Genomic DNA, 72,089 nt, shown 5'->3' with positions numbered 1-72,089 from the left:
TGCGCTAAATCTAACCACGTGACTTGACCAGCCGGCCCTTGTAGGAAATCCTCCATGAGGCGGCCGCAGATTCAACATGGTGGCAAAGGTGTCCACGGTGGCTCGCATCGGCTCAAATCGCAAACTACCCGAGCTTGATCTCAACAAGGACGCGTTCATCAGGAGCCTGGTTTAAATCACGATCGCCGAGAACTCTGGAACTAGCTGATACAGCAGCAGTGAATCCGCATGCCCCAACGTGCCTCGCGTTTGTGTACAGCTAGCTGGATGCGCCGCCACCACCGCCGGGGCGTTCGCTTGTGCTGTTTCAATTCAATTCGATTTTTATTTTTCCAGTGTTTACGTGCTGGATGGTTCTGTTGGGTTAGAAGCTACATAAGTAGCTTGACGAGACCCAACGACCAGACAGCTTCTCCTTACTTATCTCCCAAAACAACGTTTGAAAGGGTGCGAGCTGTTTCTGTTCACCACTTTGCGCGAATAACTAGAATTCGGTACGAACTTTAGTTCTGAGAAAGCAGGCAAAATCAAATTAATTCTTAAGGTAGCCACAGCAACGGTGGCGGGATAAGGCAGAACGAATGTGGATATCTTCACCACGTGCGGTCGTGGGTTTCCGGCCGCTGTGGCGTTTTCACTTCACTTCTCAAGTGTGAACGCGCCCTAAGGTACGTTGACGTGGATAGGTGGATTCGGAAAGCGGACGTGGATTATCCACAAAAGCGGAAAATCCGCGACCGCTTCTCGGGAGCACGGCGCGCCCTGACCGATTTTGTCCACGAGGGAAAGTTCGCTCTTTTGGTCGCAGCCAATCAGCACCCGAGATGCGTGCGTGCAGTCTCGCGTAGTGCCGCGAAATAGCGACACGCCCACCGTGGATTGGTGGATTGCCTCGTGCCCGCGGCGGAGCGGGCAGAAGGCAACGCGATCGGTCTGAAAAGCTGCGCGTGCCTCAGCGCTTCGCTAATCTGTTTACCCGTACGCGTGTTCCGCGCTCGGTGTGAGCCTGTGCCACGCTTGGGGGAAATCTCCGATCGCATAACAGGTGGCGAGCGCTGTACTCGTGTGCCGCTATAGCAGATGACATGACCCGACACTACGGTCCTTCAGGTGTCTGCGCATGCGCGAGATGCCGCCGGTGCTTGATTGCAGCGCTGGCCACACGAGGATTCATGCGTCCCGAGATTTCCCCTAAGCGTGACAGTACGTCCGGGAAGCACAAGAGTACGAATTATCGATGTCGGATAGAACGTATTTAGCGCAGACTCTGTTTTGCGGTCGTGCATTTCTCACATGAGGAGTTTTTTTTTCTTTTTATAAAAGAGCCAAATTCACTTTAAATGAAACTGAGAAAAACTCACTTTTTTCTACTGACAATATGGGTGGGCCTGCTGAAACAGCTTTTTGCCGGTATGTTCCCCTCCCCTAAGTACCACAAATATATACTGCGGCTAAATTATACAGAGCCAAATATTGTGGAGTAAAGTTTGTATTTAGCTCCAATAGATTGAAGCACTTCATTTGGACATGAATGGCTTCAAGAGATAAGTGTAAAACGGTTCGAATGTACGGTATAGCAATATTTCGCTATAGAATTCACATTATACTTGTGATTCCATCACTGGCGCGCTTCGACACACGGGCTATAGCAACATGTGAGGTTGGTGGAATCGCCAGCATTCAAAGAGTGCCGCGTTTGCCACTCGCGAAAAATAAGCCATTCGGCTGCTACAGCTGCTAGCGTGCTTTGGCGCGTTTCATGAAGTGGTGTCTCATCATTTCTGTTTGAAAAATGAACTTGTGATGCGGTGAGAAGCCATGAAGGAAATCGGGTGAAGGGAGACGTCCGTACAGTGAGTGAACATGGGAAGAAAGTGCTTCGTGAGCGGTTGCTGGTCAGGTTACCGTACGTGCAAAGAAAAACTGTTATTATTAAATGCTCCTTCTGATGCCTACGACTCAAAGAATGTGCTGAGCTGACGGTCCTCCCTGGGAACCGCTTGAGTCCAAAGGATGCAATATGCAGCAAACACTTCTCAGATGAGATACTCCTGAAAAGAAGATACTTCGGAGAGCTAGCTGGAACACCAAACGGAAGCTTTGTAACGCACGCCAACAAATTGGTCTAAGTAGCTAAGTGGTTGCTTCCGTTTTTACGAGCAATCGCGTGGTCTTGTTCAAGTTCTGCTTTGCTGGTCATGAAAAGCATGTTCGTCCCATCACGCTTTTCGCGCGTTCCTCAGATCCAGCTTGCCAATTCAAGTACACCACCTACCATCAGTATACGAGAACCAGCGCATTTAAATGAAGAGCCGCTTCGTGAAAGATTTTGTAAAATATGTCAATTATGTTTGTGCTTGTTACGCCACAAGCACTAGGAAGTTCACAGGTTTAAGACGCGCTTGCCTCGCGTCTCAAACCACCGTCGTGCTTGGTGAAAATAGTAATCGATTTTCACTCTTTGGCAGAAACAACGCTCCGGTGTAATTGAATTCAAATTTCCCGCGAAGGACTGGTTGTTATAGCAACGCCTCTTTCTGTTTTCAAGTTGCGTCTACTCGCCGTCGGCAGCGCTGCCGGCAGGGGTCCGACGGACGCGTTTCGCTGTTACTTTATTTGGTCGATCGTGTCTCGCGACTGTCCCCACCTAAAGTGTTTGTATCTTACACCGTGGTCAAGCCTTAACCGCAGGTGGAAAACACACTTCATCTCCTGCTTTTTCGCTGTAGGACAAGCCTTTGCCTGATGGCGCAAAACATATACCCTTTGGTTCCTCTAGCCCGTCTAGCATGATCGAGACGGATCTCGGGGAGTGTGAGAATGGCCAAAGTTTAGGGGCGAAGCTCCTCCTAGTGTAACCTTGTCCTGCGTCAGGCGTAACCGGCAGTACCTGACAGATAGGAAAACACACAGACATACATACAGTCGGATGGACGGACACTTCGCCCCACTCATCATCCTTCATTCCGGGGATATGCTGTGATTTTTTGCTTTGTTTTGCGTGGTGATCTTCGTGGTTTGAGGCGTGACTAAATCACTCTGTCAGATTTAGTCGTGCCTCACGTAGTCGCTTTTCACGTCTTTCAATAGCTGCGTGAGATTTTTGTTTATGGCGTAATGGGTGTGAGGTTGTTGCAGCAGGTCATCGTCGTCATGCTCTCCTTCTGATTTTGCGGCGCTCATACTCCGAACTTTTACCGTTTATGTCAGAGAGATTGTTCTACCTTGGCGAGGAGTAATCTGCGACGGTGGTCGTGCCTCTTCGCTTTTGCCGATAGTTGGGGGACGTGTACGGCTAGCTTTCCATCTGGCCTGCCTCCATTGCCAGGTTATCTTACAATAACCGATTATTCCCTGTAATCTGCACGTGTTTATTATTTCCATGTATTTTTCTATGCCCCGTATGCATTTGCGTACTTGTATACGATCTTGGGGTCGTGATGTGGACGAAGAAAGCAGACTGTAGTCACAAGATGAAACCGTTTGTTCGACCAAATCTGTGGCCCGTAAACTGCAGGTCACACTACAGCGATGCCCACCGACACTGATAGCGGCGACCAGAGCATGGACCGCTGATCAGCTGGCAAGTGGAGAAGTGCGTTGGAATTTATACACGTGCCATCGAAGATTGCAGCGTTATCGTTAGCTACGACGTGGGTTGCAGAATAATCTGTTATTTTCGCAAAGTGGGCGTAACCTTGACAAAGTGGTCTCCTGCAGTCCTGAAGCTTCTGAAGTCTGCAGTCTGAAGCGCTGAGAATCACTGACAGTAAAATGAGGTGATACTTGAGGAGGGAATGTGACAATATATACACTGTGCTCTAACACTGTGTAATATGTAATTTATACGCATAATGACATCTGGTATACAGTACAGTCCACGTCTAGAGGGAACACGCAAGCTCGTGGCCGGCGAGCCACATGGTGCTGACTGGCGGTCAGATTAGTAAATACGGCGCATGCGCATAGAATCATAATCGTAGTGCGCGCCCAGTTTCGCCAGCTACTTCTCCGACTGTGCGCATTGAAGCCTTCAAAAATGCTTTTGTATTTTTGCGATGGAATTCTCATTTAGCTGTCACTTTGCCTGCTGGCCGTCGAGCTTTCACCTATCAGTCCCTAATATTTTTCACGTGCTGCTTGTTACAACTAGCTACTTTTTAAAACATATAAGGCTATTGAAGTCTGGTGCGGGAACATTGTGAGATCGCATTTCCCACCATGAAATATCGGCTTATTAATGGGACAATAAACGCAACCATTAAGTAGACGTTGATTGTTGAAATGGCAGTCCAGAAATCTCGTAGTGTTACTTTTGTGTTAGGAAGGGCTTCTTTTGAAAAAAAAATCACGTTTTAGTGGACTGCATTGAGTTAGCGCACTTCAAATTACCCGCCTCAACAAGCGGGCCAATTGGACCGACACGCGTCTCTGATGCCGTGCAGAACGTTGCCCGGCTTCACTGCTCTAGCAGCCGCAGACCGAAAGCAGCGGGAGCCACAGCAGCAACAACGGTCATTGACCGATTTCCTTCGATTGGCTTCGAGATTGCAGATGTTTGTGTTTCAACTGTGCCCCGCTAGATTGCACCAACTGTCCCATGCAACCACGCGAAAATTGAATTTTCGAACCACTCGCGCCGTTCCCCATAGTAACGTCCGGCGGTTCTTATTTCCACGAATCAAACAGAAATGAACAAGCAGCATATTATTGTGTCTCTTGATGCACGGAAAGTTCATTGTTTAGAGCAGTTATATTGATTAGTAGTGGTGGTTAAATGTAGGCAGTCCGTCTGATGTCATCGAGATCATTTTGAAAATTTGCCACTGCGGCGCTTGTGTTATTGTGCATTTACCTTAGTTTCTCGGTAAGTAGGACACTCTTGTTAATAATATTATTGTTTTAGACGTTGTCATACATTGAGCTTCTACACTGACGTAAATTGTTATTTGACTTTAGTGTCCCGTTAAAGAATCGAAATGCCGAGTCGGTGTCAGTTGATTTACAGTGTGAAATCGAAAAGCGCGAAGCGTCATGGCTCACCCGTACGCGTCGAGCGGGTGGAAAGTAGCAGATGACACGGAACACGCACCACTTGGCGAAACGAAGTGCACGCGCCGCATTTCGAAATCTTGCCAGCAGTTAGCGCTCCACGTAAGCCGGCAATTCACTCGCGTGTTCCCTCTAACAGTGGACCATACTGTGCATATTTGCAGAGATTTTCATCAAGACTTTTTTTTTGTATATATATTATCATGTACAGACGCGTCCACTGCTAAAAGAAACACCAGAGTGCACATCATGTTTTGGCTTCACTATCGTACGGGGAGCTCAGTAGCTTAGATATTGTTATGGGGAGAAAAGGGCATCGCGTAGTATATTTACAATATATGTAAAAAACACTTAACGCCAGACGAGCGCCTCCTCTATTTTTTCAGTGCCCGGGCGAAGGAGCGGGTTGCAATGATAAGCGGCCGTCGGTGCTAGTGCGGAGTTTCGCCGCCAGGCAGCGCAAACGTAGTAGAGATGCCGCTTGGCTATGCGGTCTTGTGCATGTAATCAGAAGTTCAAGCAAGATTAGAAATTAAGCTACGTGGAATAGGTAGGCTTGCCTTAGAAGCTCACGGAAATACACCAAATCAGGGAGTACAAGGTGATATGGGATGGACATCATTTGAAGGCAGGGAAGCTAGCTGCAAGATAAAACTTGTGAAGCGATTGAGAGAAAAGGGGGAGGATCGTTGGGCTAAGAAGGTATTCATATACTTGAACATGAAGAATGTCGATACAAAATGGAGAAACCGAAACAGAAAATTGACTGGTAAATATTTTGAAAACAGCAGAAGTCCAATCCAAAAATAATTATCGGTTAAAAAAGAAGGCGAAGGAAGCTGAGACCGATATGTGGAGAATTCGAATGATTAAGAAGTCCGCACTAGTGATCTATTGAAGCAGGAAAGCGCCAAGAAAAGGATCTATGATAATACTCGGGGTAGTTCTGTACTGTTAGAAGCCAGGACGGGAGTAATACGAGGGGGTAGACACGGTATGCAGTGCGTGTAGATAGGAGGAAAAACTGCCGAACACTTGATAATGTTCTGTAAAGGGCTTTACCCTATAGTTCAGGATGATGGCGCAGAGTTTTTCAAAGCACTGGGGTTTAGGGCAGGGAGGGCAAAATAGACTTTAGGCGGGTAGAATTAACTAGAAGGAGGTTATCTAATTGGTGGCTAAAGTCAATGCACGAGTGAAAATTAAACCCTTCACTGTAAAGTACGAGTCCTCAACCTCACTATTTAAAGGAAAAAAAAATAAATCTAGGTTTTGCTTCATAAGTATTACGGCTTAGTGGCGTTAGCCACCGCCCGATCTAAAAGGTACCGCCATATCAATCCATCCATCCATGCTGCCGCATCGTCTCTTGCGCAAACGAATGTCGCGGCTGCATTCGAAGCTGCTATACGGCTCGGTTTTCGGCTGTATTCACATTGTTCAAGGTGTAATAGAAAATTGGAAGCGATAATCGTGAAGCACTTGTTCTCGACACCCAATTCATTTCAAAGGCACGCGTAGTTCGTGACAACTTAATCGAGGCGCTCGCGCGTCGTCTGCTAGGCCTATACCAGATAGTAGCTGATGCCAGTAATCTGCAGGAGATCGTTTTGTCACCATGGCGTTCGCTTGACTGAGAGTTGCGGTTTTGACTATCTGAAAATTGATTTTTCAGAGACGCCTTTGCCAGGAGATAATATTAAAAGCTTCGGTGCCTAACGTTCCCCGATGCTTGCTACTCTCTAGTGGTGTAGCACATCATGCGCAAGCCTGCAGTGAATGAACTAAATAGCATAAAATGCCACTAGACTGCTTCCGGGAATATATAGGTCATCATCCGTTGTCTTCGCAAAGCACTACATTTGTTTTCATCGAACAAAAGCAAGTGTCAGAAAATGAGCAAGTGTCAGAAAATGAAAATTTCACCATTTGAGAACTTAAACAAAAAAATCATCGTGAAAAAAACAAAAACAGCTACACATGCAGCTCTGTGATTATTGTCTATGTTTTGAAGAGGCGCTGTGAAAGTCTGAAGTTTAATGCCGACTCTCAACTTGAGCCAAGGTGACAGGAATGAAAAAATGCGGCCTATACGGTCAGTTGCTTGAGCTCCTCTGCGTATTCGTGGGCAGATTGTTGTAGCCTAATATCTGGCTACTCAGCTCCGTTTCTTTATTCTTCCCTCTGACCTCTTATTTCGGTAGCGAGCAGGGTAGAGGCCGAATATCTGTGGGGTGTCTATGGGATCCCATTCATCTTTGGGGCGTAATGTTAGCGTTGCACAAGGCAGTGATCGCGAGGCAGCGTTGTTACACATACTCATTTATTGACTGTTCGGATGCAGTGCACACCTGTTTAGTGATACTGTAGCGGGCGATCACGCCGGTGATCGCGATAATTTTATTTGTGTGCGCATACCAATTCGAATGCCGAGATGCACGGCGCAGACGCGGCCAACATGCCTCACGTTATCTCCGGAGGGCCGCGGAAGATAGGCAGCCACGCCCCTGTTGGTTGTGGCTTTCGAAGCCTGTTTTTCTTGGAAAATAAACTAGTCTTGTCCCAAACTTCAAGGAGTGTAGGTGCCTTCGTTTCGCGCCTCCGTGGGGCGAGTACGCTACAAAGTGGTGACCCGGACGTTTGGAAAAACAGCAGACATGTCAGACGAGGAAGGCACTTTAGGCTCACCCACAACCAACGTCTCGGAAATAAAGCTTCCTTATTTCTGGCCCAAAAACCCCAGGGTGTGGTTCAGCCAAATCGAGGCCCGCTTAGAGCTTCGACGCATCACATCGTAGCAGTCGAAATACCTGCACGTCGTTTCAGCACTGCCACCTGACATCGCTGACGCCGTAGACGATGTTCTCGTCTCCACTCCATCGGAGAAGCCCTACGACGAACTAAAAAGCACCGTCCTGAAACGTCTTGAGGTGTCCGAACAGAGCAGGCTGCAACAACTCCTGTTTCATGAAGAGCTCGGTCACCAGCGTCTCTCACAACTACTCCACCGAATGCGTCAGCTGCTGGGCCAACAAGCGTCAGAGGAGCGTCAACATCCATTGGTTCGCGAGTTGTTTTTGCAGAGACTGCCACAGTCAACACGGATGATACTCGCTGGCTCGGATGACGTGACTCTCGAACGTCTGGCTCAACTCACTGACCGCATCGCCGACTGCACTGAGCCACCAAAAATGTCTACTGCTGCAACGGGAAGGCCCGAACATGCGGACCGGTTATGTCGCTTAGAAGACAGAGTTGACCGAGTGGCTGCAGCAGTTGAAAACCTCGCCCTATCCGACAAACACCGGCCTGCACGGCATCGTTCGCCGTCCCGTGCTCGAAGCCCGCAGCACCGCGGACACTCAAACGAGGCAGCGCAGAACATCTGCTGGTACCACCGTCGTTTTAGAGAGCAAGCCACTCGCTGCACCCATCCATGCTCGTGAACGGGAAACGCACCGGCCAGTCGCAAACGGCGGAAAGCGACACGGGCCATCGTTCAAGCCGCCTCTTCTTCGTTGTCGACCACATCACTGACACACGCCTCCTTGTCGATACCGGAGTGGAGCTATCTATTCTACCAGCAGCAGCTCAACATCGCCGGGGCGGCAAGTCCATTTCGAGCCTAATCGCAGTCAATAATACTGCTATTGCATCATATGGAGTCGAGTCGATGACGACAGACATCGGACTCAGGCGTACATATCAATGGCTCTTCGTTGTGGCCGACGTCAGAAATGCCATCCTGGGTGCGGACTTTCTGAGCCACTTCAATCTTGACGTCAGCGTTCGCGATTGTCGTCTCAAGGATAACGTCACTTCGCTCGCTGTAATCGGACTGAAGTCTGACCTGTCCTCATGCGGCATTTGCACTTTCAACCCAGAGTCAAACTTTCAAATGATTCTGGCTAAGTTCCCTGAAATCACCAGACCTCAGAACACCGAACTGCCATTCAAACACAAGGTGACGCATCACATTGTCACCTCCGGACCGCCCGTCACCGCTAGACCTAGGAGACTCGCTGGACAAAGACACGAAGTCGCCCACCGTGAGTTCGACCACATGCTCCAACTCGGCATTATTCGACCTTCTTCCAGCAACTGGTCCTCCGTGCTGCACATGGTGCCAAAACAAGAGTCTGGTGACTGGCGGCCTTGTGGTGATTATCGGGCACTCAATGCTGTGACAACAGCAGACCAATATCCTCTCCCCCACATCCATGATTTCAGCGCTCGCCTCGCGGGAACGACCATCTTCTCTAAGCTGGATCTGATGGCCGCTTATCACCAGATTCCAGTAGAACCAAGCGACATCCCAAAGACGGCCTTAACAACGCCTTTCGGCCTCTTTGAATTTGTTCGTATGCCGTACGGACGGAAGAACGCGGCACAAACTTTCCAGCGTTTCATGAATGAGGTCACTCGCGGACTGCTCTTTGTTTTTGTCTACTTAGACGACATTTTGGTCGCCAGCAAAACGCCGGAGGAGCATGAAAATCACCTGCGCCTTCTCTTCAAGCGTCTTGACGAGCACGGTCTGGTTTTGAAGCCCCAAAAGTGCATCTTTGGTGTTGAAGCACTAGATTTCCTAGGTCATCGAATCAGCCTGCAAGGCATCTTGCCGCTCGAATCACGGGTGCAAGCAGTCAGGGAATACCCCACGCCTACCTCTTTCCGCAAGTTGCGTGAGTTTCTCGGGCTAATCAACTTCCATAGGCGCTTCATCTCATCCTGTGCACACATTCTACAGCCGCTAACTGACTTGCTGCGCCGGGACGGCAGGAAAACGCACGAGTTTCACTGGTCAGCGGAGCACGAAAAAGCCTTCCAGGACGCGAAAACTCAGCTTGCCTCCGCAACACTTCTGATGCACCCGCTTTCCGACGCGCCCACGCGGCTCGTGGTTGACGCTTCAGTGACGGCAGTGGGAGCAGTGTTGCAACAATACGACGGCAAGGACTGGAAACCAATAGGTTTCTTTTCTAAACATCTGAAACAGGCGGAAGTGCGCTACAGCACCTTTGGAAGAGAGATGCTGGCCATTTATTCCTTCGTAAAGCATTTCCGTTTCTTCCTAGAAGACCGCATTTTCCGCATTTTAACGGACCACAAGCCGCTGACGTATGCGTTCAAGAACATCAGTTCCTCATATTCGAAAAGCGAAATGCGCCAACTTTCTTTCATTTCCGAATTTTCCACGGACATCCGCCACATAGCGGGGAGCGAAAAACAAGCAGCCGACGCACTCTCCCGTATCGACACCGTCTCAGCGTCCGTCGACTTTGAGACATTAGCCGCCGCCCAGCGGGAAGACCCAGAGCTAACCGAGATGAGGCAGAATCCATGTCACTGGAGCTCGAAGAGATCCCACTACCATACACAACGACTAAGGTCACATGCGACACATCGCAGAAATCTCCAAGACCCTTCGTCCCCGTCCAGTTTCGGCGTGCAGTGTTCCCGACCTCAGCCACCCAGGAATCCGCGCGACGCAGAGGCTCGTCACTGACCACTTTGTGTGGCCCGGAATTAACGCCGACGTTCGACGCTGGGCGAAGACGTGCCGAACATGTCAAGCAGTCAAGGTGACTCGTCACATGCGCACAGCACTCCGAGCATTTCGGCCACCAGAGTGTCCTTTCGACCACGTGCACTTGGACTTGGTGTGACCTCTTCCTCCTTGCCAGAGTTACAGCTACCTGCTCACTTGTGTCGACCGCTACTCACGGTGGCCCGAGGCGACGCCGATTCTAGACATCGCAGCCGGGACCGTCGCACAGGCGTTTGTGGCCACATGGGTTTCACGCTATGGCTGCCCACTGCGCATAACGACCGATCGTGGACGACAATTCCAGAGCAACCTATTCTCTGCGCTGGCAAGGCTTCTGGGAACACGGCTCTAGTACACCACGGCTTACCATCCAGCGAGCAATGGAATGGTGGAGTGGCTACACCGTCAACTGAAGGCATCTTCAACGGCCGAATTGGATAGACAGCACTGGGTGGAGAAGCTCCCTCTCGTTCTTCTGGGATTGCGTACGGCAATGAAAGAAGACCTCGGATTCTGTGCAACAGAAATGCTGTACGGCTCTACAATCCGACTACCGGGAGAATTCTTCGGTGAGAAACCAAGGGCTACGCCGACCCTTTCAGAACATATGGAAAGGCTGCATTCCTGGTTGGAGCACCTGCAAACCAGTGCGCCACGCGTCAGCCGCAACCAAAGAGTGTTTTCTTTCCCAGACATGAATGAGGCAACTTATGTGTTCGTGCGACGTGACACAGTCAAAGCGCCGTTGACTCCGGCGTAAGACGGGCCCTTCCGTGTGCTTTCGCGGTCGCATAAAACTGTGACCATTCGTGTTCGCGACAGAGAGGACGTCGTTTCTCTCGATCGCGTGAAACCGGCTCACCTCATGAACTAACTCGCACGTTTGCTCGTTTTTTTCCCCCAGGCTCCGCGGTCTAGGGGGGGACCCCTTGTAGCGGGCGATGACGCCGGTGATCGCGATAATTTTATTTGTGTGCGCATACCGATTCGTATGCCGAGGCGCACGGCGCAGACGCGGCCAACATGCCTCTAGCCACGCCCCTATCTATCTATCTATCTATCTATCTATCTATCTATCTATCTATCTATCTATCTATCTATCTATCTATCTATCTATCTATCTATCTATCTATCTATCTATCTATCTATCTATCTATCTATCTATCTATCTATCTATCTATCTATCTATCTATCTATCTATCTATCTATCTATCTATCTATCTATCTATCTATCTATCTATCTATCTATCTATCTATCTATCTATCTATCTATCTATCTATCTATCTATCTATCTATCTATCTATCTATCTATCTATCTATCTATCTATCTATCTATCTATCTATCTATCTATCTATCTATCTATCTATCTATCTATCTATCTATCTATCTATCTATCTATCTATCTATCTATCTATCTATCTATCTATCTATCTATCTATCTATCTATCTATCTATCTATCTATCTATCTATCTATCTATCTATCTATCTATCTATCTATCTATCTATCTATCTATCTATCTATCTATCTATCTATCTATCTATCTATCTATCTATCTATCTATCTATCTATCTATCTATCTATCTATCTATCTATCTAAAATAAATCTATAAGTAAATCTATAAATCTTTCTATAACTAAATCTATAAATCTTTCTATAACTAAATCTATAAAGCTATCTATAAATAAATCTATAAAGCTATCTATAAATAAATCTATAAAGCTATCTATAAATAAATCTATAAAGCTATCTATAAATAAATCTATAAAGCTATCTATAAATAAATCTATAAAGCTATCTACAAATAAATCTATAAAGCTATCTATAAATAAATCTATAAAGCTATCTACAAATAAATCTATAAAGCTATCTACAAATAAATCTATCTATCTATAAATCTATCTATCTATAAATCTAATCTAGGCGCCTACGAGTTTTAGCTCTCCCTGCCGTTTCGATAATGATATCGATACCAAACTTGGTACAGCATAACATGCATGACTGTATGAGGAACATATTTTACCAGTCATACCATCAAAATAATGACATGGATGTTATGAATGTCATGATTTACATTTCATGCTCCTGCAGCTCTTGTGGTGGTTTCGTTCACATGGCATGCTGCAAAACTGGTATGGTATGGCATGATTGCATGGCGAACACAACCGACAGACCCTAACATGAGAATCATGTAACAACATATCTACATGCCACGCTCATCATGCGGTCGCGGCGGTTTCGCTAGCGTCACATATACCAAATTTGGTATTACAGTCCGTGAATGGATGACGAAGGTATGTGACTGGTTCCAACATGATAATCTTGAGATGCGTGTCGTGTAACAACATGATTACACGCCTAACTGATGATGCGCTCATGGCCGTTTCGTTAGCTTCACATATGCCAAATTCGGTATTACTTGACGACAATTGATAACCAAGGTATGTGACTGGTGCAAACATGATAATCATGAGATGCGTGTAATGTGAGAACATGATTGCATGCCACACTGAAGGCACCAATACGTTTCGAAGTGACGCGGTGCGCGTGCTCGCCGGCGTTCATTTCGTCGCGTCACGCCGGCGTTGCCACGCCAGGCGCCGGTCCCATACCATGTACTCTCAGGCGCGCGCCGCGCTGCGTTGCTTTGACGCAAGTGCGTTTCAGCGTGTCCGGCGTCCCTCCCTCACGAAAAGATGGAGACGCAGTGTTATCTGGGTAACGCATCGCCGCGAAATGCAGCATGTCGCCTTTCGCGCCGGTTACCACCGGGCCGCGCCGACAGACGCCATGGTCACATTTGGTATCAGTCTAAAGAGTGCTCGCATTTTGCTAACGTAGTGTCGCTGTGCCCAGCGTGCGCGCGCGTCAATGCTACATATGAGTATATTGGGCCCTTCATGATGCTCTCACGGCAGTTTTGCTAGCTCCACATATACCAAGTTTAGTGTTACGTGACCCCAATGGATGATGAAACATATAACTGGTGCAAACATGATAATCCTGACACGCGTGTCCTGTAAGAGCATGACAACATACCACGCTCATAGCGTGCTCACGGCCGTTTCGCTAGCTCCACGAATTCTAAATTTGGTATCACGAGACGTGAATGTGGTACGAAGGTGAAAGCCACACCCAAACATGATAATTATGACACGGAAGTCGTGTACGGCATAATTTACCTCCACCACGTAACGTTGTGGTGACTTTAAAGTGACATATGAGCCTTCTTCATTCATGCTTCGCATATCGATTGATTGATTTGTGGGGTTTAACGTCCCAAAACCACCATATGATTATGAGAGACGCCGTAGTGGAGGGCTCCGGAAATTTAGACCACCTGGGGTTCTTTAACGTGCACCCAAATCTGAGTACACGGGCCTACAACACTTCCGCCTCCAACGGAAATGCAGCCGCCGCAGCCGGGATTTGATCCCGCGATGCTTCGCAAATCATCGATTCTCGCTGTACGTGTGACCTGCCAATTTTTTTCCTTGCTGATTGTGCGTAATTACGCGATAGACTTAAATAGACCGTTTCGCGGAAATTCCGGTTTGGTATCGTTGGTTGGGACCGAAAAATAATCTCATGCGTGACCAAAAAATTTAGAACGACGGAAATAAAATAAATAACTGACAAAGATTCTGAGCAGAGTGGGGACCGAACCAGGGTCGTTTGAGTTTGAGTGGTATCAAACCCGGATCGTCTGTATGGCAAGCGGATGTTCTACCACACGGCCACGCGTCTGCTTGTGAATACAGTGAAAATAACGTCATTTGCTTGAAAATGCACTGAAAACAGCCTACATGCTTTACAAGCACGTGCGTCTTGTATACATGTTTCATAATGCAGCATAAAATATTGCTGTAATATTGCGTGGTACAAGCGCCCATGGCCAGCGGTTGTCAGAACTTGCGATTATCATAAGGGCTGCGTGGTTTAAAGCCGGTAACCAGTACAAAAAGCACACACGCCACTGCGAATATTCCCTTAAGGACACGCAGTGGGTGCATAGCAAGTTCGAAAAGGTTTCATGCATTAAGTGTTTGAAGCACGCACTAAGAACAGGATATTGCCATCGCGTTCAACTTTTAAGGCGATGCTTTAGGGTCCCCTAATATTTTTGGCTTTATTTCCGTGACGAAAATACGTCACACAGGTCTTGGTGGACATCGGCATAAAAAACATTTTCGTGTAAAAGTTCTGACAATGAAACTAAATAACGATGACAGAGTACACAGGAGACTACCATAGCGTGTAATGTGAATGAATGTGTTCACGGCTAGCAGACCAACTCCAGGTGAGTAATGCTTGAGTCCCGAATTGAATCCACTGTGATATACAAAAGCTAGGCATGGTTCATCTTGCGCACCGTTTTCTTCGAGAGTCACTCCGCTCTACGTGAATCATTCATGTCGGTCGCATGAGTGGGACCAGGTGATGGCGAGTCCGTGGAACTTTCTGTCACAGTCATGACGGTCAAGGGGCCTGTCGACTTTTCTCTCAGTGAGATGGAACTCAGCCGCGTTCCAAGGTAATGCGTCAGAAATTGGTTGAAGTTGTGAGATGGATTTCAGGCGCGCTGCAGGGTAATGCGTTAGAAATTGATTGCAGTTCATCGTTACGGGTTTCGATTATATCTACTGGAGGACAGCTTTTCTTGGCAATGGAGTGAAGGCTACGTAGTCTAATCACTTCTATCCTACGGCTAGTTAATGTGGTCTCGCAACTACGTCTATTTTTTCTGTGCGGGATATGAGAATTATGCCTTCAAGTCCAACACGCAGTTCCTTTTTACACAACACAGCACGCACCAGCGAGATATTTGCGTTTATTTTTTTGTTTTTTCGTTGCCAGTTTGCGTTTTCAATGGCGTGGCTAAGTCCCGTCATTTATATGCGAAGCAGCGTATATGGTGGAGCTCAAGCCGGTGATATGTGGCGTGAACACCCTTATTGCGCACGCGCAACAGCTGGCCCAAGCACTGTGAGGACAGGCTCATGATCTACGGTGCTCGGGCTTGTGTAAGGGCCTGCGCATGGTGTAAGAATGTTCAATTCTTGACACTGAGTGCGCCTGAGTGGCCAGATAATGTTCGGTGTCGCGGGCGCACTCTGCTGTTAGCCGTGAGATGGTGCCGTGGCCACCGTAAGGTAACATGGGATGGACATCATTCGAGGGCAGGGAAGCTAGCAGCAAGATAAACTTTGAGGAGGGATTGAGAGAAATGGGGGAGAAGCGTTGGACCTGGAAGGTTTTCAGTTATTTGTACTTGAGCAATGTCAATACATATGGAGGAAGCGTGCCAGAAAATTAACGATTAAATACTTAGAAAACAGCAGGGGGTCAAACCAAAAAGAACTATCGGTTAAGAAGGTGAGAAAAACGGAGACCGTCGTGTGAAGAATAGGCATGATTAAGAAGTAGGCACTGCCCCGCCGCGTTGGTCTAGTGGCTAAGGTACTCGGCTACTGACCCGCAGGTCGCGGGCTCGAATCCCGGCTGCGGCGACTGCATTTCCGATGGAGGCGGAAATGTTGTGCGCCCGTGTGCTCAGATTTGAGTGCACGTTAAAGAACACCAAATGGTCGAAATTTCCGGAGCCCTCCACTACGGCGTCTCTCACAATCATATGGTGGTTTTTGGACGTTAAACCCCACATATCAATCATTAAGAAGTAGGCACTAAATATCTCTGAAATTATTAAGCAGAAAATTGCTAAGGAAAGGATCTATGATAATTCTCGGGGTAGTTCTCTACGGTTTCTGGCCAGGACGGGAGTATTGCGAACTAAGATTTACCGGGCCAAATACTAAGGGGTTAGACACGGTTTGCAGTACATGTGGAGAGGGGGGGAAAACTGCCGAACACTTTATAATGTTCTGCAAAGAGCTTCACCTTATAGTTCAAGATGATGGCACATAGTTTTTCAAAGCACTGGGGTTGAAGAACAGGGAGTGAAAAATACTCTTTAGCGGATGGAAATAACTAGGAGCAGGTCATCTGATTGGTGGCTTCAATAAAGGCACGAGTAAAAATTATTTCCCTCACTGCAAACTGGCAGTCCTTAACTGCACTATTTAAAGAAAAAAATACTAATCTAGTTGTCGTTCACTAAGTATTATGGCTATGTGGCGTTAGCCGCCTCCATGTCGAAAGAGTAGGGAGTAAAGGATAAGAACGGCACTGGGTACAGCGACATCAATCAATTTATCCAATGAAGCGGTGCTGGCGCATTGAAATTCCTATGCCTGCCCAACGTTAGCGTTCCTAGTGGCGTGACTAACACTCAAAGCGCAAAGGACATTAGTCATTTCAAATAAAAAGATAAAGCTTTACCAGGTTTAAGGATTCATTAACACGAAAATGTATTGTGTGGGCTGTGACCGTCGTCAACACGGATCGATCAGGAGGTGCCAAAAGCTACATTCCGCTCACCTGCACTTGTATTTTTGTCTGTTCACAGAAGTCATTGATGCAAAGAAAAACCATTAAAAAAACAACGTTCGCCAGCGTCTCTCCTTCAAAATATTTTCCTGTGGCGGAAAATCCAAGTAACGCCCACGTTCTTAGATGCAGATGCATGTTTAACAATCCCGGATGGTCAAAATCAGTCAGGAGCTCTTGACTACAGCGTCCCTCGTAATCAAATCATGGTTTCGACACGTAAACTCTCAGTAATAATTATTACCCGTATATCAAGAGAAAATAGTTACTGCACCAGAAACGTATTTATTGCGTATCACTGCCTTCATTTACACAGGAAACGGTTAAAAAATAATTGCACTTGTTCTGTGTGAACGCGATATAAATAAATATACGAAACGCGCAAATATTCCACATGAAGCACACAAGAGCAATGGAGTTGTTCCACGAAATGTATAAATATTTGAATCACACAAGTATTTTATAAACGGCACACTTAAGCAGTGTGGTTGTTCATCGCTAGATGTCATTATGAGAATTCACGTTTTTAGGCCAACGATCACTTTCAGACGGCACTTTGAAGAGATGCACACGCTCCGCACAAGGCCGATAGCCAAAACGGCAGTTCCGTACGAAACACGTTATACCCATTTTGGAAACCTCTCCGCAATTTGATGCCACCTTCATCGATAGAATAACAATAAACACACGAGAACAAGAAAGAAACCTGGCTTCAAAACAGCGTGGTCACAATTTCCAACAAAGAGACAGGCAGCATTCACGTTTCTGCTGAGCGTGCTGCAGAGACGGCTGACCCCGCTCGTCCTAGCGCCGTCTAAGAAGGCCCCGATGAAGCTGCTAGATAACTGATTACGGCCCGAACATTATCTCGCTGTGCTGGGACTGCGCCTTTCAACGCGTTGCAGGGAGGGTGGCAGCATCTATATATACTTACACCGTGGGCCTGTGTAAGATGCTGTGGCTCCTTGCCCTTACACTCTCTTAGCAATCATTTATTTATACTGTTAGCCAAAAGGCTGATACAAGGTAGAGTACTGAAATACAGTTCACACATTTCTCAAAAGCACAAGCACTGCACAGTGGAATAGTAACAGAAAATGCATCTGGCAGCTCTAGACAAAACTACACCATATAAACCATACAAATCATAATGCAAATTAAAAGCAAATCCAACGGAAAGTACAACGCGGAAAGGTATTCAAGCGTTACACAGTAGTGACCAACATTGAGCGGAGAGTAACGCAACGCAGACACTACACTCAACATACTTATGCTTCAAAATTATAATAACAAAAATGGGGAGATTTTTCATCATTAGGTATGATTATATGAACTCGTGTCGAAGTATACAAGCCGCTTATCACTGGGCAAAAAAAAAAAAAGCTACAACGCCTATAAACGTTTACGTGTAAGAATAATAGGCTAGTACCATTTTTTCAAATTTTTCTGAAGAGTTAACTTCAGTTATGTCATGCGGTAGCACGTTCCACTCTTCAGTCGTTTTCGGGGCGAGGGGGTGTTTAAAGTTACCAACCGTTGTAGATAAGGGCACAAGATTCTCATGACTCAATTTGACAGACAGTGAAATACGTGATATTCTGCTCTGTGTGTATCGGTAAGGGTTAAAGTAAAGTAACCGTGTTTCAATAAATAAATGAATTTTACCCTAACCACTTTTAGCCTCAATGAAAGCTCGGGCAAGTTTAGTTGAGTGAGCATTTTAGTCACTGATTATATGTACCTATCTTTCGACATGATAAATTATGCTGCCTGTTTCTGTACTTTTTCAATTTGCTTTATTTTGTTCTTTCTATGCGAATCCCATATTATGCTTTCGTATTGAAGTGCTGGTCCTATAAAAGTCATGTGTGCATTTAGTTTAACATATTGGGAGGCAAATTTGAGCTTAGGCCTTAGTGTCCAAAGCTTAACTTCTGCAGTATTTGATAAATTACTAATATGCTTTTGCAAGATAAGTCATCAGATATTGTAGTGCCTAAATACTTAAAGGGACGCTTAAGTCAACTATTAAGTCGACGTTGATTTTTGGAATAGCGGACCAGAAACCTCGTAGTGTTACTCTTGTACCAAGTAAGGGCCTATTTTCAAATAAAATCACGTTTCAGTGGTCCGCATCAGGTTAGCGCACTTCAAATTTCCCGCCTCAAGAAGCAAACCAACCGGACCTACTCACGTCATTGCTGCCGTGCACAACGTTGCCCGGCTGTACTGCGCCAGTAGCAGCCGACCCAAAGCAGCGGGAGCGCCAGCAGCAACAACGGCCATTGATCGATTTTCCGTCATTAGCATCAAAACTGCAGACGTTATCTTGTTTCAACTGCGTTCCGTTAGATGACACCACTTGTCCCATGTAACTACGCATAATTGAATTTTTAAACCACTCCCGCCATTCCCAATAGTAACGTCCGGCGGTTATTTCTTCCATGAATCAAACAGAAACAAACAAATAACATTTTGTTGCATCTATTGATGCTTAAAAGGTTCTTTATTTAGTGCAGTTAGATCTATCATTAATTAATAATAGTAGGTGGTCCGTCTGATCGAAAAAGTCCTACTGCGGCGATTGTGTGTTCTTGAGCATTTATCCTAATTTCTGGAGAAGTAGGGCACTGTTGTTCATTATATTGTTGTTTTAGATGTCAAACAATGAGCTTTCACACTGACGTAAATTGTTATTTGACTTTGGTGTCCCTTTAAAGCGCCTCACTTGTGTTACTGATTTACCATCTATAGCATATAATTGAAAACTAAAACATTTCTTGTTTTTCTAGTTATGCGTGCGTATACTGTTTCCTCGTGCTTTATTTTCAATTTTCATCGTGTGCACCAAGTTGTAATTGATTGTTGTGCTGAAGTTAACTCTAACGGATGCTCATGACATGGTATTTTAGAATATACTAGGCAATTATCCGCAAATATGTGAACAGTTATTTCCTGTTAAGGTCATTTGCAATGTCATTATTATAAAAAATAAATAAAACAGGTCGACTCGCACGTCCCGGGTTCAAATCTCGGCTGCGGCGGCTGCATTTCTGATGGAGGCGGAAATGTTGTAGGCCGGTGTGCTCAGATTTGGGTGCATGTTAAAGAAACCCAGGAGGTCGAAATTTCCGGAGCCCTCCACTACGGCGTCTGTAATAATCATATGGTGGTTTGGGGACGTTAAACCCCACATATCAATCAAATAAAACAGGTCCTAATGCCGAACCCTAAGGAACACCAGATGTTACATTTGAAGTTTTAGATCGTGCTTATCGTGCAAGACAGTGACTAAAACCTTTTCATATGGTTCCTTAGGACCTCTGATAAAACTCCCGGAAAGTACGTGATTTACGACCTTCTTATGTGTCTGAACAGTATTGAAGTTTATCAGAAATGTCGAATTCCTGTTTCCTCCTTGTTTTTGGTATAGAAGCAAGCTGATATCTGATACCACGCTGAAAATGAACATGTCTTAGTGACCTTAACGCCGTGGGAAGAAACTCTGTATGCAAGAAAGACGAAATGAACTTGCCGATTCTGACGTCCGGCATGGCATACCTATTTCTTCAACTACGCTTTCAGCGAACAAAGGGAGACGGAAACAAACCATTCCATGGCTAAATGTGTTCTTAACGTTAAACTTTGCTTGTTTGTTTTCTGGCTTCAAATTATAAAAAGTAGTTTTTACAGTTTTGCGGGTTACTTCGTTCTTTTCCGAGCACGATGGATTGTCTTGGAGGACCGAATAGGCGGGTCGACGAGCTCTCCTAATGACGGAGCGAAGTTTCCTTTTGTGTAAAACAAAAGAGGAAGTCATCAGGACGATGAAGAGTTTCAAATGACTGCTCGAAGTGTTAGTGGAGGCCTAGAAAACGACGCGGGTTGTGTGTGGCTTCTTCGAAAGGACAATCAAGTGCATTAGCGGTGTGTCGTTAGAAACTCCGGTGGTGGCGAGATAGAAACGTCGAGACTGTTATGCAGATTAGGCCATCCGCCCTAAAACATCAGAGCACTCGTGTGAAAAGTACATTTTCGGGAAGTCAAGGAAATGTTTTCATTTTGTTCACTTTATTAAAAAAAAACATTTGGTTGTGCACGAGCGTGCCTGACTCTCCTGAGTCCGATGGACGAATGATAAGTTTTGTAGTCGCACGCAATGGCGGAGTGCCGTGACGGTTTACAAAGTGAGCGCGCGCACTCGTTATTTTTTCCGCCGTTCATTTGTGAGGCGCGAGGCGTGCTTGAAACCATTAAAAGAGGCCCATCAAACTTTCAGCATGCGGTCTTTCTCTCTCGCTCGCTTTCCTCCGAGAATATGCTCGCCAAAGCGAATGCTAATTTCCAAGCTCAGGCCGCCGCTTACGCTTTCTCCTTGCGGCGTCTTAAAGCAATCTGAAGTAAAGTTTTTTTTCTGGCTTCATCACTCCCTCGAAATTTACCATCAAGCGATACTCCAGCGGTTCCAGAAACTTCCGCATTCTCGTGCTTTCTGGAGAGAGTCCAGCTAATTTGTCTTTAACGAGTGTCACAACAGCGCAGCATCATGCAAATATGTTGGCAGAAACTAGTGCCGTATAATAATTTATAAAAAAGAAAACATGACAGTGACGTGCCGCACGCAGACGTCTTTGTTTTGTCAGAATGTGCTACTGAGCTTGAGTAAGAAATATAGCGCACTTAAGCTTCACCTCAGACATCGTCTTCGTCATAAATGAGAAAATGAGAGAGCGACGCTCGTTAGCGAGTTTACAAAGGCGAACGATAGAACCCCCCCCCCCCCCCCATACACACACAACGCACTTCGCCAGGCGACTTTACAAGGCTCTCGAAAGCTGCGCGCTCATTGGTTCGTGCATTATGTCGTCAGCAAACATGGCTGCGCCCATGACGATGCTGCAGGAAGCTGCCTGGCAAGAGTAATGGAGTGCGCTGTTTTCGCTGAGGGGATCTTCATCATGAAAAACGCCTTTGGAGGCACGTGTAAAACTTCAAGTGTGCCGAAAACAACTGTGAGCGTGCTTCTATAGACGCTGCACTTCACTGCCGCCAGCAGTATTGGTCCATTTTTAACCATTGCAGAGGACACCAATGAGTGGACAGCCGTATTCAGTGAAGATTAAGAAGACGTGGAGATGCTAGTCTCGGTAAGTTCTTTTTTTTTTTTTTGCAGTTCCGAACAGCGCTATCAAATGCTTGTTTACGAGACGAGACCGTCGGTACAGTCAAGTTCGCAAACCTTGCTGGGGCAGGCGCAGCTTCGGTTACTACGCTGCCCAGCGAGAGCACGACTATTGGTACTGTTGCACAGTGTCTTTAGTGCGCATAGACTTCAGTGGAATACATCAAACAAAACAAAAAATAAAACAAAACCCATAGCTTCGAGTGTTTCCCCAAAGCTATTAAATAAAAAAATAGAAAGCACCCTCGCGTTTATTGAGGCTTCGCTGCAATACTGCGAGGTATTTTGGAGAAATCACGTGTGAATCTTTACAATCGAGAGGGCAGAGTAAGCAGCATGCTGCAAATCACTGATGTTAGTGTAGGAAAAAGGTCAGCGGGTACATCAAAACTGCATTCCGAAACTCTTACAGGTTTGAGCTTGCATTCTTCACACGTAAATTAGTTGACAAATGACCTGTCAATGAAGAGAATAACCAGCTGCAGCTAAGTTGCGCGTAGTGTTCGAAAATGCACCCTCCTCGGCATTCCTTTTTACAGATAATGCCTGTTCGCGTAAGGCAAAAGAATTATGGTATAGTGCTGTGGGCACGTGAGAGCGACTGCTACACTAGTTGTAGGGTTGTAAATGATCAGTTTATGAAGAGTTTATAATTCGTTTGCAGCACCTTGCTGAGAAATTACATGGGCCCTTTGCAACACTGCTAGTTCTGGCGCCATGCAAAATAATAAAAAAAACATTATTACACCTCAGGTTGACAGGTAATGTGACATTTATGCCGATCATGCTGAATATATTACCCTAACTATACTCAGAGGTGTAACTAAAAAAAATGGTACAATGCTACGTTTTTGACACATAGTTGTTATGCATTGTTCAAAAACATACTGAAATTTGGTGATCTTGGGAAAGTTAGTTCACATTTTTCTTTTAATGCATGCTAACATTAGCCTATCATACATATTGCTTACAGGTGGTATGTAAAGAGACTGCACACAATACAGAGACACAACACTCTTTTTGTTGTCACTTCTAACTTCTTTATTTTAATACATCAGTCCTCCCAGTTCCCAATGCAAGAAATCATTTGTCTTTTGCTACTGTATAAGCTTGCTTGACTTCCGCAGCACTTGTTTTCAGACCTCCTGGGATGATAAAGGGGTACTGACAGCAAAAGTTTGATTTTCTTGCGTCAAATTAAAGTCCCAGCCTTCAATGATCTACAACATGTACTGCAAAGTGCCAGTAAACTCTGGAAAAATAATTACACTATGCTTTTAAAAGCTACTTTTCATTTCTAGAGTGCTCTGACATCGCAACACAATATGAGCTTCTCGTCATGTGCTTGTGTGACAAATCGTAAAACTCTCTCAGTACGCACTGTGGCTCCATTGCAGAGCTACAAGCAGTCATTTTGATAGTCTTTGTAACGCTGAGTGCCTATTTTGGTACCTGATTAAGAAGTGGTGCCTTACTCCTTTAGAATCTTGGCTGTGGAGGCCAATTCGAAGGTGTCGTTGAGGCCAACGTACCGGGCAATGTCTAAATGGGTCTGCTGGCTTGCCATTATGACAAACGAGGATGACCCTCTGTGACTCGCTGCTGAGTTTCGGAGTTCTTTCATCACTAGCACCAAGTTCTGAACCTTATCTCTTGATACATCTGTATTCTGCAGGCTGGTCACGTTGGCTGGTAAATATGTTGCTTTGCAGAAGCAGTGAAAAGTCTGTTCATGAATGTTGATTTGTTCTTGTTTTTTCCCACTCCTGCAATAGCCTCATTGAGGCTACAATATGTAAAAATACATAAGTGGTGTGCACCCCAGAGATGCTTTTTAGGGCTGTGCATGATGAGCTACGTCATTTAAAGACAGCTTTTCCATCTTGCAGAAAATTCTGGACACTTGCTTAATTAGCGCAATTTGCTGTTTATTTGCCATTTACTGGGTTGATAAATCTGAAAATCTCGTTCACTGTCTGTCACTAATACTGACTTTTTGTCAGGCATCTTTTAGTTTAGAAGAAAATTAGATTCTTGGTATCCCCTTTTGCTTTTGCTGCCACCATCCTATTACAAGCCATAACCTCTGGATTTTTGACAATATTTTTCAAAGTTCATGTGAGTTTCGTCCAATGGTGCATAAAAGTATTTTGATTGTAACATTTGTTGAGTAAGCTGCCTAAACTTTACCTTATTAATCTGGTACTCATGATATGATTGTACTTATCTTGTTGCGTCTTCTCTTATGCTCGACCGTGTGAACTGCTTGGTTAGCTGCATATGCGTTCACCGGATGCCGTCATGACCACTCAAATGACAGCGATTATGATAAATATTGATTTTTTAATTAGTGTGGGTGGCACTGTGATAAATCCTGCTTGTGTCAGTTTTAGAGGATCAGTTTATTCTCAAAGCTTAACATCTGTTACTGTTAAACATTAGCAAGTGGGATCCCCATTATGGATACTGCACCACTGTCTTTCTTTGAAGCTTCTGGGTGCCTTTGGGATGGCTGGTGCTTCTTTCTCTGTGGTTGTCCAATTAAGTTCCGGTTCGTTAAACGTGTAGCTGTGGTACCCAACCACACAAAGTCAGCAGATACTTGGCAGTCTTTCATCTCACTATCAGAGTATCGCTTTTATTCAGTAATGTGATCTATCTATATTCAGCTTTAATGGGAGAGCAGTCTAGTAGATTAGGTACGGCATCACGTCGCATAATTTTTAACAATGCAAACCTCCCTATGCTTCCATTCTTTGAGTTCAGTCTTTAATTTAGCTGCTTGTGCAGCTGTCAGTTCTTGTACTCGATGTCACGCGATCTCTCTGACTTGCTCTGTCATGTTGACACACCTAAAAGTGCAGACTTCTTCGCATGCAACTGACCTGAAAAACAAGTAAAAATGTCCCTAGACAGCAGGTTGCTGTACTAAGAATTTAAAACCATTTTGTTCTCTCCTTCCGCACTTAGAGGCTGGCCCCCGAAGCAATGTGGATCCATGACCAGAGCTGGAATGCTGCCGGGTACTGCTGTTTGGCTGAGTGTGTACAAGTACTGCAATGAGGACGGCATCTGCCTTTGTGATTTTTCTGAAGGCGTTTAGTACACAAAATGTTTCATTCTGCTTGACAAGAAATTTGCGCAATATAGCCTTTGCTAACATTAGAAAATGTAAAGTGAACCCATGAATTGCCAGAGTAAGCCTGCTCCAATTGAAACTTCATATTTACATTGAATAGGAAAAATCGCAAACAAAGTTTGTAGTGGTGGATGGTATTGCTTTCACTTATCCTTAAAGAAGCAAAATCTCTCCTGTTAGGTCATCTGCAAGCAAAGTTACACCACAGTACTGTCTGTCATCAAAGGTGAAAGCAAAGTCGAACCCACCTCAACTTTTTGGATGCTGGGTGTACTTTCAACTGTGCAATGACTTTAATTTCTAGCACGTTCGTAATCTTGAAATTGAAATGTTTTTTCTAGGAAGACAAGGCAAACCTGTAATACAAATTCCAGTAGAAATGGTAATAAAACAGCGTTCAGTAATTATACATGGCTATGAAAAAAAATAGCAGCACAATCTTGAACAGAAGGGACATTACTTTTTGATACACCAGACAACTGAAATCTGCATGAGTAATGAACGTAAAAACAACTCGTAGAGGAATAGCAGTATATGTAAGAAAATGCCGATATATAAATACAGATTAGTTATGATTGTGAAATGAGATGATGAAGTTCCTATTTAAAGTGTTGAATGACTAATATTTATTACTTAGTGTTATTGATTTCCAAAATAAATGTAGGGCCGCAAATATGGTAGTGTGCTTGCCGTAGTTAGTGCTTGTATGTGGTAGTAAATAATTGTTAATAGAGGGGAACCTGGTAGGATTAGTGTTTACCAAGTGAAATATTCGCAAAGCATTGGCTGTTACGGAACCATTTAGACACTTAAGTACAAGAATCGCCAGTTTATATTTCAATAAATTACACACTGTTAGTACAGTATGTTGCTGAAATTGTGGGGACATGCTGGTGAATGGAGAACTGAATGTTAGAATGTGAATGGCTTTGTTTTGGGAACGTTCAAGTGAGAGGATATGAGACTGATAAGTGTTTGCGCATGACGTGATGCAGTTCCTAATATGACTGTGAATAAAGGCGTAGTATAGTTTAAGTAAAGTTGAAGAATGGTTGTGCTTTAATTAATGTTCTGATACCAGCAGCTATGTGTCCTATAAGTGTAATGTGATGATGGTACTTTCGATGAGCATATAGGGCTACTTTCAAGAATGTTAACAAAGTGGTACAAAAATGTCTGTGGCTGTTGAAAGTAGTTGGGGGGGGGGGGGGGGTAGGTGAAAGAGGGTTAAGACTACAACTAAAGACAATGAGCTGTGTTTTATTTGTGCTAATTGCTAAGCCATTAGCTCTGCCCCGGTTCTTTAACAGTAATGGTGTTCAAGGACTTCTCCTGTGCAGTTATAAGAGCTCCTTACATCCCATTGTAAATCCGAGAAAATGGGGGCCACAAGCAGGCCTTTGTAAGCAGCACGTGATAGATTCATTTTGACATTAGTTTCGAAACCTTCCCTCTCACACAATGCTGGACAGCCAGGGATGCAAGCTGCTCTAAGGATCAATGCAATTTCTCACATAGTGTCCATTAACAGTGGCACTTGTATACTGCTCCGCTTCACCAAATAATTACCATTAAAACAAAGAAAGATAGCTGTTAGTATTACTTTTTGAAATTTTGAAGTTGTACAACTGCACATTTCTAAAAAATGAAATTTCAACTTTTTTGATTTATTGATTTAAACATCTCCTCGAGAGACCTAAAAACTAATATTGTGATGTGGTCATGATGTTGAAGACGGCAGTAGTTGGCGAGAATTGATAACAAACTTTTCATTTAAACAAACCTTTGCCTCAAGTACGGAAAGTCACAATTCAAGCAATACATAGTCTGTCCTCCATAGCGGTACGCAGTGCGTCGGCCATCAATAATTTGAGAAGAAGTACAGTGCATGTGCTATTATATGAGTGTTATTGGTTATTCCGGGGTTATTGATGGTAGCTACGTAAGCAGGAGACTATTCGCGTCCTGTCCACAAACTGAACAGTGTGATCTCAAGTTATCGCGGAGCTTCTCAAACACTGCTGCGCCACCTGTGCCAAGTGTTGCTTAACGTCTTTGTGATTGAAACCCGACTTTATTTAAATAAAACACACGTGCAAATGTCCATGTACTTAGTTGTCAGGCTTGTCATTTATATGCTAAATTTATCCTAAGTAAAGCGATATTTTTCCCTAAAAGCTTAAGACATCTCAATGTGGGGTGACGAGCTGCATTTGGTATTGGCGTGAAAAAAATATATAACAATTCACATAGCTGAAGTATCAATATATGCGGACATAAAATTCCGCATGCATTTTGCAATGGCAAGTAATGTTTTTCATTTTTAGCACATCTTCTGACAGACTCAATTATTCATCTCAAATGCAGAATTATCTGGCAAAAACAATTACCATATGGCATTTTTTTATTTCAGGACAACATTGAAATGTTGATGACAGGTTATTTATTGATTTTTGTCATTTTTTCCAACAAAGCACCCAGCGTATGTTGGAATTTGACTCAACTTGAACCAGAAAATGGGTGCTTGCGAAGCTTGTCAGAAAATACATTTTATTGATATTAACAATGATAAATTAGCCAGCTTGCCACTCGTGATTAAACGAGAACAGCGTCATTGTATTGGTACTCACCGAATTTTCTTTTTGGCATTTGCCGAAAAGTAAAAGGCACTTTTTTTTAATTTGCTGTGTTAATTTTATCCCTATCTCAGCAGAGTTAATTGTGCTGTCTGACCTTGTGTTTTATCATCATCATCATCATCATCATCATCATCATCATCATCATCATCATCATCATCATCATCAGCCTGACTACGTCCACTGCAGGACAAAAGCCTCTCCCATGATCCGCCAGTTAACCCGGTCCTGTGCTTGCTGCTGCCAATTTATACCCGCAAACTTCTTAATCTCATCTGCCCACCTAACTTTCTGTCTACCCATAACCCGCTTGCCTTCTCTTGGAATCCAGTTAGTTACCCTTAAAGACCAGCGGTCATCTTGTCTACGCGCTACATGCCCGGCCCATGTCCATTTCTTCTTCTTGATTTCAGCTATGATATCCTTAACCCCCGTTTGTTCCCTAATCAACTCTGCTCCCTTCTTGTCTCTTAAGGTTACACCTACCATTTTTCTTTCCATTGCTCGCTGCGTCGTCCTCAATTTAAGCTGAACCCTCTTTGTAAGTCTCCAGGTTTCTGCTCCGTAGCTATGTACCGGCAAGATACAGCTGTTATATACCTTCCTCTTGAGGGATAGTGGCAATATACCTGTCATAATTTGAGAGTGCTTGCCAAATGTGCTCCACACCATTCTTATTCTTCTAGTTACTTCAATCTCGTGGTTCGGCTCCGCGGTTATTACCTGCCCTAAGTAGACATAGTCTTTTACAACTTGAAGTGCACTATTACCTATCTCGAAGCGCTGCTCTTTTCCGAGGTTGTTGTACATTACTTTCGTTTTCTGCAGATTCATTTTAAGATCCACCTTTCTGCACTCCTTGTCTAACTCCGTAATCATGAGTTGCAATTCGTCCCCTGAGTTACTCAGCAATGCAATATCATCGGCGAAGCGCAGGTTACTAAGGTACTCTGCAATAACTCTTATCCCTAACTGTTCCCATTATAGGCTTCTGAAAACCTCCTTTAAGCACGCGGTAAATAGCATTGGGGAGATTGTGTCCCCCTGCCTGACACACTTCTTGATTGGTGTCTTGTTGCTGTCTTTGTGAAGCACTATGGTAGCAGTTGATCCCCTGTAGATTTCTTCCAGGATGTTTATATATACTTCATCGACGCCCTGATTCCGCAGTGTCTGCATGACGGCTGATATTTCTACTGAATCAAACGCCTTCTCGTAATCTATGAAAGCTATGTATAGTGGTTGGTTATATTCTGAGCATTTCTCTATTACCTGATTGATAGTATGAATGTGGTCGATTGTTGAGTAGCCTGTTTGAAATCCTGCTTGTTCCTTTGGTTGATTGAATTCTAATGTTTTATTCACTCTGTTAGCAATTACCTTTGTAAATAGCTTGTATACTACAGAGACCAAGCTAATCGGCCTGTAATTTTTCAAGTCCTTTTCATCTTCTTTCTTATGTATTAAGATGATGTTAGTGTTCTTCCAAGACTCTGGTACCCTTTCCGTCAGGAGACACCTCGTAAACAGGGTGGCTAGTTTTTCTAACACAATTTGTCCTCCATCTTTCAGCAGATGTGATGTTACCTGATCCTCACCAGCAGCTTTGCCTATTTGCATGCTCTCCAAAGCTTTTCTGACTTCTTCTATCATTACTGGTGGGGTGTCATCTGGGTTACTGCTAGTTCTTATAGTATTAAAGTCGTAGTTGTCCCGGCTACTGTACATATCTCTGTAAAACTTTTCCGCTATTTTAACTATCCTATCCATATCGGTAGTTATTTTGCCTCATTTGTCCTTTAGTGCATACATCCGATTTTTGCCTGTCCCAAGTTTCCTCTTCACTGCTTTGACGCTTCCTCCGTTTTTCAGAGCGTGTTCAATTCTCTCCATGTTATACCTTCTTACATCGGATACCTTACGCTTATTAATCAACTTCTAAAGCTCTGCCAGTTGTATTTTGTTTGTTGTACTGGAGACTTTAATGATTTGACGCTTCTTATTGAGATTCTTCGTTTCCTGGGAAAGCTTGCCAGTGTCCTGTCTAACTACCCTGCCTCCAACTTCCACTGCACACTCCGTAATGATACTCGTCAGATTATCATTCATTGTAACTATGCTAAGGTTGGTTTCCTCACTAAGAGCCGAGTACCTGTTCTGAAGTGAGACTCCGAATTCCTCTACTTTCCCTCTCAGTGCTAGCTCATTGATTGGCTTCTTGCGTATCAGTTTCTGTCGTTCCTTCTTCAAATCTAGGCGAATTCGAGACCGTACCATTCTATGGTCACTGCATCGTATTCGTTGCCAACCTTTTCCACATACTGCACGATGCTCGGTTTGCACTCATTATAAAGTCTATTTCGTTCTTATTTTCGCCATAAGGGCTCCTCCATGTCCACTTGCGGTTTCCTCGTTTTCGGTAGAAGGTATTCAAAATCCATAAATTATTACGTTCTGTGAATTCTACTAGTAGCTCTCCTCTGGCGTTTCTAGTACCGATGCCATAATCTCCTACTGCCTGGTCTCCAGCCTGCTTCTTCCCTACGTTTGCATTAAAGTTGCCCATCACTATAGTATACTGTGTTTTTACCTTACTCATTGCCGATTCGACGTCTTCATAGAAGCTTTCAACTGAAGCGTCATCATGGCTGGATGTAGGCGCGTAAGCCTGTACCATCTTCATCTTGTATCTCTTATTCAGTTTATTTACGATACCTATCACCCTTTCATTAATGCTATAGTATTCCTCTATGTTGCCAGCTATGTTTCTGTGAATCAGAATCCCCACTCTCAGTTCTCTTCTGTCAGCCAAGCCCCGATAGCAAAGGACATGCCCAGTCTGTAGCACCGTATAGGCCTCATCTGTCCTCCTAACCTCACTGAGCCCTATTATATCCCGTTTAACACTCTCCAGCTCCTCGAAGAGTACAGCTAGACTTCCCTCACTAGATAAGGTTCTAGCGTTAAACGTTGCCAAGTTCAGGTTCCAATGGCGGCCTGTCTGGAACCAGAGATTCTTAGCACCCTCTGCTGCGTTGCAGATCTGACCGCCGCTGTGGTCAGTTGCTTCGCAGCTGCTGGGGACTGAGGGCCATGAGTTATTTGACGTATGCATGTGGGAGGTAGTGGCCAGATACTGCACCAGGGTGGCCAATCCTTCTCTGGTGAGGGAGTGCGTTCCCGGCGGTGGTTACCGGTGAGGCCGCACCCCAGGCCTCTTAATGCAGTTCCATCAACATGCGGATTTTTTTTTTATCCGGTTGGGAGCTGCGCGGCACCGGGATTTGAACCACGGACCTTTTGCATGCGAGGCGGATGCTCTAACCACTACGCCATCGCCGCGTGTGTTTTATCATTATTGCACAAATAATGCAATATTAAAATAAGGAAGTTCTTATGAATAGGCTTATGCTAAGTTTACTGATGTAAACAAAGAGTGAAAAGAGATCTGCTATAAACTAATCCTTCTTGCTTATGGACATCAAGATCCAGAGCAACTTTCACCGCCATACACTTATGTTTTTACTGACGTTGCATGTAAGTGGTGTCACACCAGATGCAGACAGCTACGGGGCTCACTTTTTGTTTTTGCTTTTATAACCACACAAGAAAAAAATTGTCATCACTTGTAGCCAGGTACGTTTTCTTTTTCCATTTACGTACCTTGAGGCATGCGCAAGGGTGTGTTCGATGACAGATGGGACACACACACACACACACACACACACACACACACACACACACACACACACACACACACACGCACACGCACACGCACACGCACACACACACACACACAAAATTCTTGATGTTTACAAATGCTCAATCACATTCACACAAAAAAGGATGGTGGGTCATCACACAAAAAAAGATGGTGGGTCATTGATGGCGACAACTTTACTAGGTGAATATTTGAATAACGAATCGAATAGCATTCCCAGTCGAATTGAACGGTACATATGCGATATACCAAATATTTTTAAAATTATCAGCCCCTATGGGATAACCCTGAAGCAACAAAACATGAGATCAGTCAAAGTTTCAGTTTCTTCTTGTAATCCTTGAATTACCACATTAAATAAGCCCAAGTATTGGCCGCACTATTGATGCTATACCCGTTAACAGATAAATCACTTTTGCTGCAAACTGCACTTTCACTCTGCTTTTACTGTGGTGGACCTGCATCGCAATATTCATTTTCTGTTTTCATCATTGAAGCAAGGGACTATCACTGCATTGAGCTTCATGAATAAAAACACATGCAAGTAACTCTTTTGTTCACGTAAATTTTTCCTACAGATACAGCTTTCAACACTTGATTTTTACATGCTCTTTGTGCGGGGTTATATGTTGTGATAATTTGGCCTCTTCCAATAAATCTTCAGCTGAATGCATGGTGTTCGGTTGAAAGTTGTTTACGTTTTATGCCGCAGTTTTACTTAAAAGCTGGCGACAGAGATTCAACTTGAATAATGTAGTTGCTGCGGTATTTCGACATACAGTTGAAAAGTATTTCGAAGGCTCTGATTGCTGCTGTATGCAAGTCTATCACAGTTTTCATTTATGTAGTATTGTTTGGTGACAGTTCATGAACACTTGTTTCAAGTAAACTGTAGTACAGTTCTAGGATTATTTTCAAGAAGGTTTCCTTACTATTTGAAAACTACCAGAAGAGTATTAGGTTCGTTTAAGCGTTTTATTAGGTTATACCGCTATTTGGTTCACATTGAATTCGCTTTTGAACTTCACTACTCGCAAACCGCTTGCTTGCGCGCTTATTGTAAGACAGGGCTTGCGCTGTCAATGCTTCACCGCCCTACGTGCACGCATCGCGATGAAGTGAGCAAAAAAAAAACAAAAACAAAAAAACACCAGCTGGAGGTGGTTTTTTAAAGACGATGGTTTTTCTTGTGGTCCTTCGACGCAAAAATTTAGGTCTGTCTGTCTGTCTGTCTGTCTGTCTGTCTGTCTGTCTGTCTGTCTGTCTGCACATTTGTCTTTTTGTCCACTCTTACCGGCATCGGGTACTTGAAACGACTGACCTCATCTGCAGCGACCACCAATGTTGCTCAAGGTTGAGCCTTCATGCTTGTGCTATTGTCAATTAAAAAGCAATTATTGCGCATGTCTGGGACACCATAACAACACGCGTACATTCTGCTTATGCATCCCTTACTAGAAAACGCATACATAAGTAACATTAAGAAACGTAGCACTTATCAGGCTTCGCTTATACCACGCAATGCTTGCACGGTATGAGGAGTGCTTCCAACGCTTTGCTAAGACGAGATGGTGGTGGCACCTACCCGTCGCCTCGCGTTCTACACATTATCACCTCTGAGACGGGCGCGCACGGCCACGCGCTTTGTTTTCCAAAAGCAACTGCCAAATGGCGCTCATGTCTCACGTGTTACGTGACATGATGCGCTCGTTCGCCTCCGCTGCACGCTCGAGGCGCTCTAACGCAGCGACTCCAGAATACCATTCACCGTTTTTCTTGCGCAGAACATCAAATAAACGTTTTGTTCACTCTCTCCACACCCAAGACTGTCGTCTTTCGACGACATTTGCAGATTACATGAAGATACGGGGCCAATTTTTTATATGCAAGACATATAGTCAGTGGATTTCGAAGTGCATTTGGCCTAGGCAGAACACGCTGCCACGCGCATCGTTCTCTTCTAACAATAGCGTGGCCTCTCGCTCCTTATGTGAACGGAATTGCTTGGCGTGTTTTAGAGTGGCACTACGAATATGTTCGTTTGCATGTCTATCGAGGAGCTGCTACAAATATTCGTGCTTCTCAATTCGCATCGCTATCCTAATCAGTGTCGGTGGCATTCACTACGAGTAGCCTAAGATATGCCGGGGTGAATGCAAGCTGAGCCTACATTGTGGGGCCGATCGAGTGACGTGCGTGGCGTAGGCACTCAAGTGCTCCGAAACCGGCTTTTTGAGCTGCAACGGCTTACAGAGTTACGATTATTGCTATATAGTCTGCACATGAACTCTTTACACCGTCATCTTCCATTTTTCACTGCAAATCTGTGCCGACTTCGATGCTTTCAGCGATCGTTGCAAACAGAGTGACGAGTCTTTCAGCAGCATCCACACAGGCGTGCGCAGAGAGTTTCAGTAGCACCTTGGTAGCACCAACGGCTTAATAGCGCCGTCTTCCCATTCATCGTAGGTTTTTTTGCCAGTACGCGTGCGAGCGTCAACTTTGTTCTCGCCTTTGCCACGGTGTCTGTATCACCTGCGCCCGCGCCCGACACGCGAACCCTGCAGCATCGTCATGGGTGCAGCCATATTTGCTGACGAAATTCTGCACGAAGCAATGAGCGCGCAGCTTCTGAGAGCCTCAGGCTGCCTGGCGCAGTGAACTGAGGGGGGTCCATTTGCTTGCGTTTGTAAACTCGCTGGCCGGTACCGCCATAATGTGGGAGGCTTCGCTAGTCCAGGAAACCTCTAGCTTCTACTGTCCTCTTGGCCCTGGCGACGAGTTGTCGCTGGTCTTTGAGGTTCTCGGAAACGAACTTTGCCTCCCACGTTTACATTAGGTGGTTGCCATTCGTTCTTGGCGCTTGGTCCCGCTTCGGTTACATGTCGTGGTTTGCATGGCACAAGCATTCCAGGGGCAAGCGTACTATAGTCACCGGTACGCTGCAGAGTGGGCACACGTAGCCATGTGTCATTGGGTAGAGGTGGTACATTAATGTTCCATGTATGTGCGTGTTGCTTGAAATGGAAGTAAAATGGTTAAATTTATGCACGAAAGCGCAGCTGAGTCGTCTAAGAATAATGAAAACAACTCACACTGAGACTACCTCACTACAATGAAGAATGTGAGCTCAGAAACCATGGCCGTTTCCGAAATTTATTGTTCGCTCATGATTGCAATCACAAAAAAAATTACAGCCGCTTTCACAAATAAATATAGGCTATTTTCCGTTAAAAATATGGGTGCCGCTATGTAGATGTTTGTTTTTGTGTATCACCTAATAATGCCATGAAACATCGTATGCATCAACCCAGCCGTTCTCATGCATATGCGTTTGCAGTAGCAGTGTTTCTTAAGTTGTTAAAAATACACAACCTATTGCTTAACAGCCGATTATGCGGCACTCAAAATCTTCCGTTAATACTCTATAGAGAGCGCGATCAGCCAGCATTGCTCTGTGTGCGTGACACCTTGCGGCAAATGCGGGCTCTGACCTGTTGTGTTCAAAAGGGGGGGGGGGGGGGAAGTGGTTATGTTGTAAGAAGGAAAAGAAAAGAAATGTGAGCCCCGTAACTGTCTGCTTCAGGGAGCGACACCTCAACAGTAGCTCACAAGGGATGGGGGTAAGGAGGGATTAAAAGGTGTAGCGAGAAAGAAAGGGAGAGGAGGTAAGCGTGAAAGCGTGAGAGCGACGACATATCGAGGGAATAGGAGAGATAGGAAAGATGGAAACACGGTCACAGGAGTCCGAGGACGCGTCACCACTTGCGAGAGCTCTTGTCGGCGTCAGGAGATGGCGTGGAGCAAGTCCAGTCGGTCAAAGCTACACTGTCGTCGGAGATCGGCGTCAGGAGATGACGTAGGGCCAGCCCAGTCGGCCAGAGCTACGCTGACGTCGGAGATCGCGAGGGCACAACCGGTCGGCACGGAATCCAGCGAGCGAGTCCGATCGCGTCGACTGACAGAGCGATAATGTGTCCAAGAGCATGCGCGGCCTAATAGACATGCTCACCTGGTTTGTACGAGTGACAGAGTTTAAAGGTGTGCTTGTTTAACTGAATATACACGCTCATTTTAGGCTCCTTGGAAATCTCGATTTCAAAAGTGCACTTGTTTTGACTGCCACCATGTACGTGACGGGGCACATGTTATACGATGAAGACGTGGCTGTGCATTTTACACTATGATAACTATTTGAATTCACAACTTTCCTATATGTGCTACCTTATATATTTTAGGCGAGGCCTTAAGACTACTCGGCCTTAATTAAGTCTACACGGTCGTTTCCGCTGTGCGAGAACTGCGGCCGTCTTTATTCTTAGCAACCTGACGCCATAATAATGTCGTCACCGTGAATGCAACAAGAACTTTGTGTATACTCAAGAGGGATTTCTAGATTTTGTACCATGGCCGCATGCAAAAGGTAATGTACGCAAACTCACCAGGAGCAAGAAAAAAAAAACTTATACAGTTTATACTACTACACAAACAGACAAACAGGGTATGGGGATCTGTGTAGACCAATGTGTTTTGATTAGGCAAAAGAGCGATATCTGAAACTTTATAGTTATAAAATTTCTCAGCATTTGGGCTGTTATGTTGATTCCTCGATGTTTTAGAAAAAAACTCTTATGTAGTCAGCGGCTCTGTTCAGCAGTGCTATGACCGCAAGAACGCGAGTGCATCTGCTTCTTTTTCCAGACGGCGTAGCTCGAAACTATATACTGCTTTGGAATACTCGTGCTGTCATAGCAAGCACAAGTTCGCTTTGGAAAATTGTTTTCTCCAACGACACTCTTCGTTCGACGATTTCACATCACCTTGACACTTGTGCACATTCCAAAGAAAGGGCAAAAAAGTGTTGCTCGCGAGAGCTGCGATGAGGAATGTTATACGATAACTTGAATTTAGTGAAGAACTTAAAAGTGATGTGATGAATGCGGATATTTATGTCGTAGTATGAACAGAAGTGCTACCTCAATAAAGAACTGGTAATGAACTTGATTTCAGATGCATTAGTGTACCTGTACGCCATGTGGTATAACCACTGTCCTCAATGGAAGGGGTACTGTCCTCTCCTCTTCAGTAACAGCCTGATTACGTCTAATGCATGGCAAACACCTCTCCAATGTGCAGCCAATCGACCTGGCCCTGTGGTTTCTGGTGCAAAGTTATACCTGCAAACTTCTTAATCTCATCTGCCCACCAAATTTTCCGTCTCCCTCACAACTGTTTGCATTCTTTTAGAATACAGTATCCTACCTACGCACTATAGATGTGCCCGGACCACGTCCATTTTTTCTTGATTCCAGCTGTAATGTCCCTAACTCTGGCTTGTTCCCTGGCCCACTTTTTCTTCTTGTCTCTTAAGGTTACACCTGTCAGTTCCCTTTCCATGGCCTCACCACGGGGGTCTAGTCCTAATGGCGCTTGGTTGCTCACCTTGAGGAAGGGGCATAGCCCGGGGAGGCACACCAGGCCCGTGCACCAACCAAAGTTGTTCTCGCCATGGCATAGATAGCAAAAATTGACCATTTTAAGGGGGTGCCCTCCCCAAAATCAAGAAGGCGCCTTCCCCAGAAAAATATTTCTGGCTATACGTGCAAGCCCAGAGGTCGTGGGATCGAATTCCGGCTGCGGCGGCTGCATTTTCAATGGAGGCGAAAAGGTTTCAGCCCCGTGAACTTCGATTTGGGTGCGCGTAAAAGAATCCCAGGTGGTCGACACATCCAGAGCCCTCCACTGCGGCGTTTCTCACAATCATACCATAGTTTTGGGACGTTTAACCTCAAATCATAATATCATTTGCCTTTCCATTGCTTGGTGCGTCGTTTTCAATTTTTTAGGGGGGGGGGGGGAGCTCCTAAAGCCGTCGATCTGTTCATCCCTTGTATATATGTACATGACCACCTATAGTTCCATCTTTGCAAATTTCCCACCACTTCGTCCTTGCAAACATCCCACTACGTCCTATTACCGATCCATCACTTATATTACTTAATTAGTCCCATCCTCACTTTCAAGAAGTGAATTAATTTAAAAAGCAAGGCACCGTCCCATTCATGGCCTATCCTTCTAGGGGGGTCGCGCCAAGGTGTTGAGGAACCGACCAACCAACCAACCACTTCACCGACCATAAAGCCGTTATAATGAAGGGGGAACAGAAGCGACGTATACACTCTCAATCGAATCCTAAAGCCATGGCTATACTTCACGCCTGCAGGCATGAAATCAAGTCAAATTATCACCGCTTCTACGCGGCTCCCTAGCGGTGTCCGAGAAACCGGTCCGATTTGAAGTGGCCTTCAGAATAGCCGAGATTTTAGGTCAAGTTTTTCCTGGCAAGATAGGGCCTATGGCTAGGCGTGACATTTCCGTAGGTGGCCCGGCCCTGACGCGGCGGCGCAAAAAAGGACTATTTTACGCTTTTGAGAGCGGTTCCTCGCCGACATTGCGGGGGATATTTTGACTACAGGTAATTTGAAAACCAATGGTATTACAATTATTTACATCTGAGAGACCAACATGCAAAGCACACACAGCCCTGGAATGAAACTCGGGACCGCATGCACGTGAAGCAGATGTCTTAGCTATTGCGCCACAGCGCCACCGCATGAAGGCCAGTCTTTTTGCGGGAGCATATATCTACCAAGTGGCTTTTTGCAAACCGTCGGCGGAACCTTGAGCTGTTTTTGTGCCACATGCATGCATTTGATCCGCGAATAGTTTGTAGGGACTCATGAACTCGAGACAACAATGGTGAGCGCTTTCGGCTCCGACTTCGGTTCGTGGTGCGCCGTTCCGCAAGAACGATTAACGTGTGTTTGTGCGTCGTTTCAGTGCTTCCCCGTGAACCGCGGGTGTTATGCTCACGAAATTCGCGGACGAGGCTGTGTTCGGCTGTCAAAACTTACGTATGTTTCTCGCACGTGCGTGTGCTGTGAGCAATGTCGCCGATTTGTGATGATGATACAGCACTTTTATTTATAAAAAAAAGAAAAAAAGAGGGAGGGGAGAATGTCAAGGGTGGTTTCCCCATTCCAGGACACCAGTGGCCGCTGCATCTCGCAAGGCTTGATCCAGGAGACCCCTTTGGGTCTTCAGGTCAGGTCGGGTGAGGTCGGCTTCCCAAGGCTCCCCAGTAGCGTGAGTATCAGAGGTGACTGAACCTCCACAGGCTTGTTCCGGCAGTTCCATGTGACATGTTCCAACGTCGGTTGTGACTCGCACCACGGGCATTGGTTTACATATGCATTGGAGTTTATGTGATGCCACCTTTCCAAATGTGGATAGGTGTTAACTTGAATTTGTCTTAGTTGGCGAGCTTCGTCAACCTAAAGCGATTTGTGCGGTGGGGCATACCACTGTCTTGTCTTCCGTTGATGCTCGAGTATATCGCGTGCAGTGCAAGGTTCATACTGATTATCGTTGTTGTTGTTCACTCGGTTGCTCATATCACTGTGCGCGAAACTGTGCGCCAGCACATTCCCCGAAATACTCTCGTGGCCTAGGCACCAAATTATAGCATGGTCGTGTATCTACCTGTCACCTAATATTTTCAAAACGACATTCCGTAGGGTACCACGGAGAAACATTATGCAGGCTTTCTGGGAATCAGACAAGACTAATGCGGATGAATTCTCTGCCTGTCAAGTTCGAATAGCTAGCGCAATCGATACCACCTCCACCGTCGCTGTGCAGGTTCTTTTAACTGACGCTGCCACAGTTTTAGCGGTATGTGGCATTGGTTGAACGGCTACTATAACGCAGCTCTCGTTTGATTTAGCCGCATCGGTGTATACTACTTCGTGATTTCCCGAGATAGAGTGGTTTTTACTCATTTTGAGTCTGTAACAAATCTTATTTTTTGGGAGTGGCTACTCTTACCTTTATTCAGCAGAACGCCAAGGTCAAGTATGACGTACACAAATCAGTGACGGACGGGTTGGTCTCGCTCCAAATAAATAATGCTTCTGCACATCTCTTTCGTGAACGTCCGCGAGCAGATGGGGTCAAGAAATAGTGCAGAACGAACCTCTAAATCTTTATTATTACTGCATGCACTTGCAATTTAGAAAATGGGGATTTTTATAGCTGGTACATTATCTCCACTGCAGTACACTGGTTGTATTAGTCGTGGTTCACTGTTACAAATCCATGCTGGAATATGAAAACCGTACTTAATATTCAAAAGAGTGCGCAAATGTCGGTGACATACGCTCTCCTGCTGGCTTCTGCACCTGACTTCTGACTTCTGTATTTGATGTTCATCCTCAAATCACGCAACCACTAATCAAACATCAACCAATCGATTTCGAATTGTGATCTTTCTCCGTCTCGCTGCTTTCGGTTTGTTTCTTTTTTTCGTGGTCGCGCTTGTCGCTGAACGGTTCTGCGTAAGTTGATGCAGGCTCCTGGCGACAAAGATGGCAGCTCTCCCCCTTTTTTCTTCTTTTCCTTCTTGCACCTGCTCTTACCGCCATTGGCTTACTTGCGCACAGCGTGGCTGTCACAAGTATTTTTTTAATGCTCGGCTCCCTATAGACAGAATTTTAATCGGTACGCAGGCGCGCGCTGTCTATATGCAAATCGTCATCTGGCACCTAACTAAGAGTGTAGCTGTAATTTACGAATAATTAAATTTATTGTATAAATATCTGCAGTGTTTGTCACAACTTTGATGTAGTGGACGATATTCGTGGATGTCTCTCGGTTTGGCGATGATACCCTCCAGCGCATCGCCCCACTCATAATTCACTCCGTTTGCTGTGGTTTTTTTTAGCCTCCAGGTTTCTGCTCCGTGGCTAAGTACCGGCAAAAGGCCACTGTTATATACCTTCCTCTTGTGGGGTAGTGGTAGACTACCATAATGATTTGAGAACATTTGCCGAATGTATTGCATCCATTCCATCCTTACTTTTTAACGCGATTGCATAAAGAGCTCGTTTCGCAGAAATTGTGGCGTCGGCGTCATTGGTTGTGAGCGGAAAATCATCTTTTGAGTGACCGAAAACCGAGAAGGATGCAAATGACGCTAATAAAAGATAAAACATCCTGCAGCAGAGTGGAGACCGAACCAGGGTTGTTTGGATCCAAGCGGGGATTGAACGCGGGTCATTTGCGTGGCAAGCCGATGTTCTACCACATGACCATGCCTCTGCGGGAGAAAAGAGTGACAAGAACTTCGTGCGCTTGCAAATGCAGTGAAAGTATATTTAATGCGTCACTAACACACGAATACTGTATACATGCTTCACAATGGGACATGAAATATTGCAGTAAAAGTGCGTGGTACAAGTGTCAATTGCCAACGGGCTTCAGAGTTGGTGATTATCATAATGAATCCATGGTGGAAAGCCGGTACCCTACTAGAAAAGGCACACACGCTACTGCACCTATTTCCTTAAGGACACGTATTGGGTGCAGAGCAAGTTCTAAAAGGTTTCATGCACTAAGTGTTTGAAGGACGTACTAGATAGAAACAGGCGTTCAACTACTAAAGGCGAAGCTTTAGGGTCCCCTTGTTTTTGTACTTATTTCACTCTTCCGGTTCGTCTCCGCGTTTACTTCTTGTCCTAAGTAAACATATTCTTTTACAACATTCGCCTATATCTCAACGAGGTGTTTCCTGCTGATACTGATGCACATTACTGGAATTTTGTGCTTATAGATTTTCAGACTTACTTTTCTGTTTTTCATGTCCAGCTCAGCAATTATGAACAGTTTTTTTTTGTTATCAGCAAATCACAGGTTACTACGATACTCTCCATTAACTCTTATTCCTAACTCTTCCCAATTTCGCCCTGAGAGCCTCCTGTACCGACGTGGTGAATAGCATTGAAGAGATCGTGTCTTCCTGCGTTCCACCCTTCTTTATCTTGAATCTATCACTTTCTTTATAGAGAACTATGGTGGCTGTGGGAGACAACACACTCCTTTGCCACCGGCTTCACGTTGACGGCACTCCTGGGCTGAGCCACCCAAGAGAAATCGGCAGTCGCATTTTCTTATTTCTTTCTCTCCCTACATCTTCGTATTTAGATCTCACTTTTAATCTGACCTGTCTTCTACTCTTTTCAATTCCTCATAGTTTTCTGGCAGCGAGGGTTTCGCGATCGAATCCCGACTGCGGCGGCTGCATTTCCGATGGAGGCGGAAATGTAAGCCCGTGTGCTCAGATTTGGGTGCACGTTAAAAAAACCCCAGGTGGTTGAATTTCCGGAACCCTCCACTACAGCGTCTTTTATAATCATATGGTGGTTTTGGGACGTTAAACTCCACATATCAATTAGGGTTAACCTTGTGTATATGTCCTTCCTTAGGCATTTTATATTTGATAATAGTGATCATGTATAGCGGCCGTCTGTGCTTGTATAACGTATTAAAGTGTCCCATGTTGGGCTCGGTGGTGGGTGGCTGGCATTGTCGCCAAATATATTTTTACACTTATGATCTCCAATGACTTTATCAAACTTACTGAACGCCCTCTCAAAAAAAAAAAAAGGAGGGCGCACCGAAGCGATACACATAATCTTTACCGAGCCGGTAGAAACATTTCCCCACTTTCTTGTTATCTAATGCACAGAGCCTGGGAATACCGCGAGAAACCGGGTTTCCATTTCGTGTTGCGAAGTGCCTTGCTAACACAATAGGACCGGCTATAAAGCCACTAAAATAATGAGCGGCGACCTGTTACTTGAACTACGAGACATTGCACAGTACAGGAAGTGTTCCAACCTTGTGGCATTCGGCACTGTTTCAATCACTGCGACCCCTCATCAGTCAATGAGCATTATCAAAGGAGTAATCTCCGATGATGGTCTTCTGAACTTGAATGAAGAAGAGCTCCTCGAAAGATGGAAGGACCAGAATGCCACCCAGGTGCAAAAATATTAAGATGAGGTATAAGAACTAAGAAATCCTGAAAAATATTTCTAATCGTCGCTTTCGCTTCAACTGTTTTGCCAGAGTCCCTCAAAACTGGTTACTCAAAAACAAGCATCAGACCCTACAGTCCGAATCTACGCAAGTCCTTTAAGTGCCAGAGTGTCGATCGTGGTTCGCAGAGTAGTGTAGAGCCCGAGTGACTTGTACTAAATGCGGAAATCGCGAATACTCCTCTGACACTTATGACAGTCCGCTACACTGTTCAAACTGTGATGGTGGGAACGCGGCATACTCGAGAGCCGGTTCTACTTGGAAACAGGAAAAAGAAATAATTACACTAAAGCACAAATAAAACTTAGGCCACCATAAAGCTTCAGCTTTAGAAGATAGCGATGAAGACAGCGACATCCTGTTGCTAGTGCGTACTTCAAACACTTAGCGCATGAAACCTTTTAAAATTTGCTATGCACCCACTACGTGGCCTTAAGTGAATAGGCACTGTACTGTGTGTGTCTTTTGTAGTAGGGTACCAGCTTTCAACCACGAATCCATTATGATAATCACATATTCTGGCGCCCATTAGTGATGGACGCTTGTACCACGCATTATTACTGCAATATATCATGTTCTATTGTGAAGCATGTACACAGGCGCGTGTGTTTTTGAAGCATGACAGCTACTTTCACTGCATTTCTAAGCAAAGTTTTTTTCGCTGATTTCACAAGCAGAAGATAGATTTAGAAAAAAGCATTCGACCGAGTACCTCGCGAAGTTATTTTTCTTTTGTGAGACTATGTCAATGTTGGTAAAGTAATTCGAGATACAGTTCGAATGGCATATGCTGGATGTAAAACTCGGCTAATCATCGACAAAGTTCTTGGGAAACAAATTAATCTCAGACGTTCTGTACAAGAAGGCTGTCCTTTGTCTTCCTTCCTATCTTCAATTTATATAGAGTCATTTTGCCAAAAAGTCATGAAAAGCAGTAACATAGAAGGGTACAAACTACAAGACGCTGAAGTACGGGTAGTGACACACGCAGATGATATAGCTGTGTTTTGTGAAGGTTATGAAAGTATCGCTGAAAGCATAAAAATTGTGAACCTTTATTGTAATGCAAGTGGTAGTTTGGTAAACTGGAGCGCAGTGCGTGGGTTACTGGCACGGCGAATGGCCTGTGACTCCGCAATTTGTGGCTGGTATTTCGTGGACTATACTACTTCGCACGATACCTAGGTGTGTCATTAGAATAATATTGTGACAGTGAGCCGAGCTTACAGCGTCAGGCCGTGGAGCTACGAGAAAAAGCTGAACAACTCAAAGGTTTCCAGCTATCAAGTTTTGCCAGAGTGACTTTTTGTAACATATTTTAGTCATTAAGCTCTGGTATGTCTTTCAAATACTACAATGTTCACGTGTGAATGTACAGAAGTTTCATTGAATATTTGCTGTTTTCTTGTGGGGTTTTTCTTGGGAGCGAACAAGTAGAACTAACCCATTCAGACGGGTTCGCTCTGGTGGGCTTGGTCTGTGTCATTCATACCTTCGTCAGTTGGTCGGTTCCTGTTTTTCCGAAATAATCGAGAACCATTCATACTTACTGTTATACAGCTTAGGCTTGGAAGATGGTTGCCAAAATTTGTGGTAGCATCGGGTCACATGAAAGCAATGATGAGTGGTTACCTAAAAGAAATCGTTGATTTATGTCTCTTTCTAAAAACACGTTTTTCATTGTAATACCGCACTACAGTTTTGCGTAAAAAGTTATACAAAAATCTGGTAGAAACAGTTCTTCCTGTTCCCCTGTATACAACATTATAGCGTGTAGGCCCAGGCGAGAGTGTCTTAAGCCGTGTAAAAGAAATGGAGGTATCACCTGGAGCGAAATTCTTTTTCTTTAAATTGCACACTGAGACCTTGTCTCTGAAAACACGGATGCAAAAAAGAAGCTTATTTGTTCCTAGGGGTGTTGATTGCCTTCTCTGCGAAAAGCCGGAAAAAATCGAGCATGTTTTCCTGGACTGCTGGGATGCAGTCTTATTCTGGAATGTTCTCCAAAAGACTTTGAACAAATATCTGCCTCTTAATGCCTACGGCATCAGATTTCTTCCAGTATCAAATGAATAAGGAATACCCTTCAACCTAGTTATTTTACTGGGCCTGCACCGTATGAGGCAATCTATAGAATGGTGGTGCGCCATGCTGATGTTAATGCACGTCCGGTTCGGCAATACTCCTTTCAATCTGTCTGTTCATTCGTAGAATCACAAAAAGTTCAACAAGAGGTGCCGGAATGGCTTCATCAAGTAGAAAGCCTTCTACAGATGAAGGAATTTTAAAAACCTCATAACTTTTACGCTTTCTAACTTTCTTTTTTGTTCATGTTTGTCCTTTGTTTGATGTACATTTGTTCGTGAATGCGGTACGTACACAGGTAATAAAGAAAGAAGAAAAAGGTGTGGCCGTGTAATAGAACACTCGCTTGCCACGCAAACGACCCGCGTTCGATCCCCACTTAGACCCAAACAACCCTGGTTTGGTGGCCACTTTGCTCACAGATTTTTCTATCATTTACTTTTTATTTGCATCGTCTTCAATTTTTTGGGCATGAATAAGACGATAAATTTTCGCTCACAACCACCGGCGCCGGGACTTCTGCGAAACGAGCTCTTTAAAGCTATAGCGTTAATATAGTTCATTCAAAGAGGCACGAAGACGGGTTTCGCTGTTTTAAGGCACATTCTATGCTGATGCGGCGCGTCGGGGAGTGCACCGCACCGGCTCTCGCGACAAGCCCAGCCCACGCTGAGCGAGCTAAGCGGCTACTCTACTGAAATACGGAAGCGACAATCATCCAATAATTCTGAGCACGCCAATAGATAATGCATATCCGCCACAGGTTCCGAGATGACAGTTCAACACGGCCAACTGGAACAAGTTTCAAAAGGCAACACGCCTTAATTCGTCCAATCTTCGTGAACTAAGCGTAGATGTAGCTGTTGAACTCGTCACAGCTTTTCTAATTGATGCTCCTACAAAGTGCGTCCCACATACAGGACCGTGGGCCAAATGACGCGTCCCTTGGTGGAATAAAGAGGATCGAAATACACAAAAAAAGCAAAATAAGGCATGGAAGTTGCTGCGAAATTCACCGGCAGCCAAGAATCTAGAGAGTTTCAAGAACATCAAGTCTCAAGGAAGAACATTGTGTCGACAAACTAGAAAGGAGAGCTGGCAGAAATTTTTATCGGGGAATAACTCATACACAGATAAGGCGAGAGTGTCGAACATGGTTGGTAATGTAGCAGGACAACAAGCACACTCAATTGCTCTAATGAACAAACAAGGCTACACATTGGAGGGTCAGGCGGACTCTCTCGGGGCACACTTCTAACAGATCTTCAACTCGTTGCACTATACCAAAGCGTTCCAACAGAGCTCAAATATACTACACACAAGGAATAAAATGATCTTCTCTGTCTAGTTGAGCTACAGACATCTCTTATTTGCTGCAATGAATCCACCTCAGGTTCCGACCGAGTAGTATATGAAATGATGAAGCACCGGCTTTTAGAAACTCACAAATCCCTCCTTTCCCTGTATAATGCCGTATGACTTTCGGGCTAGATCCCCCTAGCCTGGAAAGAAGCCATTGTGATCCCGGTGTTAAAGCAAAAAAGGGCTCATCGTAAGTTGCCAGATACAGGCCAATCGCACTGGCAAGTTGCCTGTACAAACGTTTTGAAAAGATGATGAACTGCCGGCTTCTACAATTCATAGAAGCAATCTACTGAACCCATACTAGTGCGGACTTTACGCGGGTAGATCCAGTACTGACCACTTGTTATGAATATGTAGGCATATTTTTAGACATGAAATTGACGTTCATACATCACATAAAAATCTCACAAGCAGATGCCTGAAAGCTATGAATGCACTAAAGGTCTTGTCATGGACACCATGGGGCAGTGATAGAGAATGTCTGATGATTTTTTATAAAAGCCTCATACGCACGCGCTTACATTATGGAGCGATCGTCTATCAGTCTGCCGGACCGAGCGCTTTAAAATGCTTGACCTGGTCTATAATTTGGGCACCAGGCTCTCTACGGGTGCTTTTCGCACTAGTCCTGTAAAAAGCCTGTACGTAGAATAGAATGAGTGGTCGTTGAATCTTCATAGATCTTACATCTTCATGCTATATTATTTTGAAGTGAACACCGGCAAAGATCACCCTGCACTCTCAACTATTAACGATAAGTCGAGTTCTGCACTGCTTCACAACCGGTCTTCGTTGCGACGACCCTACTCGCTTCATGTGAGGGGTCTTGCTCGGGAAACCGGGGCGCCACTCTTGAACACCTTTTGAAGGTTCCTGCAGCACACCTGCCACTGTGACAGTGGCAGACGTTAGACTGTGATGTGTCTTTTTTAGAGGTTACAAAGCACGTGCCCATTGTACATATCCACACATACCTCATGGAACATAAGTACAGTTGTCCTGAATTCTTTACTGATGCCTTAGTCTTGTGTGTCGTACGCAGTGATCGTTTCATGCTTTTCGAATGCCGGTGCTCTGCGTCCTGACGCAGGCATCTTCACCGCAGAAGCTTTTTTGATAACGATATTAATAAGCATAACAATATTATCCTGGTTTTATAGGCTGCTGTGGAGGCCCCGTAGAGTACCGCCACTACCTGTATCCTACGTGTGCATTATTTAAAGTTGACATTCTCAACAAGTATCATGACTATAGTAATTAAAAGCTCGGACTTCATGATCTACAGAACGTAGACATATACATGCGCAGCATTTCATATAGTTTCATATAACTGAATATAGTTAGGTAGCAAAACAAAAATAAGCTGTTCGCTTTGTGGAGAACATTCCAATGAGTGGCAGTACTAATGCTTGAATGTTATTCTATAACATGATTACTGAATATATTGTTTCACATATGAGTAATGGAGCATTAACGCTTAGTTATATTTGCACGACGGGTTATAAATCCTTTGTCAGATAACAGGTGATGTGGGCCATACATTAGGTTAGTGCTTCGTCCGCTAAAAAATAAATCTTGTGTGTAGCGGTGACTAGAAGCTTATTACAAGCGAATGCAGTTGGCTAATGACAAATGAGCGTTGTGATTGAAACACTGCTTGAACTCTGTTCTCTTGCTCCCCATACCCCAAGTCGATGAAACAAAGGGTAGTTTCCTCGTTCAACGATAAATATTCGGCACATTGTGAGTTGGTTGAGTTGGCGCAGCCTTTTATAACCCTTGGGTAAGCAAAAGTTCTCAAAGCTAGAGAGAAAAACGTTGAATCTCCTGGATCCGAATTTCCTACTTTGTTGTACTTTCACTACAACTAGCGCCCTATTGTGTGGAAGAGTGGTGTTTACACTAATCATCATTCAAACCTCAATTAGAATCGTTCCTGCGTGACTGAGTAAGTTAAAAGTCAACCAAAGTGGGAATCGAGGCCTGAAATTCTAATAAAAGTCAAAGAACAAAGATTGTGCTCCGAACACACGAAAACAAAGCCCCTCAGTGGTGGCCTGCGGCTGCCAGGCGCAGCTGGGTCTTTAATGCGCAATGTTTAGTGAGGATCTGCCCAACACGCAGATGTAAACAGGGGGCGCTAAGCCAAAACAAAGGCGCCTTGCCGTGTGCGTGAGTGAGAACGTATGGTAATAGGAGAGCAGAATAAGGCAACGAGGGGCCGCCATGGGATATTAGTATGGAGCCACGGAGAGAGAAGGAAGGAAAGTTTTCTGGATTAGAAGGAAGAACATTGAATTAACAATGTACGACAGGAAAAGACCAAAAATTGACAAAAGGAATGAGGCTCCTGTGGATGCTGCGAGGGTTCGAAGCTATTGTTCTAGCGGGAAAGGTCAGTTCGATCGTGAGGGGTCAAAGACGAGGGCGAGATTTATCCGGTGCTCTTCGGCCACGCGAAGCGTGTTCTCGCGAGGTATTTTGGTGCAGCCCAGCAGAGTCGCTTACGAGCCACTACCCAAGAGAAAGGAATACATTTTGCAGCAACCTATTTCTCGAAGCCCGAAATCCAGAAGAGAAAATGACTATTTTAAGCCAGCTGGCGTAGAACAGACTTGAAGAATTTAGTTGTGGTTTTTGTGGAGGGGTTGCCGTGGTATTTGAGTCAGAGAATAGATAAGAGAAATTTATTGTTGATAAGTGAAATACTAATCTGGCTGAAGGCAACGTCCTGATAATGATCTCTTGTGCAAGAGCCGTTGAATAATGTATGCATTGCAAACTCTGGAACTAGATAGTCTAGCCTGGATTATCAACCTGATATGATAGGTCCAGGGGAGTCTGTAAAAGTAAACCCATACCACCACGCCCTTTAGATTGTTGATTGATTTATATCTGGGGTTTAACGTCCCAAAACCACCATATGATTATGAGAGACGACGTACTGAAGGGCCCCCGCAGGGGCGCCTGCGCAAGTAGGCGTTTGGTGTGTAGCGACACCACGGACCCGAGCTAACGGGGGAGTTTTCTACTCCCTCCCACGCCTAGCCATGCGTGGCTTTGCCGTGTCCGGGGAAAAGGGATCCTGGGGGTTGAGCCGACGCTGGGTGATTGGACCTTTAAGGCCCCCCGGCAGAGGCAACACACCCCTTTGGCCCCGGCTTCACGTAGACGGCACCCCTGGGCTGACCCACCCAGGGGAAATCGGCAGTCGCCTTTTCCTATCTCTCTCTCCCTACATCTTCGTCTTTATCTCTCACTATTTATCTGTCCTGTCTTCTACTCTCTTCCGTTTACTTCCAAACTTCCTGGCGGCTAGGGTTAACCCTGTGCAAATAGCCTACCTTGGTCTAGGCGCATTGGGTTATAGTGGCGTTGTACGGCTGGCGTCTGCAGTTTTCAGCATCTGTAAACTTGTAGCGTCCCCTCGTTGGGCTCCGTGGTGGGTGGCCGCCAACGCTGCTGAACAAAAATAAGAAAGGCATGCATGGAGCATTCCCCCTAATGTCTGATCGTACCGGCTTAAAGCGGGTACGCACCGATGCTATAAATTTTTTCAACCAGCCAAAAGAAGCATATCCTCACTTTCATGTTATCCACTGTGGAAAAACTGAAAAGCAAGCCAGGACCGTCTCTCCTTTCCTAGTTTCTAGATGTCTCACCTAAACTCTTGGCACAGGATACAAGGTAACCAAAATGCCTAGTGGAGACCTTCCCCTCGAAATCCGCGACAAAGAACAATTTGAAAAGCTAGACCGTCTTTCAGATTTCGGTGGCATACCAATAACCATAACACCACATAGGTCAATGAACATAACTCGCGGAGTGGTATCTGACATGGACTTAATTGACTTGACTGAGACTGAACTTTTGGAGGGGTGGAAGAGCCAAAATGTCACTAATGTACAGAGAATCATCATCAGAAGAGATAATAAGGAAACACAGACAAAACACTTAATACTCACGTTTGCATCCAGTAAACTACCGGAATCTATTCAAACAGGGTACACGAAGACATCTATCAGGCCGTACATACCAAACCCTCGTCGTTGCTTCCAATGCCAGAGGTATGGCCATGGCTCTAAAACCTGTCGTGGTCGCCAGACTTGTGCACAATGTGGAGTCCTAGGCCACGTGTCTGAGAACTGCAAACAACCGCCACACTGTGTAAACTGCGAAGGAAACCATGCCGCATATTCACGCTCCTGCACATACTGGAAAAAAGAAAAAGAAATAATTACATTGAAGGTGAAGGAGAACATTTCATTTAAGGAAGCACGGCGAAGAGTCGCTCCATTTTATGGACCAACATACGCTGATGCGGCGCGTCAGGGGGCACCACCGCACCAGCCCTCGCCACACCTTCGGCCCGCGCATACCGAGCCGGTGGTTGTGGCACCTGCCCCCAAGGTGGCTGTAGCCCAGGCTACACCACCTACTCCCAAACAGAGACCGGAGACTCCAGAGTCCTCGGGTCTCAAGGCCTCACCTCACCAGGCGAGGCCCAAAATTCGTACTAACAGCCCGCATCTGCGGGCATCCAGTGCCTCTGAGGAGGCAATGGATACATCGGTACCCTTGGTGCCGAAAGAGCGGCGTGGCTCCTTGGAGCGCGCCAAGAAAACAAAAAAGCAGATAACAGGGCCTGGTGACGGCCCTATTAAGTGAACTCAAACTCCCTGTCTAAACAGCCACTCGCTTTTCGTACACACAGCCCTATTTTACATTCATCATGAACACTCAAATTATACAATGGAACGTCAGGGGCCTTCTCAGAAACCTTGACGACATCCAAGAACTCTTACACGAACACTCACCAAAAGTGCTGTGTGTACAAGAAACACACCTTAATTCAAAACACAAAAATTTTCTTCGTAAATACGTTATTTTCCGAAAGGACCGTGTTGATGCCATGACATCATCCGGAGGTGTTGCCATCATAGTGAATCAAGGAATTGCATGCACACACTTACAACTCCAAACATCCCTTGAGGCAGTGGCTGTTCGAGCAGTTCTTTTTGATAAACTGATCACAATCTGCACTATTTACATTCCTCCTAGCTATTAGCTGCAAAAACGTGATTTACACTTGCTAATTGATGAACTTCCGGAACCTTATGTTCTGCTTGGAGACTTTAATGCGCATAGCAGGCTGTGGGGTGACTCTCGGTATGACGCGCGAGGTCGACTGATCGAACAGTTCCTTCTCTCGTCGAGCGCGTGTCTCCTGAATCGAAAAGAACCAACCTATGATAATCTCGCTAATAACACCTACTCCTCCATAGACCTAAGCATAGCATCTCCATCTCTTGTGCCTCTACTCCAGTGGAATGTCGTCAGTAATCTGTACGGAAGTGACCACTTCCCCGTAGTTTTGAGCACAACTACAGTAACTGAGTGCCCACCACGTGTTCCCAAGTGGCTCATAAATAGAGCCGACTAAGAACAGTTTTATACCATCGCTCGTCTAGGTTGGAATGACATATGTACTTTGAACATTGATGTTGCTGTCAACTACTTCACAGCCTTTTTGATTGATGCTGCAACAAAATGCACCCCATAAACAAATGGACACCCTGGAAAACGGCGTGTGCCATGGTGGAACTCTGAATGCCGAAACGCGCGCAAACAGCAAAATAGAGCTTGGAGGCTGCTTCGGAACTCACCGACAGCCGAAAATCTTGACACTTTCAAGAAAATAAAGTCTCAAGGCAGGAGAACGCGTCGGCAGGCCAGAAGGGAAAGCTGGCAGAAGTTTTTGTCAGGGATCAATTCATACACACAGGAGGCTAAAGTCTGGAACATGGTCGGTAGGATAGCAGGAAAACAAGTACACACACTTCCACTCGTAAACACTCAGGGTGATACCTTGGAAGATCAGGCAAACTTCCTCGGTGCACACTTCGAACAGGTGTCCAGCTCATCCCACTATACTGACACTTTCCAAAAATACAGAACAAGAATAGAAAAGCAGAAACTCGAACACAAAGGCACTAGATACGAGGCATATAACCAAGCTTTCAGTTTAGCTGAGCTGCAAACGTCTCTAAACTCCTGCAGTACTTCTGCCCCAGGTTCTGGCCATGTGGTGTATGAAATGTTAAAAAACCTACCAATCGAAACACGAAAAACCTTACTTTGTACAATGTTATCTGGTTTTCTGGCACTATCCCCACCTCCTGGAAAGAGGCTATTATTATTTCCATTTTGAAAGAGGGCAAGGACCCTTCTTTACCTTCGAGTTATAGGCCTATTGCCCTTACAAGCTGCTTGTGCAAAGTCTTCGAAAAAATGATAAACTGCCGACTTGTACATATCCTTGAAACAAACAATTTGCTCCACCCATTTCAGTGCGGGTTTCGAGAAAGTAGATCCACCACAGACCACCTTGTTCGTATCGAGGCAGAGATCAGAGACGCCTTCGTCCATAAACAACATTTTCTCTCTGTGTTCCTCGATATCGAAAAGGCTTATGATACAACATGGCGTTTCGGAATTCTAAGAGACCTGTCCCACCTTGGTGTGCGCGGAAGAATGTTTCATATAATCGAAAGTTACCTGTCAAACCGGACATTCCGTGTCCGTCTGGGCAGTGTTCTCTCCCAAACATTTTTCCAGGAAACAGGCGTGCCACAAGGTGGTGTGCTTAGTTGCACACGTTTTATTATGAAAATGAACTCTTTGCAATTCTCCATTCCCCGCAATATGTTCTATTGTACATATGTCGACGATGTTCAGCTTGGCTTTAGATCTTGCAACTTGGCAATGTGTGAGCGGCAGGTTCAGCTGGGTCTAAACAAGGTCTCCAAATGGGCAGAGGAAAACGGATTCCGACTGAACCCACAAAAAAGCACGTGTGTCTTGTTCTCCCGAAAGAGAGGCATGCACTCAGAACCCGACATAGAACTGAACGGTCAACGTCTGTCTGTTAATACAGAGCATAAATTCTTAGGATTAATCTTGGACAACAAGCTGACCTTCGTACCGCACATCAAGTATCTAAAAACAAAATGTTTAAAAGCCATGAATGTTGTAAAAGTGTTGTCTCGTACTAGGTGGGGTAGTGACAGGCAATGTCTCATGAACCTATATAGAAGCCTCATTCGCACCCGCTTAGATTATGGGGCCGTTGTTTATCAGTCTGCGACTAAAAGTGCTTTGAAGATGCTGGACCCCGTGCACCATTTGGGCATCCGCCTTTCTACGGGTGCTTTTCGCACCAGCCCCGTAGAAAGCCTTTATGTCGAGTCAAATGAGTGGTCGCTTCATCTGCAGAGAACTTACATGTCCTTTGTTTATTTCCTTAAGGTAAAAGCAGACAAGAAGCACCTCTCATACTCTACTATTAATGATTTGTCGAGCTCAATTCTTTTTCAAAACAGGCCTTCGATGAGGCAGCCCTTCTCAGTTCGCCTGAAGAGTCTAGCTGAGGAAACTGGAGTCTCACTTGAACACAGTTTAGTGGCTCCTGTAGCATACCCGCCACCGTGGCAATGGCAGACTATAGACTGTGATGTGACTTTTCTAGAAGTTACAAAACATGCGCCTATTGTACATATCCGAACACACTTCCTGGAACTTCAACACAAATACACACGTCCTGAGTTCTTTACAGATGCCTCCAAGTCTAACTCCTCTTTGTCCTACGCTGCTGTCGGCCCATCCTTTTCGGATGCTGGCCCTCTACATCCAGACACAAGTATCTTCACAGCAGAAGCTTATGCGATACTTGTGGCGGCTAAACACATCAAGCAATTACAAATACAAAAAGCAGTAATTTATACGGACTCCCTCAGTGTGGTAACGGCTCTGCACACTCTTAGAAAACACAAAAACCCAGTCCTTGTCTCACTTAACTCAATTTTGTGCACACTCTACACACTCAAACAACATGTTGTAGTGTGCTGGGTGCCAGGGCACCGAGAGATTCAAGGCAACGTGAGGGCGGATCAGCTCGCTGCATCCGTCCACAAAAGCACTGCCCCTACACCCATATCAATCCCGGCCCTTGATCTTAAGCCGTCTCTCAAACGAAACCTCAGGGTATACTGGCAGAGCAAGTGGGATACACACACACAAAACAAACTACACGTTATTAAGCCACACCTTGGTCATTGGCTGCCCGTATCGAAATCGCGTCATACAGAGGTAATACTAACGAGACTCAGGATAGGACACACATACGCGACACACACTTATCTTTTGTCTGTTGACGATTCACCATTGTGTGACAAATGTGGTGAAACATTAACAGTCCTTCACATACTAATCCAGTGCAAACACTTAGAAACTCTAAGAAAACAACATTTTCCATTACCCTACCGACAACATATACCTTTACACCCTGCAATGTTCGTCGGTAGGGAACCGCTTTTTAGTCATAAATCATTGTTAGAGTTTTTAAAAGAAATTAATAGTTTTGATATCATATACCCGGGCATTCCGTAGCACGACCTCTCCAGAGAGGTTTTTGCTGCGGTGGCTACACAAGAAAGCACTTGCCTCACGGCCCTTGGACACAAGGGTATGAACGAGTGAGGCACTTGTGCTAATGCCATACATATCCACCATCGTCTTTTATTATCACCAACTTTTGTCATCTATTCACACCACACGCACCTTTCACGGCATGGTCATGATTTTATTACTTGTATGTTTTTACCCGCCTTACCGCGAGGAATTTTATGGCCCTTTTACAGCCGCTTATCACAATCATTGTCCATATTTTTAGTAAGATGAACTGGCGCTCTTTGGCCGTGAAATGGCCCTTGCGCCACAAAACATCAAACATCATCATCATCATCATCATCATCATCATCATCATCAGTACTGAAGGGCTCCGGAAATTTCGACCACCTGGGGTTCTTTAACGTTCACTCAAATATGAGCACACGCGCCTACATGCTTTGGATTGTTAATAAATTTAATAACAAAACGGAAACTTTTTATACATCAAGGCGAAGCCTACAGTGGCTCTTCATCTCATGATCTGAGACCTTTCCATTCGCGTCTGGTTAAAAAGTCCTGATTGTTCGTTTCGTATGACGCGAACGTGACAAGCTTACATGTGGCAGCTGCCGCTACAAAAAAAAAATGTAAGCACTGATAAAGAACCATTGATAAATGCATGCATTGACAAAGAACCTGTCGGAATCATGACCCTTTTAATTATTTTATGGTTTAAGGTTTTGAAGGATGTGTGCAGCTAGTGTTCAGTTTTTTCGATTTCTTGAATAAAAACAGACCGACGTAGTACCCGCTTGTCGGTCGCAGTAGTTCGTCCTGCCGACAAATAAAAAATAAAGCGGTATTGCGGAGTTTGACGCGTGGCTTGGCACAGAAAACTAAACATATTCACTAAATAACGCCGATTTGTCAGAAAGCAATTGCTCTATTTTGCTAGCGCACGAAAAATAGGCTATAAAAAGACCATAGTTATACGCGATTGTTAAGGAAGACACTAATCCAGCAATGCACACTGCAATAAAAGATGCAAATGGTACAATTTTAGAATTACCACCTTTTTTAGATAGGACCCATCTTTTTGAAAGGCGCCGTGTCACCCTTGGCGTATTAGTTTTAAATGGGTTAGTGGTGACGTCATGTCATGGTGGTGGCGCGTGTCCTTGTTGATGATCGCTGCCTGCAAAGCAAAATACTACAAAGAGAAGAGTGCTGTCCTCACTTTGTTTCAAGACAGATGGTAGTGATTCAAAATTGTTCTCGGAGAATGAAAAAAAAAGAAAAAGAAGAAAGAAAAAATGCAAAGTTGGAGCTGTGTGCTGAAAAAGTGGTGGCCGCGTCAGACGTGAAGAAACGAAAGAGATTAAAGCTTCGGAGCCGGCAGACGATCGTCGCGTCCGGCTGCCCCAAAGGGTTGCCGACGATAGCGGCAACGTGTGTTCCCGTACACCTACGAATGGGACGCACAACAAGAAAGCCGTTACTATTAAGGGGAGAAGCAGGCGGCATACTTTAAACACCAAGACGTCGAAGGTAAGCGATACCGGATGGGGTCTGAAGAGCGCGTGTTCAATGGAGAAGGTCATTGTCAAAAATATGCTTTCAGAGTAGGTGGCCCGCTCAGCGAAATTGATTGAAGAATTTGGCGGCATGCTGGATAACGAAAAGATAAATTGAGAATGCAAAGAAAATGAGCAACGAGAAGAGAAACACACAGACACACAAAGGAGGGGTGAGAAAAAGCGGGGTTGGGGGTGGGTGGGATGTTACCGTAGACAGACAAGGAAAAAATGAAGAAAAAAAGAAAGGAGAGAGAGGAAACACGCAGAGAACTTTCTGGGTTGTCAATGTCTTTAACGATGCGCTGTAGGAGTGGTTTTTATAAGCGAGGAAAGAGAAAACAAAGCAGTGGTTTAATAGTTCCAGAAAATGAAAACTTCGTAGTTGTGTATAAACACAGTCATATCTATAATTCAGATTGAAAAATTGAAATACAACATTATGAGTACAATATGCGTGCTAGGAGCACTTCAATGCAGTACCGGTAAGTCTATTTGAAGGTTTAACGTATCTTGTCTTTGTAAATATTCCCGCAATTATGCTAAGACTTTCAGTGACTCGAAATTGCCACGTGCTACATTGATTCCTGATCAGTGTAGGGACTTAAATTTGTGTATAAATATGATTCTATGTATTTTCTCTCTCGTGGCAAGCGGAAATCTGTTTGTAGAACGTAAAGTTTTGCGTGGTCGAAATTGTGGTCAGTATTGCAAATATATTCCAACAATAGACAGAAAATAAACCGTTGGTGTAAATAAAAAACTCAAAAATAAGATGCAAATGTCTTAAACAAATTTAAGTGCCAGAAAAATGGGTAAGTTCATAATAGCTGTTGGAGTTCCTAAAACTACGATTACTTTGAGAAGCTCCACAGTGGAGGTTGCTCCTTAACGTGTACCATGTTGCTCCTTAACGTAGACCTGTATTTAAGTACAGGGGCTCAAGCATTTCGCTTCGATCAAAATGTACCAGCGGTAGCAAAAAGAAAAGCCAGAGACGGATCTGTGTTACGCCACGCCAAGCTGCTGCGTACCAATCAAAATAGAGATAATGTGTAAGTGTAACTGTCGGTATAGCAAGTAGCCGCGGATCGAAATTCCAACGAGTATTTTCTGGGCCATGTGTTGATATTATCTAGTCCTAACCTAAACATGACGAGCAATATAGGATGACTATGTGGTTTCTCCATATTAACTCGACTATTGAAGCATAGGACGATTTCGGCTGCTGACAAGGTCTGAGTTTCGGTATCGGCAGTTGCCAAAGTTTGGTGGCTGCATCCAGAAAGTTGCCGGGCTAGTCGACGAAGTTCTATGCACTGATTGGCAGGGCACTAACATCGGTGAGACGAAAAAGCTCTCCGGCAAAGATACGGCAACACCGAAACGACGTGCATATATAGCTTCAACGCTGAACAAAACGCTCGCGCAGAACACAGCTAGAAGATGAACCACCGCACCAAGTTTGACACCACCTGGGTCATCGACATGGTAGGTAGCCGCACAGAAGGGCAGTTGTTAGAGACATTCCCAAACACCTGGTAACATTAACCGCTCAACTGGGATCTTGCCGAGTGGAGAAGAGCACGGCCTGCAAAACCATAGGAGAAAAGACTGCAGCAGCAAGAACTGCGGGACAAGGACACTGCGAGGAAAAGTGACCAGCTTCATAAACCTGAACAAGAGACCTCAGACTCAGAGCGCCGGATCAGTTTTTAGTTTTATTGTGATAGCAATTATACGGACACTCTCGACTGGATTTTGCTACCAGCGTCCACCGTCACACACACACACACACACACACACACACACACACACACACACACACACACACACACACACACACACACACACACACACACACACACACACACACACACACACACACATATATATATATATATATATATATATATATATATATATATATATATATATATATATATATATATATATATATATATATATATATATATATATATATATATATATATATATATAGTCTAGTAGATCCTCCGTGAGCGGTCACAACGTGGTTTATTTCGACGTTTCGGCCTAGAGTCTGGCCTTCCTGATGAAGGCCAGACTCTAGGCCGAAACGTCGAAATAAACCACGTTGTGACCGCTCACGGAGGATCTACTAGACTATATGCAACGCTACGGCCACTCAACCACCATGCCTGCCTATATATATATATATATATATATATATAAGGGAAAGAAGTGTATACCTAAGGGCTCGTTTTTCCGTGTTTTAACACAATATTAATGAGATATAACAGACAGTAATGCCAAGGAATGTACAGGGGAAGTTATTAGAACCAATGGAATGTAAATAAGAAGAAAGAAAAGTGGATGAAAAAATTACCAACTGTGAGCAGGTTGTAATTGTAATCACAGTTGGTAATTTTTTCATCCACTTTTCTTTCTTCTTATTTACATTCCATTGGTTCTAATAACTTCCCCTGTACATTCCTTGACATTACTGTCTGTTATATCTCATATATATATATATATATATATATATATATATATATATATATATATATATATATATATATATATTGTTGAGACGTTTATTGGCGGACACTTGTCGACGATGCTTGGCAGCGACAGTCAATGCGGGTAACGACTCTCTGCACGAGCTGCTCTTCTTTTTGCTAAAAAGGGCAACCCACTAGAAGGCGCTGGAGAGGACGACCCACTGTTCGAAGGCTTCGCCACAACTACTCCGGGTACGAAGAGGGAGCCGCCTGGCGACCTAGCAGCTGGTTACTATGAGCGGGTCGTGGTAGGCTTTGAGGCGCTCCACGTTGACAATGTCGCGCCCTCGACGGCGCATGTCCGAAGATGGTTCGATGGGTTCGATCAAGTAATTTACAGGGGAAGTGCGTTCGACGACACGGTAGGGGCCTTCGTATTTGGGCAATAGTTTTGAAGATAGGCCAGTTGAAGTGGTAGGGATCGAGAGCCAGACGAGCGCTCCAGGGAGGAACATGGACGCAGTAGTGCTGGTGTCAGCGCGAATGCCTTTTTGCCGCTCTTGATCATGCGCTGTAAAGGTCCTTGCAAGCTCTCGACACTCTTCAGCAAGCTTGGCTGTAGCAGAAATAGGCGCCCACTCTGACGGATCTGGCTTGTACGGAAGTATAGTGTCGATGGTGTGCGACGGGTGCCTTCCATATAATAAAAAGAAAGGTGAAAAGCCAGTAGTGCTCTGAGGGGCGGTGTTATATGCGTAGGTGACGAAGGGTAGAATGGAATCTCAATTTGTGTGATCGGCGGCGACGTACTTGGAGAGCATGTCGCCGAGCGTACGGTTGAAGCGTTCAGTGAGGCCATTCGTCTGTGGTTGGTAAGCAGCAGTTTTGCGGTGAACAACGTTGCACTCTTTGAGAATGGCTTCGACGACTTCAGACAGGAAGACGCGGCCTCGATCACTGAGCAGTTCCTGAGGTGGACCGTGTCGCAGCATGAATCGTTGGAGCAGTAAGGAGGCCACATCGCTCGCTGTAGCCGCGGGGAGAGCGGCAGTTTCGGCGTATCGCGTGACGTGGTCCACAGCAACAATGGCCCAGCGGTTGCCGGCCGACGTTAGTGGAAGTGGCCCATACAAATCGATGCCTACGCGCCCAAACGGCCTGGCAGGGCAAGGTAGAGGTTGCAGACCTACTGGTGACAGGTGCGTTGAAGTTTTGCGGCGCTGACATTCTATGCAGGAGCGAACGAATTTCTGCACATAGCGGTACATGCCGCGCCAAAAGTACCGTTGGCGAATGCGCTGGTAAGTCTTCGATACCCCGGAGTGCGCACATTGCGGATCAGTATGAAAGAATTCGCATATGTCAGAGCGCAGACTGCGGGGTATGACTAGTAGCCACTGGCGGCCGTCACCGCTGTAATTGCGTCGGTGGAGAAGGTCGTCGCGAACGGCGAAATGGTGGGCTTGACGACGCAACGCGCGAGTGGATGGAGTGGATGGATCAGTCAGCAAGTCTATCAGTGAGGCAATCCATTGATCCTTGCGCTGTTCAGTAGTAACGGCATGAATGCTAATGGAAGAAACAGCAAGGTGAGACGCTGAGTCGTAGGCATTGTCGTCAGGCAAGGGAAAGCGCGACAGGGCGTCGGCGTCAGCATGTTGCCTTCCGTTGCGGTACAGCACGCGGATGTCGTAGTCTTGCAGGCGAAGTGCCCACCGGGCGAGACGGCCTGAGGGATCTTTCAATGATGACAACCAGCACAGTGCGTGATGGTCGGTGACTACATCAAATGGGCGACCATATAAATAAGGTCGGAACTTGGTAAGGGCCCAGACGATTGCCAGACATTCTTTCTCAGTGACGGTGTAATTAGTCTCGGCTTTTGTAAGCGTACGGCTTGCATACGCCACGACATATTCCGGGAACCCTGGTTTGCGCTGCGCAAGGACAGCGCCGAGACCGACACCACTGGCGTCCGTGTGTACCTCTGTAGGGGCAGTAGGGTCGTAGTGGCGGAGTATGGGAGGCGACGTCAACAAACGACGGAGCGTTGTGAATGCGTCGTCACACTGTGATGACCACGAATGGAGAGGCCCGTTACTACCGAGGAGCTTTGTCAGCGGTGATACGATAGACGCGGAGTTTCGGATGAAGCGCCGAAAGTAGGAACACAGTCCTATGAAACTGCGCAGTTCCTTGACAGATTTCGGCTTGGGGAACTTGGTCACGGCCCGAAGCTTGGCTGGATCGGGGAGAATTCCGTCCTTGGACACGACGTAGCCGAGTATTGTCAACTGCCGAGCTGCAAATCGGCACTTCTTTAGGTTCAGTTGCAGACTGGCGTCACTCAGACGCGTTAAAACATGCCGCAGGCGTTGAAGGTGCGTGGAGAAGTCCGGAGCGAAAACGACGACGTCATCGAGGTAGCACAGGCACGTGTGCCATTTCAGGTCTCGCAGAACGGTATTCATCATGCGCTCAAAGTTGGCGGGCGCATTGCACAGCCCAAACGGCATGATGTTGAATTCGTACAAGCCGTCGGGAGTGACGAAAGCGGTCTTCGGTCGAGCGTCCTCAGCCATAGGTACTTGCCAGTACCCTGAGCGCAAATCTAGAGATGAAAAGAATTCGGCTCCTTGCAGGCTGTCAATCGCGCCATCCACACGCGGTAGTGGGTACACGTCCTTACGAGTGATCTTGTTGAGACGTCGGTAGTTCACACAGAACCGCACAGAACCGTCCTTCTTCGCGACGAGAACGACAGGAGACGCCCAGGGGCTGTTAGAGGGTCGATAACATCGCGGCGTAGCATGTCGTCCACTTGCTCGTTGATTACACGGCGTTCTGTGGGAGATACGCGATATGGACGTTGCCGTAGTGGTGGTTGTGCGCCTGTGTCAATGCGATGCGTAACAGTGGATGTGCGGCTGAGAGAAGGTTGAGAGACATGGAAAGAAGAGCGGAATTCTTCCAACAGGGCCAGAAGCTGGGAGCGCTGGACCGGCGTAAGGTTGTCGGCAATGGAAGGACCGAATACATCAGCGGATGATGAAACAGATGTAGAAACAGCACTAAGCGTATTGGAACTTCGGCAGTGCGTGTCATCAGGTTGATCCATGACTTGTGCGTCTTCGATGGGTTCCACGCTGCCGAGACATTCCCCTCGCACCAACGTAACACTGTACGGGGATGAGTTCAGAACAAAAATAGTGGTGCTGCCGCAAGTTACTTGCACGGTCGCGAAAGGAACCAGCAAACCTTTTCTGGTGAAAACACGATGAGATGGTGTGTGGAGTGCAGCGGTGTCGGAAAGACTTGCACAGTAGACCGACACCGCCGCGGACGAGTTTGCAGGCACTTGCGTGTCGTCCCTGACGAGTAACTTGCTTGCAGTAGATGAACTGTCGGCCGGCGTCAAAGAAGAGAATGGTGTCAGCTCTATTTCTGCTGGTGCGCAATGAATGACGGCGTCGTGGCGGGAGAGAAAATCCCATCCTAGGATGACGTCGTGAGAGCATGAAGAAATTATGATGAATTCGACGGCATACATCACGTCCTGAATCACGAGGCGGGCTGTACACATCACTGTAGGGTGAATGCTTTGGGCGCTGGCTGTACGGAGGGAGAGCCCGGAAAGTGGCGTGTTCACTTTGCGCAGTAATCGGCTAAGCTTTGCGTCCATGACGGATACGGCGGCTCCAGTATCTACAAGGGCAGATGCACGAACACCATCCACAAGCACGTCTATCACGTTCGATGGTCTTTCCTGAGGGCTTCCGCAGTTCGACAGCGTCGCAGCCCTTGCCTCGTGGACTGCGACGACTAGTTTTCCTGGTCACCCTCTAGTGGACGTGGCCGCATCGGCGACAGTGAGCGACGTCGCGGAGAATGTGAGCGGCGGGTAGATGGAGCGGGGCGGGACGACGGTGACCTAGGTGGCGGTTGGTCATAAAAGCGGCTCGATTGGCTGGGAAAATTGGAGGCGACCTGCGGTCACTGCACACGATTGCAGTAGCGTGCTACGTGACCGACGCAACCACAAGCAAAGCAGATGGGGCGATTGTCCGCAGTGCGCCATCGGTTCGCGGGTCCCATCCATGTCGAAGAACGCGATGGGCGAGCCGGCTGCTGATATAACTGCATAGTGGGCGGCACACGGGGCACGTGGATGACGTCGGTATATGTAGGCGGCACAGTTTCTCCGAAGGCCTGGGGTCTGGCGATGGTTTCGGTGTAACCAAGGGGGCCAGTCACAGGAATCGGTGGGGGTGGCCTGGCGACAACTTGGGCGTAACTGAGTGGTGTAGATACTTGAGGCGGCTGGTGATATTCTGGAACGACCTCCGCGATTTCCTGCTGAATGGCTCGGCGGAGGGGAGGCAGAAGTGTGCTTGACGATTGTTCAGCACGTTGCGGGGAAGCAAAGGCCAGTAAAGAGACCTGGTGGGCAACTTCCTCAAGCACGAATGACTTGATTTCAGCGAGCAAGGTGGTGTGGTCAGGAAGTGTTGACAAGGCCGAGAGATCAGCGTCACGTGAGGGTGGTCGACGGGTCATCGAGCGCTGACGTCGCAGCTCCTCGTAACTTTGGCAAAGTGTAATGATCTCTGCCACAGTGCGAGGGTTCTTGGCCAGGAGCATGGTGAAGGCATCGTCGGCGATGCCTTTTAGAACATGGGTAATTCTGTCGGCCTCTGACATGCTCGCGTCCACTTTATTGCACAAGTCAAGGATGTCCTCTATGTAGCTTGTGAAGGACTCACCAGTCTGCTGTGCTCGTTCACGTAACCGCTGTTCGGCTTGGAGCTTACGAACGGCAGGACGGCCGAACACGTTGACGACGGCGGTTTTAAAAGCGGACCAAGTGGGGAAATCGGATGCGTGGTTGTTGTACCACATGCCGGCCACACCCGCAAGGTAGAAAAACAGGTTGCCGAGTTTACCTGCCTCGTCCCAATGATTGGGGACACTGACGCGTTCGTACATGGCCAGCCAGTCCTCGACGTCGGTGCCATCCGCGCCGGTGAAGACAGGAGGGTCGCGGATGCGGGGGACACCGGAACATGGCGTCGGCGCAGGAGGAAGCGTTTGCTGTGCGGCGTCTTGGTGCATGGTAGAAGGCACGGTGCGGGATCGAAGCTCCAGGGCCATCAAATGCTAACCGAAGGTGTTAGAAGGGCACAGCACTCTCCACCAAATTGTTGAGACGTTTATTGGCGGACACTTGTCGACGATGCTTGGCAGCGACAGTCAATGCGGGTACCGACTCTCTGCACGAGCTGCTCTTCTTTTTGCTAAAAAGGGCAACCCACTAGAAGGCGCTGGAGAGGACGACCCACTGTTCGAAGGCTTCACCACAATATATATATATATATATATATATATATATATATATATATATATATATATATATATATATATATATGTGTGTGTGTGTGAATTGTAAGCAAAATATTCACACCGTTTAACCTTCATCATCTTCATCTGTATATAATCCTGATCTCGAAAACGTCTTCGTTCAAAGCGTTGATCGGGTGATTCGGCCTATTAAACGCCGTCGCGACCCCAACGCTGCTACTGTCTTACAGAGTGGTAGAGGCTGCTTCGATCCCCGACTCCTCTTCGACGTCACGTTCCCCTGGAGCTTCATTCGGGTCGCCGCTTGCTTCCCCCGTCCGCTGTCATGGCTCAAGAACCGCTGCCCGGAACATCCAGCATCCCTGTCCAACAAACCATTCCAGCGTGGATCGTCAACGCCCGGCAGCGTGACCCACCCATCTCCTCTGGTCTTTCACGCGACGACGCCGAGATATGGCTGAAAGAATGCGACATGAACAGTGTTTATAACCAATGGCATCAGCCTCAAAAACGTCGTCACGTCGCCTTCTATTTGTCCGATGTCGCGAAAACGTCGTTTTTTAAGCACGAGGGCAGCTTCCCGGATTGGCCTACATTTGCTCAACAAGTCTGTAGGATTTTTAGGAAACCGAACATCCATTCAGAAGGGACCAAACGAAAGCTCGATAGGCGTGCCCAACATCCCGGGGAGACGTACACTTCGTACATTGAAGACGTTCTTGCCCTTTGCCACCGCGTGAACTCGATGATGACAGAAACTGATCGTTTTCGCCACATCATCTAAGGGATAGGCCATGCCGCGTTTAATGCTCTGGCTGTTAAAAACCTCACCACCGTTGAGGACATCATCACCACATGTCAACATCTTGATGAACTCCAATTCGTTCGATTGCACCCAGACTACCAGACGCCAGTGACTGCCGGCCTTCCTCGGGTGCGGATTCGCGCACACTGATTCCCATTCTGAATCGCGGTGAACTGATTCGCGAGCACAAGGATTGTCATGTGCAACCGCCCCTTGGCCTCACTCTCCATCCGCTGGTACGTCTGCGCGACATCATCAAAGGGGAGCTCTCATCCATGGCTTGCACTATTTCATCCAACACTCCGACGCCACCCACGCCGCCCATGACGTATGCGCAAGTAGCTGCCATGCCACCTGCCTTGGTTCAGCCCGCACATCCTGTTTCTGCGCAGTCCAACGTAGCAGCATTTGCACCACACTCACTTGTCCCAGTGCCAGAACCAGCGCGTGTCACAGCTCCAGCACTCTACGCCACCTGGCGCTCGCCTCGCCCAATATGGATTATTCCTAAATAAATAGCAGTATTCCTGAATAAATTTGTGTACTATTGTGGCATTCGGGGCCATATTGTACGATTTTGCCGGAAACGCTAGCAGGGTGAACGCCGTGGCTACGACGTTTACGAAAGGAATTCGGTGCCTTCCCCGAACCAGTATACCAGCGCCGCCCTACGACACGTTCCTTCTCTCCGACTTCTCCACTCGCCCCTACTATCCCGGACGCCGCCAGTCCCTCTTCACCTCTGCGACGCTACACATCTCCTCTGAGACCAGCTGCACCTACTTCTGACTGCCACTCGGAAAACTAGCTGGTGCAGTTTTGGAGGGAAAGCTGCATCGCTCGAACAAACACCAAGACTTCCAGAGGGCCCAGCCATTTTGTTATTAGTGTATGCGGAAGGGGTACCAGTTCAAGCATTGGTGGACACTGGGGCTGCTATTTCTGTTATTCATGCGGATTTGTGTTCTCGTCTACGTAAGGTTACCACACCTCATTCTGGCACTCTCTTACGTAGCGCAAGTGACTCGCAGATACGGCCGTCAGTACAGTGCACCGTCAGAGTTTTCATTGATGGGATCCAGCACCATATTCAGTTTGCCGTGTTGGCTTCTCGTGCTTTTATGCTTATTTTAGGATGAGACTTTCTTTCTGATGCTGCTGCTTCTGTATCTTGTCGACGAAGACTCATACATATGCGAGAAACAGATATCTCTCCGAAATCATCACGTAACCGGCTACGAACAGCCAACGATTTCCTTGTGCCACCTAACCACGAGCATGTTATCACTGTTATGTCTGACTCCATTGACCACGGTGACGTCCTAGTCACTCCATCAGCCCGTTGTCTATCCAGAGGGATTGTACTTCCATCGAGTCTTGTCCGCTTCTCCAACGGCACCGCCTTTCTCGCTGTACTGTCACTAATGAGCCGATTCTGCTTACCATGGGCACTGTTGTAGTTTCCAGCGTGGACACACAATTAACCTATCTCTGTAGTGGCTTCGAATACTGCAGTCTGGTGGAATCACGTTCAGTGCCAACAGATGCTCAACCTACTACGGCTCTCGTCAATGCCATCAGCACGGATCTCACTACTCCGCAAGCCGACGAACTACTGGTGTTGTTGTCGAAGAATAAATCTTCTTTTGACGTACATTTCACTGCTATAAGTCAGACTTCTGTGGTGGCTCATCGCATACACACCGAAAGAACTTATATTGTCCGTCGTCGACCATACCGTGTCTCTTCCAGTGAATGCGAGATCACCGACAAGCACAATGCTGATATGCTAAGAAAAAATATCATCTGCCCCTTCTCAAGCCCTTGGTCGTCACCTGTCGTTCTCGAGCGAAAAAAAGACGGCTCGGTGCGATTCTGCGTTGACTACCACGCATTGAACAAAGTAACCAGAAAAGAAGTATATCCCTTGCCGCGCATTGATGATGCATTACATTCCTTACAAGGAGCGGAATAATTTTCGAGTCTTGACCTGTGCTCTGGTTATTGGCAAATTCCAATGCATGGCGATGACAAGGAAAAAACCGCCTTTGCCGCACCCGACGGACTTTCCGAATTTAACGTCCTGCCTTTCGGCCTCTGCAATGCGCCAGAAACGTATGAAAGAATGATAGACACTCCATTGCGGGGCTATAAGTGGAAAACTTGCTTATCTTACCTTGACGACATCGTCATATTTCCTTCAACATTCGAACAGCGCTTGCAGCGCCTAGATAAAGTTCTGACGTGTCTCGCAGCTGCTGGTCTTCAGCTCAACACCAAAAAGTGCTACTTTGCAAGCAAAAGTATTAAAGTACTCGGAGATCTCGTCAGCAAAGATAGAATCCCGCCTGATCCCGACAAGATTACTGCGGTTCTTCGCTTCCCGGTGCCGCAACGTGCCAAAGAGCTCCTAAACTTCCTTGGCCTTGCGTCGTACTTTCGGCGCTTTATAAGAGACTTCGCCACCATTGCTGCGCAACTTCACCAACTCCTTTCTTCAGGATCGTCATACGTATGGTCGGACGAATGCTAAATGGCTTTTGACACCTTGAAACGCGCCCTTACGTCTGAGCCAGTGCTTTTTCATTATGATAGCGCCGCACCCACTCTCCTCTATACTGATGCTAGCGGACATGGACTCGGCGCTGTACTTTTGCAAGGAACAGTGCATTATGGCGAATGTGTGGTCGCATACGCTAGTCGCTCCCTCACAGCAGCAGAGAAAAACTACACAATCACCGAGCAGGAGTGTCTTGCTGTTGTCTGGGCCATCCAGAAGTTTCGGCCACATATTCACGGCCGCCACTTTACCGTCGTCTCTGACCGCCGCTCTTTGTGCTGGTTGTCGACGTTGAAGAATTTGTCTGGACGTCTTGGTCGCTGGATACTTCGTCTCCAAGAATACGAGTTCGACGTTGCCTAAAAATCCGGCAAGAAACACAATGATGCCGATGCCCTTAGCCGCTCTCCTTTACCATCCTCATGAGGCACGCCTGGCCTGTCGCCGACTGCGAGTGAACCCACCAAAGCGTCTCCGTCAGTTCATTCACTCGCCGCTGTCAACTTTATTTCTGCCTTCGGCAACTAGACGTTTGCATCTCACCAACACAGCGACATTTATTGTCGCTCTATAAGGCAGCGCCTCCAAGGCTTCTCTCGTCCTCCCAACGCCCGCGCCTATTGAAACCTGCACAACTTCAAGACTGAAAACTCAATCCTTTACCGATTTGTCTTCCACTCGAGGGACAGAGCTGGGTTCCTGTCGCTCCTTGTTCCCTAAGGGCGCAGATTTCGTAGGCCTTTCACGATGACCCCAAGGCTGGTCATCTCAGTTTTCGAAAAAAATGTATGAACGTATCCGCAGTCGTTCTGCCTGGCCTGGGCTATCCACCTGCGTAGCGCGATATGTCGCGTCATGCTTGCTCTGCCAATGCCGCAAGCGAACCACTTCCTCCCCGGCCAGTCTTCTACAACCTCTCCCGTGCCCTGACGCTCCCTTCGATGTCATTGGCATTGACCTCTACGGACCGATACCAGTATCAGCTAGCGGCAAGCGATGAATTGTCACGGCAGTTGACCACTTGACAAGGTACGCCGAAGCAGCTGCACTTACTTCAGGATTGGCAGAAGACATTGCCACATTTTTTTCTGAAGGCAATCCTTATGAGACATGGTGCGCCAGCATCCTAATGAGCGACCGCGGCAAGGCGTTCGAGCGTTTCTCTCGAAACTACTCCAACGTTCTCCATGCATGTAATACAATTCATAAGACGACTTCTAGCTACCATTCCCAGACTAACGGCCTCACAGAGAACTTCCATCGAACTTTGAGCGATGTGGTATCTATGTTTATCAACGCCGACCACAACAACTGGTATACCGTCCTGCCATTTGTGACTTTTGCGTACAATACCGCTACGCAGCGCTCCACGGGCTATTCCCCATTCTTTCTCGTCTATGGCCGTCAACGGACATCTCCGCTAGACATCTCTTTTTTTTTGACGTCCCTGTGAACTCATCATCGTCATAGAGTGAGCACTTAATCTCTCGCCTGGCAGATTGTCGCCGACGTGCCCGCCTCAATATAGAGGCAATCCAGCAAGAGTGCTACGATGGCGTCCACCGCGTAGTTGACTTGAATACTGGAGACGAAGTACTGTTATGGACCCCAACGTGGGTTCCCGGCCTGTGTGATAAGGTTCACTCACGTTTCATCGGCCCCTACGCTATAGTCGAGCAGACTTCTCCTGTTAACTACCGAGTAACTCTTGTTGTCATGCCTTCCGACGGCCATTTTAGTGGTATGGAGGTTGTTCACATGTCGCGCTTAAAATCGTTCGTGTGACATACACCACCCTCATAAACAGCGGCCACGTTGGCCACTTCCGTGCGAGTGAGAAATTAGTGCAAGCACAATATCCACAGCGTTTGACCTTCATCTTCTTCATCTTTATATAATCATCATCTCCTAGAAAGAGAAACAACTTTATTGATGGCATAACAAGGTCGGTAAACTTAATTTGCTGGTGGTTCGAAGGGTGGTAACCAAAAGCTTGCCACGACCATTTCGGCCCAGTTAACCACTTCTGCCTGAAGACGGTAGACAGTGACGACAGGAGCGACTCCCACGCCTCCAGGGAGAAAGCTGGCAGTGTTGTTCTCCTATTCGTTCGAAGCGTTGATCAGGTGATTCAGCCTAATAAACGCCGTCGCGACCCCAACGCTGCTACAGTCTTACAATATATAAAAACGCAAGAATGGATATGTGGGGTTTAACGTCCCAAAAGCACCATATGATTATGAGAGACGCCGTAGTGGAGGGCTCCGAAAATTTCGACCACCTGGGGTTCTTTAACGTGCACCCAAATCTGAGCCCACGGGCATACAACATTTCCGCCTCCATCGGAAATGCAGCCGCCGCAGCTGGGATTTGATCCCGCGACCTGCGGGTCAGCAGCCGAGTACCTTAGCCACTAGACCACCGCGGCGGGGCTAAAAATGCAAGAAAGGAAAAAGTGCAGAAAAAAATCGCAGCATTTTCATGGAGTGAAAGATGATGAGTGAGGCGAGGTGTCTATCTGTTCATCCGTCCATTCATCAGTTTGTCTCTCCGTTTGCGTGTCCCTCCGTCTGTGCGTTCGTCCTTGCATCCGTCTGCCCATCCGATACTGCTGATTACGCATGACGCAGGACAAGGTTAGACTAAAAGGAGCTTCGCCGCTAAAAACACAGCATAATCATGGACTGAATGACGATGAGTTGGGTAAAGCGTCTGTCCGTTCGCCCATTCGTACGTGCGTACGTCTGTTCACCCGCCCGCTACTGCTTCCGTCCATCCGTCCGTCTGTTTGGCGATGAGCACGAGCTGCCGAGGCCCTCCACTCCACATCGTCCATGCCCCACCAACGAGGCGACGAGCACCAGCCGCCGTGGTGCTCCGCGCCCGCCGCTCTGCTTCATCCATGCCCCACCGATGATCCACCGTTTACAGCGATGATCCAAGAGACTGAGAGAGGCACTCTTTTCTCGCCCACCAATTCACAACCCACGCAGCAGCCGATCAGAGAGTAGCGATACAGCGACATCCAGACTCAACTCAACTGCACTTAGTTTGTACTTCTATGAGACAGTGCTGTCTATATACTGTTAGGAAGATACTGCCTTTCTTTTTTTTTGTCTTGTCATATCTCTCAGTTACGCCTGACGAAGCACAAGGTTAGACTAAGAGGAGCTTCGCCCCTAAAACACTGCGGCGGCTGGAATCGAACGTTTGACCTTTTGTTCGTGAGCGCACGGTGTTAGCCACTGAGCCACAAAGGAGCACGTGTTTCAACGTTGAAACGGCAAGCATGGCCTCTGAGATGGCACGCGCGTGGCGAGTTTCTCTCCAGCCGTCCCAATAAACGTTACTAGCTGTTCCCAATCGCACGGAGAGGGCGCGTTTCCTGAGGTGGGCGCGGCCCCCTCTTTTCTCCGCACCGCGGCACTCCTTTGTATGGTCGAAAAGGCTGCCGCGCTGTTGGCGAAGTTTGCATGTGGCGAAGAAAAAAACAACTGCTTGGCATGTTTATATCACTTCATGCTCGTTGGGGAATGTCGGGTCAAGGTGTACGAGAGGCAAAGTCAATGCTTGGGCATATATTTTCTCAAAGTGGCTTTTTTGCTGAAGATTTGCGACACCCATATTAAAGCACTTTCATTTATGGTGCCTCTGCAAGAGATCCGCGTTTGCTGAAAACTTGCTCCACCTTGAAGTTTGCAGGTTGTATAGTATGGAGGGCAGTGGTGAAGAAAAAAAAAAGACAGCTTGATCTACAAGCGACGTCAGAAGAGTGCCGCGTTCTACGCTCACGGGTTACTGTCGATTAGAAGGGTTTCCTTTTCTTTCCTTTCATGAAACTGGCGCTACTTTTCGTTGTAACACCGCTTCAAGAAACCTCCCATAGGGCCGCAGAAGCAGAAAACAAGGAGGAGGGTGCAGGCATTCACCGTACTTCTAGACTACGTCTAGACTGAACGTAGCCGGTTCAGCGATGACCCCGTGCTGGTTACAGGCACGCTTCGGTCATTTCTGGTAGCCCATTCGTACTGTGAATTTTGCGGTGCTCAGTGGATACGTTGGGCAACAAAAAATGAACATCAAAATGCTTTATTGTTCAAGAAGTACACAACACGCCTTCAGACTTTGATGTATCTTGCATAAAACACTGCGGTGTTACAGAGCAGTGACCATTTGCACTTTTTCTTTGTGTAGTAGCCCACCTCGGCGAATACTTAGTTTTCATTAAAATGGCAAAGTTATGCTACATGTGTGACCCTTTGATTTGGATGAAGTGGAGAGTACAGTAAATGAACACGACTCAGATATAGCCATTGTGCTACGAAAACATAATCGAAATTCAGATGGCAAAAAACGACATGATGAAAATTCAGGTACTTTCAATGTGAAAGACTGAGGAGTGATAGGTCGACGAATCGAAGCCTTCTACAATATTGCGGCCAAATTACTTCTCACGTACTTATTTCAATTACATGACCAGGGCACTCAGTTATCTGGAGCGTCCTAGCGCTTTGGTCGACCACCTCATACATATATGTACGCGGTATATTAGTAAAATTACGAGTCAGGATAGGAGAGCAATACGATGCAACTACGATAATTAGCACTGTTTTACCCCATACAAGCCTCCAGAAAAAGAGAATGTTAGAATGCCTCTATATTTCTCAAATCAAGGTATTTAGCACCGAGACAAAACGGACCGTAATGAAAAAAGTAATACTACCACAGACGAATTGATACCTC

Source organism: Rhipicephalus microplus, chromosome 1, assembly GCF_043290135.1.
Source record: "Rhipicephalus microplus isolate Deutch F79 chromosome 1, USDA_Rmic, whole genome shotgun sequence".
Classification (NCBI taxonomy): domain Eukaryota; kingdom Metazoa; phylum Arthropoda; class Arachnida; order Ixodida; family Ixodidae; genus Rhipicephalus; species Rhipicephalus microplus.
This window is presented reverse-complemented; position numbering follows the sequence as displayed.